The sequence below is a fragment of the Anolis carolinensis genome, chromosome 4 (assembly GCF_035594765.1).
Source record: "Anolis carolinensis isolate JA03-04 chromosome 4, rAnoCar3.1.pri, whole genome shotgun sequence".
Lineage (NCBI taxonomy): Eukaryota > Metazoa > Chordata > Lepidosauria > Squamata > Dactyloidae > Anolis > Anolis carolinensis.
Window position 1 is genome coordinate 256,489,502 of NC_085844.1, and position 72,089 is coordinate 256,561,590.

The following is a 72,089-nucleotide window of genomic DNA, read 5'->3' on the forward strand; positions in this document are numbered from 1 at the left end:
ATAATAATAATAATAATAATACGAATGGGACCCTGAAGAAGGAGACAGAAGGCCTGATCCTTGCAGCCCAGGAGCAAGACATCAGAACAAATGCAATCAAGGCCAAGATCGAAAAATCAGCTGATGACCCAAAATGCAGACTGTGCAAGGAAACCGATGAAACCATTGATCATATCCTCAGCTGCTGTAAGAAAATCGCACAGACAGACTACAAACAGAGGCACAACTATGTGGCCCAAATGATTCATTGGAACCTATGCCTCAAGTATCACCTCCCTGCAGTTAAGAACTGGTGGGATCACAAACCTGCAAAGGTTGTGGAAAATGAACACGCAAAGATACTGTGGGACTTCCGAATCCAGACTGACAAAGTTCTGGAACGCAACACACCAGACATCACAGTTGTGGAAAAGAACAAAGTTTGGATCATGGATGTTGCCATCCCAGGTGACAGTCACATTGACGAAAAACAACAGGAAAAACTCAGCCGCTCTCAGGACCTCAAGATTGAACTTCAAAGACTCTGGCAGAAACCAGTGTAGGTGGTCCCAGTGGTGATGGGCACACTGGGTGCCGTGCCAAAAGATCTCAGCCGGCATTTGGGCTGACATTGACAAAATTACGATCTGCCAACTGCAAAAGGCCACCTTACTGGGATCTGCACGAATCATCCGAAAATACATCACACAGTCCTAGACACTTGGGAAGTGTTCGACTTGTGATTTTGTGAAACAAAATCCAGCATATCTATCTTGTTTGCTGTGTCATACAACGTCGTTGTGTCAATAATAATAATAATAATGAATCATTTGGACTACATAGTTGTGCCTTTGTATGTAGTCTGTCTGTGCGATTTTCTTACAGCAGCTGAGGAGATGATCAATGGTTTTGTCAGTTTCCTTGCAGAGTCTGCATTTTGGGTCATCAGCTGATTATTATTATTATTATTATTATTATTATTATTATTATTATTAATTTCAAAGGCTGGATGGGCATCTGTTGGAGGTTGTTGGAATGTGCTTGCTGTTCCTGCCTGGCAAAATAAAAGAGGGTTGGACTGAAAGGCCTCTGGGGTCTTCCAGTGAAATAGTACTGTTAGGTTTACGTTGGTTAAAATTCCCTGAAAATCAATAAATGCGCAAATGTTTCTGAAACTTGGGGGGAATGATACCCTGGTTATGTTGTATCATTCAAAAATACTCAATTCAAGGAGATCACTCTTGTACTTTTTTAAAAATGTTGTTCATAAAAACTTTTTACAATTCCCACAAAATCAGTGGATGAGTGAAACGTTCTTAAACTTTGGGGGGGGGGGGGCAGTGTTAAATGTTGTTGTGACTCAGCTGGCACCTCAGAGTGACTCTGATGGGGATTGTGGGATTCAGGTTCAGAGTGTTCCTGCTCTGGAAAATGAGGAACAGGGAGGCTTTCCCATGGCAGGGAATGGTGTTGATGATACTGAAGCTAGCCAGGTGCAAATTGACTCAGGAAGGGAGGACAGCTCCCAGTCTGATAACATACAGGCTAACGCTAATGAGCTGTCTGGCATTGACGAAACCGAATCTTTGGCTCCAGCTGGTCGTTTGGAATTCAGGATTCGCAGAAGTGTTAAAATAGCAAACAAGAGGGAGGTCAGAGGCCAAAGAAATGTGTTCATGCTATGCAAGGGGTATTAAAAGAGTGTGCTGAGAGAGAAACCTTTGTCAAAGCAACTTCTCGTTTGAGTCAAGAAGCAAGCTCTTGCTTTCCCGGATTATCCTGCAGCCTTGGTGTGTTCATGTTCATGGGACTTTGTCATGCATTAATGGAACCTTGTTTTATGCCTAATGTCTTCTTGGATTATTCTTTATAGCCTTGTTTTGCAACAATTTTTTGGAACCTTACTTTTGCTTTTTAAGAACTATTTATTTCCTATTTCCTATTAAACTACAAAAGACTTCGACCTGTGTGCAGCCTGGTGTATTTAACAAGGGGAAGCTAACCTGAGGTGGGACAAATGTGTTCTAACATTGTAGCAAGTTTCATGCCGAGAGCTCTAACAAGGAGGGAGAAAGGAGCCCCTGAAGCTTCCCCATTGGCCCAATTACTAAACAAAAAGTAACAAAAAAGTAGTGAACTTGTTATAGTTATTTACAGCATTATTTATTTATTTATTTACAGCATTTATATTCTGCCCTTCTCACCCCGAAGGGGACTCAGGGCGGATCACATTACACATATAGGCAAACATTCAATGCCTTTTAACATAGAACAAAGACAAGACAAACATAGGCTCCGAGCGGGCCTCGAACTCATGACCTCCTGGTCAGAGTGATTCATTGTAGTGATTCATTGCAGCTGCTCTCCAGCCTGCGCCACAGCCCGAGCCTAGTTATGATATGGACCCCGACCAATGATTCCCCATGCCCCCCATCCCCTAATTTAGTAATGAGTATTGAAACATGTTTTCCTTGACTGCAGTGGCTTGATGCACACTTCGTCATAAGGTCCAAACATTTGCACATAAACAGACCGACAGCAGACAGACCTCCCTCTCTTTCTCCCTCCCTTTGTGTGGGAGGAACACAACCAACACACCCTGCAGCCAGTCTGCAAACACTCCTCGCTCTGCAGCGTGTGTGGGTGTGGAAGGCTCTTCGCCGCTTCTCCCAGGAACAGTGCAAATGCTCCATCCCTCGCAGGCGCATTGCCTGCAGAGTAAAATCAGGGCGCAACTGTGGTGTGACACAACTCAGTGCAACAAGGGTTTGAAGTTTACTTTGAGTAACAGTTTGAAAGACTCATGGGGATGTATAACGGGAGTAAACGTTGGAAATATGGGGGGAAATGTTGGGAGGTGCTCTTGCCAAAAATCCCAGAAATACTGGACTCAGATACATACGATGCTGGAAGAAATGGTCCAGATGAAACCAGAGGTCTGTTTGGGTTATATGGCCATGTTTATTTATTTATTTACATCACTTTTACCCCGCCTTTCTCTCCGAGGAGACTCAATGCCTAAAAACAATGTAAAAACAACAATTCATATAAAACAATCTACAAAACAACCGTTCATATAAAACAGATACCATTACAAAATAAAATCACATTATATAAAATTTTAAGAATGTCCAAGATTAAAATCCATTCATCCAGAATCCTCAATAAGTCTTGGTACAGGTCATGTAAAGTCCATGTTCTCATTCATTAAAATCTTGTGTGCACAGCCATGTCTTTAAGGCTTTCCTGAAGCCTAGGAGAGTTGGTATCTGCTGTATGTTGCTGGGGAGGGTGTTCCACAGCCGAGGAGCCACCACCGAGAAGGCCCCGTCCCTCGTTCCCACCAGCATTACCTGCGAGGCTGGTGGGACCGAGAGCAGGGCCTCCCCCGATGATCTAAGAGTTCTAGAAGGCTCATAGGGGGAGATACGTTCGGACAGGTAAGATGGGCCAGAACCATTTAGGGCTTTGTAGGTCAAAACCAGCACTTTGAATTGGGCTCGGTAGCATATCGGCAGCCAGTGGAGCTGACTCAACATGGGAGTAGTACGCTCCCTGTAAGCGTACTAGAAGCATTCTCTCCTGACATTTCACCCATATCTGTATGGCTGCATGGCCATGTTCCAGAAGAGAATGCTTCTGGAACATGGCCATATAACCCAGAAAATGCACAACCACCCACGGATTTCGGCCATGAAAGTAAAAGTAAATAAGTAAGTAAGTAAAACTTTATTTATAAACTGCCCTATCTCCTTAGGGAACTAAGGGTGGTTTCCAACATGATAAAAGCAATACAATACAATACAATACAATACAATACAATACACATAATAAAAACAGAACCATACAACTGAAGGGACCATAAACCAGAAAATAGTAAACTTTTGCCTCTGTGGCTTTGCCTCCGCACATGTCCCTCTCTTCCTGTGAGCTGGTGCCTTTCTCCACAATGTTCCAAGATCAAAAGTTAGCTTGAAATCAACAAGTGGGGTCACAGGTATCACTTATGCCAAGTAGGTGTGGAAAGTGAGGAAGATCCTCAGCTATTGGTCAATTTTAGATAAGCCAAGATATATATTCTTTGTTTGCTACGACATGCTTTGCAGCTGCCATTTGCATAGTACTGACCCACTGAAGTTGGTGTGTTCGTCTGTTCTGACTTCTCATAGCGATGGTGAAAATAAACTTTGCTTTTTGCATCTCTCATGAGACCGGGTTTTCTGCCTGATTTCCCTCCTGAGCCAGAACCCACTGAACATAATTGTCTTACACAACAATTTAAAAACAATACAAGTAATAAACATACATACACAACATACAATCCAACAATGAAAAATAAACCACTTATAGTGACGCAGAGTTCAACATTGGAATTTCCAAATATGAAGTGCTCTTCAAGTCTTGTACCTTCCTTTAAAGTAGGCCATGCTCATGCCTACTTTAAAACATATTAGGCTTGGTTTACTATAACTCAAACACGAGACAAGTCCAACTATTGCATGTGTGCCTGACTCACAATATTACGCATCTTGTCCTCAGAGGAAAGGAACTTAGCAACAACTCTGATGCGCAGTTTTAGTACAGTCTTGCAAAATAGATACTATGCAGAATACATCACTGGCCCCTAGAAACTTATTGGCAGCCAGGCTATTTTCGACCTTTTGGCTAAGATCAAGAGAAGTATCTGTTCTTATTAGTTTAATATCTGATACATCTTCTATTTGAGGACTATATATTAAATGGATTTTTGGGCCTGGGAGATGGAATAGGGGTTTGCTCCATCCACTCCACGCATCAACTTGGCTGGTTAGTAGCCAGCTGCAATAAATCACTATGACCAAGAGGTCATGAGTTCGAGGCCAGCCTGTGTTGGAGTGAGCACCCGACCATTAAAATAAAAAATAGCCCTGCTTGTTGGTGACCTAAGCAACCCGAAAGATAGTTGCATCTATCAAGTAGGAAATTTAGGTCAAGATCTGTTTTCGCCAAACTCCACCAGTGTTCACATTTGGGCATATTGAGTATTCATGCCAAGTTTGGTCCAGATCTATTATTGTTTGTGTCCACAGTGCTCTCTGGATGTAGGTGAACTACAACTCCCAAACTCAAGGTCAATGCCCACCAAGCCCTTCCAGTATTTCCTGTTGGTCATGGGAGTTCTGTGTGCTGAGTTTGGTTCAATCCCTTCATTGGTGGAGTTCAGAATGCTCTTTGATTGCAGGTGGACTATAAATCCCAGCAACTACAACTCCCAAATGTGAAGATCTGTTTTCGCCAAACTCCACCAGTGTTCACATTTGGGCATATTGAGTATTCATGCCAAGTTTGGTCCAAATCCATCATTGGGGGCTCCCGAAATGTCAAGGCATACGGATAATTTGGGGACCCTTGTATCCTTCCTTTTCCTCCTGAAACTTCAGGAACTCTTTATTTTGCAACCTTCTTTGTTTCTCGTAAGGGTCTGATGGGAAGGCAAGGCGCTCACCTCCTTCCACCGCTGCCAGTAATATCTCAGCGCCGGCCGAGGCTCTCTAGGTTGGTTAAGTGTCCCCACGAGGCCTCTCTTCCTGAAGCCTTGGCTGACGACTCCTGGAAGAGGCTCCCTGCGAGTGCTGCTGGCCTGGAATCCACATCCTCCGTCACAGAAAAGGCCGTGGCATGAAGCAAAAGGCAGGGGAAAGAAAACACCCCACAATTCAAAAAGAATAATAACAAAACAGTAATATTCAGCGTGTTAAAACGCTGAGCTGCTGAACTTGCAGACTGAAAGGTCGCAGGTTCGAATCCGGGGAGCGGAGTGAGCCCCAGCTTCTGCCAAACTAGCAGTCCAAAAACATGCAAATGTGAGTAGATCAATAGGTACTGCTCCGGCGGGAAGGTAATGCCGCTCCATGCAGTCATGCCCATGGCCACATGACCTTGGAGGTGTCTACGGACATGCAAATGTGAGTAGATCAATAGGTACTGCTCCAGCAGGGAGGTAATGCCGCTCCATGCAGTCATGCCAGTGGCCACATGACCTTGGAGGTGTCTACGGACATGCAAATGTGAGTAGATCAATAGGTACTGCTCCAGCAGGGAGGTAATGCCGCTCCATGCAGTCATGCCAGTGGCCACATGACCTTGGAGGTGTCTACGGACATGCAAATGTGAGTAGATCAATAGGTACTGCTCCAGCAGGGAGGTAATGCCGCTCCATGCAGTCATGCCCATGGCCACATGACCTTGGAGGTGTCTACGGACATGCAAATGTGAGTAGATCAATAGGTACTGCTCCAGCAGGGAGGTAATGCCGCTCCATGCAGTCATGCCCATGGCCACATGACCTTGGAGGTGTCTACGGACATGCAAATGTGAGTAGATCAATAGGTACTGCTCCAGCAGGGAGGTAATGCCGCTCCATGAAGTCATGCCAGTGGCCACATGACCTTGGAGGTGTCTACGGACATGCAAATGTGAGTAGATCAATATGTACTGCTCCAGCAGGGAGGTAATGCCGCTCCATGCAGTCATGCCAGTGGCCACATGACCTTGGAGGTGTCTACGGACATGCAAATGTGAGTAGATCAATAGGTACTGCTCCAGCAGGGAGGTAATGCCGCTCCATGCAGTCATGCCCATGGCCACATGACCTTGGAGGTGTCTATGGACATGCAAATGTGAGTAGATCAATAGGTACTGCTCCGGCGGGAAGGTAATGCCGCTCCATGCAGTCATGCCCATGGCCACATGACCTTGGAGGTGTCTACGGACATGCAAATGTGAGTAGATCAATAGGTACTGCTCCAGCAGGGAGGTAATGCCGCTCCATGCAGTCATGCCCATGGCCACATGACCTTGGAGGTGTCTATGGACATGCAAATGTGAGTAGATCAATAGGTACTGCTCCAGCAGGGAGGTAATGCCGCTCCATGAAGTCATGCCAGTGGCCACATGACCTTGGAGGTGTCTACGGACATGCAAATGTGAGTAGATCAATAGGTACTGCTCCAGCAGGGAGGTAATGCCGCTCCATGCAGTCATGCCAGTGGCCACATGACCTTGGAGGTGTCTACGGACATGCAAATGTGAGTAGATCAATAGGTACTGCTCCAGCAGGGAGGTAATGCCGCTCCATGCAGTCATGCCCATGGCCACATGACCTTGGAGGTGTCTATGGACATGCAAATGTGAGTAGATCAATAGGTACTGCTCCAGCGGGAAGGTAATGCCACTCCATGCAGTCATGCCCATGGCCACATGACCTTGGAGGTGTCTACGGACATGCAAATGTGAGTAGATCAATAGGTACTGCTCCAGCAGGGAGGTAATGCCGCTCCATGAAGTCATGCCAGTGGCCACATGACCTTGGAGGTGTCTACGGACATGCAAATGTGAGTAGATCAATAGGTACTGCTCCAGCAGGGAGGTAATGCCGCTCCATGCAGTCATGCCCATGGCCACATGACCTTGGAGGTGTCTATGGACATGCAAATGTGAGTAGATCAATAGGTACTGCTCCAGCGGGAAGGTAATGCCACTCCATGCAGTCATGCCCATGGCCACATGACCTTGGAGGTGTCTACGGACATGCAAATGTGAGTAGATCAATAGGTACTGCTCCAGCAGGGAGGTAATGCCGCTCCATGCAGTCATGCCCATGGTCACTTGACCTTGGAGGTGTCTATGGACATGCAAATGTGAGTAGTTCAATAGGTACTGCTCCAGCAGGGAGGTAATGCCGCTCCATGCAGTCATGCCCATGGCCACATGACCTTGGAGGTGTCTACGGACATGCAAATGTGAGTAGATCAATAGGTACTGCTCCAGCAGGGAGGTAATGCCGCTCCATGAAGTCATGCCCATGGCCACATGACCTTGGAGGTGTCTACGGACATGCAAATGTGAGTAGATCAATAGGTACTGCTCCAGCAGGGAGGTAATGCCGCTCCATGCAGTCATGCCCATGGTCACATGACCTTGGAGGTGTCTACGGACATGCAAATGTGAGTAGATCAATAGGTACTGCTCCGGCGGGAAGGTATAAGGAAAGGAAAAGGGTCTGAAGCTGTGAGGAATGGTGGGAGTTGGAGTCCAAAACAACTGGAAGAAGGGCCAGAGTTTGCCCATGCCTGCTTGAAATTGTCTTAACAAGTTCTATTGTTATCATTTGCATCTGATCTATTTCCAAACACTGGGATTTAAGAAAAATGCAAGCAAACCCAGATTACAACCTTTAGAGATTGTAACAACTTCAAAGATGTGGGTGCCCCCTACAGGTCGAATTCAAAATATCACCCATAACGAGCTGTAAAATAATGCTTTGCTTTCCAAATGAAACCAAACGTAGAGTAAGATGGAAGATATTAATGCTTATTCCTATTTGCCAAAACTTTCTCCTTTTGGCAGAACACAGTCCCAACGGTTTTGCATGATACGGAAGGCCTTACGATTAAAAATGCCTGCCTTGTCCATATGCCTTTATGCTTGTGCATTGTCAGCACCCTTTGCTGTGCAAGTGTCCCTTCTGCAGATTGAATAAAAGCTCTGTCATTCACACCGGTGAGATCCTTGTTCTTGACACTGAACATTCGCGGTTAATGGAATTTGCCAGGCTTCCCTCGGTATCCGTGGGTTTGCAAAAACCCAAATGTTCAACTTCAGCTCGTGGTGGGTCACAGCACAGTCAAAACACACAAAGGATTCTATAAAAACACATATTAAAATGTAGTTCTTTAAAAGATGTATATTCAAGTCTATTTTCATGTGGTCTTTCTGGCTTTCAGTGACTTCAACTCCGCAAGAACTCACGGGTTCAGGCACCCAACATGTCAAGTTCCAAAGAACCAAATGAGACACAGATGGTTAAAGGCAAAAAACAGAGGCATTTATTCACCTTGGCCAGAGCAGTCACCAGCCGGGTCTGTGCTCTACAAACTAAGAAAATTGAATACAAACATACAAAATTATTTATAGGACCCTGACAGCAGTTTGGGCTGGACTGCGGCGCAGGCTGATTAGTAGCCAGCTGCAATAAATCACTATGACCAAGAGCTCATGAGTTTGAGGCCAGCCCATGTCAGAGTGAGCACCCAACCTTTAAAATAAAAAAGAGCCCTGCTTGTTGTTTATTTATTTATTTATTTATTACATCACTTCTACCCCGCCCTTCTCACCCATCAGGGGACTTGTTGACCTAAACAACCCGAAAGATAGTTGCATCTATCAAGTAGGAAATTTAGGTACCATTTATGTGGGAAGGATAATTTAACTAATTTACGACACCATAAAAATCGTCCAGCAGCGTTTGGAATGAGGAAGTATCCAAGGACTTGGCATTACAGTGGATGATGAACCAGCTGCTCCCCCTGTGGCTGGAATCGAGCAGACCCTGAGGACAGTGGAAGCTGGAGAAGGTTAAATTGCCTCTGTCTCTCTGTCTCTGTCTCTATGTTTATATGGCATTGAATGTCTGCCTTGTATGTGTACATTGTGATCCGCCCTGAGTCGCCTTCGAGGTGAGAAAGAAAGGCGGAATATAAATACTGTAAATAAAATAAATTTGAAAGAAAGCACATTTGCTGCCCTGAATTTCGACTGGTCCAGATCATGGCAGGTGAAGGACTGCAAATTACTTGGCTGGGAGGTGCTCTCTGTTGTTGCCAATTGGTCTCTGGGTTCAGAAGGAATTTTAATACATTGTCATTACTCAGTTTGTCTCAGAACCTGCTCAGCTGTTTTCATGGGCCCAAAGTTACATCTTGCTCTCGATTCTGGGGAGGATTCAAAACAACCTTGGTTAACAACTTTGGTTAATGGGGTTCAAGCTTCCACCAAGGAAGAGCATTCCACTGCTGAAGAGCTCTTATGGTTAGGAAGTTCTTCCTGACTGTAAGAAGAACTGTTCAACAGTGGAACTCTCTGCCTTGGAGGCTTTTAAACAGAGGCTGGATGGCCATACAGGGCTGGGCAAGCACAGCGGTTTACATTGCCTGCTCTTGAAGATCCTGCATACCAGAAGGATGGCAGTTTAAGCCCGGGTTGGGGTGAGTTTCCACCGTCAGCCCAGCTGCCGCTCGCCTAGCGGTTCGAAAACAACAATGTAAGTAGATAAATAGGAACTCCTTTGGCAGGGAGGTAAAAGGTGCCATGAAAAAACATGCTAACAAGAATCCAACCAGGAAAGGCATCCACGGAGGACAGACAGGCTTCTCTGTGTGGAAAATGAAACAAGAGCACCTCCCCATGGCCGAGTAGAGGACAGCCAGAAAAGAGGGAAGCTTTGCCTCTGTTTATGTTTTGTCTGTCTCTGTCAATTGTATAATTGCATTGAATGTTTGCCATATATGTACCTGTAATCAGGGCCGGCCCAAGGTAATTTTCAAGTGTAGGCGAACAGAATTTTGGTGCTCCCCCCCCCAAACCAATGACTGAAAAATAAAAGCATCGGATAAGCGAAAATGTTGGATAATAAGGAGGGATTAAGGAAAAGCCTATTAAACATCAAATTACATTATGATTTTACAAATTAAGCACCAAAATATCATGTTTTACAACAAATCGACAGAAAAAGCAGTTCAATACGTGTAAGTAAGTAAGTAAGTAAGTAAGTAAGTAAAAGTTTATTTGTATACCGCCCTCTCTCCCAAAAGGGACTCAGGGCGGTTTCCAATATAAAATCAGCATAAAACATTGTACAATAAAACACTGAAAACACTATAAAACGCTATAAGAATTAGAAACGAAAACAAAACATAACAATTGACTAAAACAATCACATAAGCAGAAGGAATATAATCACTCAAATAACATGAATCCGCAAAGAAAGAGGGAAAAAAAAGACCACTGGGATGGAGGAGAGGATGGCCTGGAGGGACCACTAGAACTAAAATGGAATGTGATATTCTAAGATGCTTTCGGGCAGAGGAATAAAGTGCAGTGTTTCAAGTCAAAGAGGTGGCCTGTGCGACTACTATAGCTATGGGCTCGGTTATCCAAAGGCGCAGCGGAAGAGCCAGGTTTTAAGCAGCTTTTTGAAGGAAGCCAGGGTGGGTGCTTGCCGGATCTCCTCCGGAAGGGAATTCCAGATCCGGGGAGCAACAATAGAAAAGGCCTGCTCCCTCGTCCCCGCCAACCGAGCCTGGGATGGTGGCGGGAGCGAAAGAAGTGCCCTACCGGAGGAACGAAGAGGACGAGTGGGTTCATAGCGGGAGATGCGGTCACAAAGGTAGGCGGGTCCCAAACCGTTTAGGGTTTTATAGGTAAGAACCTGCACCTTGAATTGGGACCGGAAAATAATCGGTAGCCAGTGGAGCTCCTTGAACAGGGGAGTAGATCTCTCCCTGTAGTTTGCTCCAGTTAACAACCTGGCAGCCGCACGTTGGACTAACTGAAGTTTCCGGGCCGTCTTCAGGGGCAACCCCACGTAGAGTGCATTGCAATAATCCAGTCTAGAGGTGACTAAGGCGTGGACCACCGTGGCCAAGTCAGACTTCACGAGGTATGGTCGCAGCTGGCGCACAAGCTTTAATTGTGCAAAGGCCCTCCCGGCCACCGCCGACACCTGAGCCTCAAGTGTCAGTGATGAGTCCAGGAGGACCCCCAAGCTGCGGACCTGCGCCTTCAGGGGGAGTGCGACCCCATCGAGCACAGGTTGCCACCCAATACCCCGATCAGACTTGCGACTGACCTCGAGGACCTCTGTCTTGTCAGGATTGAGCTTCAGCTTGTTCACCCTCATCCAGGCCATTACAGCGACCAGGCACTGGTTCAGTATCTGAGGAGCTTCCTTGGAATTAGGTGGAAATGAGTAGTAGAGTTGAGTGTCATCTGCGTAGAGATGGCACCCAACTCCAAAACTCCGGATGACCTCGCCCAGTGGTTTCATGTAGATGTTAAAAAGCATGGGGGATAAAATGGAACCTTGCGGGACCCCACAGGTCAAAGGCCAGGGGTCCGAGCAGGTATCACCCAGCTTCACCAACTGGGAACGGCCCTCCAGGAAGGACTGGAGCCACTGGAGCGCAGTACCCCCAAGGCCCATCCCAGAGAGCCGTCCCAGAAGGATACCATGGTCGATGGTATCGAAAGCCGCTGAGATGTCCAGGAGAACCAGAAGGGACACACTCCCCCTGTCTAGCTCTCTGCGGAGGTCATCCACCAAGGCGACCAAAGCCGTCTCAGTACTGTGACCAGGCCTGAAGCCGGACTGTGAATGGTCCAGAAAATCAGTGTCGTCTAAGAATCCCTGGAGCTGAGAAGCAACCACCCTCTCCAGTACCTTGCCCAAGAAAGGGAGATTGGAAATTGGTCTATAGTTGTTAAGAGTAGACGGATCCAGGGATGCCTTTTTTAGAAAAGGCCTAATTACTGCCTGTTTTAGGCTAGATGGAAAAATCCCTTGTTCCAGAGATGAGTTGATAATTTTCTCAAGCCAAATTAACAAATCTCCCCTGGTCAGTTTGATTAACCAGGAGGGGCAAGGATCTAGGGAACAAGTGGTCGCTCTCGTAGCTCCAAGGAACTTGTCCACGTCATCAGGGCGAACAAGCCGAAACGAATCCATCAAGATCGGACAGACAGATGCCTCAGGCACCTCACCTGGCATTGCGCTAACCCCAGTGTCTAACTCAGAGCGTATCCGAGCGACTTTATCTGCAAAAAAGTGCGCGAAATCGCTGCACTGGGTTGCTGGGTTGTCAGGGGTCTCCTCCCCCTGGGGAGGATGGAGGAGCTCCCCAACAACCCGAAACAACTCCGTTGGTCTATTGATTGCAGATGCTATGCGGGCAGCCGAGAAAGCCTTTCTGGCTGCCCGCAAGGCCGCAGAATAGGCCCTAATAGCGGCTCTAGCCTGTGTTCGGTCGGATACCCTACGAGTTCTCCGCCAGGAGCACTCTAGACCCCTTCTCGACCGCTTCATCACGGCCAGCTCCCTTGTGAACCAGGGAGCCCTGGTGCGTCGGCGGGTTGAGAGGGGACGTTCAGGGGCAATCGTGTCTATCGCCCTGGCCATCTCGCTGTTGTAGCGATCGACCAAGACATCAACAGGATCGTCAGCCTCAATGACAGGAAGATCCCCAAGAGACCTCAAGAAGCCGTCTGGATCCATTAGTCTCCTGGGGCGGACCATCTTAATGGGTCCACCACCCCTGCAGAGGTTAGTGGTCACGGTAAGTCTTAAAGTGACCAGGTGATGGTCGGACCATGACAATGGAAGAATAGTTTGCTCTTCCACTCCAACCAATCCACTGTCGGCAATAAATACTAGGTCAAGGGTGTGTCCTGCCTGATGGGTGGGTCCAGAGATGACCTGGGACAGTCCCATGGTTGTCATGGCAGCCATGAAGTCCTGAGCTGCACCAGTTAAAGGGGCCTCCGCATGAATGTTGAAGTCCCCCAGCACCACCAGGCGCTGGGAGGCCAGCACCACGCCAGTAATGTTGGCGTGGTAATGTTATGTAGGAATTACTATATTTGCTTATTTAGCACCAAACATTGAACTGGGATATAGGGCAGTGTGGACTCAGATAACCCAGTTCAAAGCAGATATTGTGAGATTTTCTGCCTTGATATTCTGGGTTATATGGCGGTGTGGAAGAGCACTGAGGGTTTGAACTCCAACAGTGGACCTGGTTGTATAGAACTGTTTTACAGAGCACATGCTCCTTTATGTTTGTAATTTTGGAGCAGAAAGCTCTCAAGCATCACATCTTGCAAGACGGAAATAAAACTCCTCTGTCCTAAGTCTTCGCTTTGTTGGTGAGTTCTAATCTGGAACTTTGGGTTTATTATTATTTATGGTTGGTTGGCTCATCAGGTTGTCCCCTCTCAATTGATTGTAGTTCTTAATTCCATGTCATTTCCCCCAGTTCTTGGATGGGAAGCCTACTTCCTTGTGCCATTCATCATGGATCCTGTTGGCATCTATTGGTTGTCTCACCCATGTTTCCAGCCACAAAGGCCGCTTCACAAGGCAGGCTTTGTGCTTTGTTCCCTGCTAAGCATCAGGGTTTTGGTTGCCCAGTTTCTCTTGGAAGGCGATATAAAGGGATGAGGTGGGCAGAGCTGGAGCTTCACTGGGTCCTGCCTTGCCATGAACTCCTCAACTTGCTTCATCATCCTCCTCTCTCTCATGGCTCTCTCTGCCGTGATGCATGCTGCCTCTGGGAAAGGTGAGTGGCATCTTGGGAACCCCTTGAAGGCACCTCTGGTCTCAATCCAGATCAGGCCTTGCTTCTCATACATGCCTGCTTTGGGCAGCCTCCTTCCAGTGATCCTTCAGGTTCCTCCAGGCCTAGAGACCAGACCAGACCAGACCAGAGCATGGCAGGATGGGCCAGGTCATGATGGTCAAGAGGGTCCACTGGCTCTCATCCTCCTGGGCATCAGGAGTTGTTGCCCTTTTGCTTCCTGCCAAAGCCATCCCACCCACTGACATCTGTTGACTATAGCGCTTGGCTTGTCCAACTTGAAGACAGAAGGACTTTCTCTAAAAAGCACAGCACAGGGCACTATGGCCTTGCCTTGTCAGAACCAGGTGCTAGTAGAATACAACATGCATGGGCTTTGTGTTAAAACTTTTAAATGAGCTTCATTGGCTCAGTTGTCCTTTTTGTGGTCTTTCCTCCATTTAGTCTACAGTCAACATGTTCCTGGTCCACCTGATAACGGCCTCGTCCCCCAAACAGTCCTTTCTCCCAGATACATCTTCCTTCTCCCAAAGGTGCCTCCTTCTTGTGGGAAAGTCCCCTGCTCACGAGCTGGCTGGTGTCTCACTCAAAGTAGGCTCAAGGTATCGACTATAAAAACCGAGCTGTGTCTTAGTCTGTGTGGCACTTTCTCCTTTTGCTCACCCGGCAGGAAGATTTGGCCAAATAAACCTGTTGAACGATCTCCCTGCTTCTGGTGTCTGATGGGATAAAAAGACCCTAGAGGTTTTGGGCCACTTGGGAAAAGACGGTCATGGAAGTACATTCCAACACTGTGAGTTTGCAGCACAGAGGGGCCGGCTTAGCTGGACTCAGAAGGAAAACCCTGGGCCTCGCTCCAGCTCTCTGTCCCTCTGGCCGCTGCCCACTGGAGACCCCTTGGCTCTTTGGGGCCACGTCAGAGTTGCTCCGTCCAGGTCCACTCTCCCACCGTGGAAAGAATTTATAACCACTGCCACCAATTGTAAAATATTTATAACGGCTGCCACCAAAGACTCAGAGAGGAGACCTTTAAAAAAATTCCTTCTTCTTAGTCACTTTAGATGGTAACGCAACTTGGTTTATAATATATGTGACAGAGGCTTAGATGTTGGAGGAACAATAACAAGTTTATTCAGGCACAGAGCTTAGTGGTTACAAAAGATGTTTCTCACTTAGAGGCACTTTTATTAACAGTTACAATACTAGAATGAAGTGAGTCAAACTCCCTAAAGTGTCACTTCTTCTACTTAAAGTAGTTAGAACTTCTTCCTCTGCTACTTTTAAACCGCAGTCACCCCTGTGATACATGATCACAGATTCTCTGTTCCTTACCAGGACACAGACTACATTAAATAAGTCACCAAACTTATTTTAAACCAACTCAAAATGAACAATTGAGTCCCTTGATCCCCTCAGCCTAGGATCAATCTTCCCTGTGCCTCATCAGAGCACAGACTGAATCCCTTTTTTAAACTCTGCACTTCTTCAACAAAACGGCAGTTGGCTCCGCCTACTTCTCCATGGCAACCAGCCTCTGAGTGCTGAGATGCAATAACTGTAATACTTACCCTTTTAAAACACAAACACACAATTAAACATAACATCTGTAAACCAAAAATTCATACTTCATTACACTCCGCAACAAGGATCAGTCTAGAAATCCCCACAGACCCCTAGTATCGAGTGTACACAGCCCCTGGCGGCCCTGACCAAGGAGTAGAAGCAAGATGGCTTTATTACAGGAATTTGGGAAACTATCAATGTCCGAGTGAGGAAATGATGGAATTAGGCAAATGGCAAGTCCGGGATACTGGGGACAATGGGTGCTTCCAGACTGAACAAACAATGGCTGGGTCCAAAAATGTCTATTGGAAATGGCAGACAAATCGTATTGTCTCAACGCTTTTGTGCTTGCCCTCTCTTCCAGAGAAGCCCGGGAAATGCCCAGTTGCAAAACCAGGCACGTTTGCAGTGTGCGGCACATGGTGCAACTCTGATGTCGAGTGCCCTGGCAACAAGAAGTGTTGCCGCTGGGTAACCTGCCAAACCTGCCTTGCTCCTGAGAAGGGTGAGCCCCATTCCCAGCATAGGAATCCTCATAGACCAGTGGTTCCCAACATTTTTTTTTTACCAGTGACCACTTTGACCAGGGACCACTCTCCAACATTAATATCAAAAGGGTTACGAATCAGTTTTTGGTAAACTTTAGATTCAGTTTGGTTATTTGGGGTGCTGATTTAGAAAATTGCATTGGAGAGACCACATCAGCTCTAGTTTCTGATACAGAACATATGCCACCCAGTAGTCGCCATCTGCTTGCCCATAGAAAACTATATTGAATAATGCTGTGGTCTATCCAATGCCATTTTCTGAATCAGCACCCCCAAATAACCCCAAGAAGAGGCCTAAAAATGAAGACATCAAGCAGACCTTGCTTCCAGTGCCACATGGAAAAGCTCTGCTCAGGGGGAGAGGAGGAGGAGGAGGAGGAGAAGCAACAGTCAGGAGGCCTGTTGAAGCACCTGCCTTTCGTGGGTAGTCAGACTCTCCCCTCCCGACTCCCAGTTGCCTCAGCACTAGAAGAGGGTTTCACAAGACCAGTAGCTCTTGTTGCAACGGTGTAGTAATGGGAAGGCCATGGACCATATTTTAGTCCTTTGGGACCACTGGTGGTCCACGGACCACAGGTTGGGAACCACTGTCATAGACCATTGGATGGAGAGTGCTGAGCAGATGGCAATCCTGATTCAAGAGCAAAGGCACCCACAGCTTTATTACATGAACTTCACTCCTACCACTCCTACCTAAAAACTGGTCCAATTTAGCTCCCTTCTCCCAAAAAGCAGTGAGAGGATGGATGGGAAGGAAAAGAGCACAGAAACATCCATCATGTTACGGGTTTGTTGAAAAACAAACTGCGTGCAGTCCTGCCCAGACTTATCCAGTCTGTTGTTGTATCCACAATGAGCAAAAAAAAAAAAAAAAAAAAAAAAAAAAAAAAAAAAAAAACAAGCCACGAAAATGGAAGAGAAAATCAAAAATTTACTCTTAAGTAGCAGAGTCAAAAATCATAATAAAACTTCCAGCAACAAAAACTCACATAAAGTCTCTTGCATTAAATTCATGCATCTTCATAGTAGGCTCTCAGCAAGCATCCAGTAAGTCCCCCAGTAAGTCCCCAAAAGACATTACAAACATTTCCCAGATATCCCCCATTCAGGGAGTGGCTCAAGCCTGTTAGCCCTGATTGTTCCAATTACTCAACCATGAATTGTAATTGACCAGGTGTTTTTCTCTTAACACACACTTACACAAGTAGTGATCCCACAGAAACTTAGTCACATACATGCATATACAGTAGAATCATAGAATCATAGAATCATAGAATAGTAGAGTTGGAAGAGACCTCATGGGCCATCTAGTCCAACCCCCCGCTAAGAAGCAGGAAATCGCATTCAAAGCACCCCCGACAGATGGCCATCCAGCCTCTGCTTAAAAGCTTCCAAAGAAGGAGCCTCCACCACAGTCTGGGGGAGAGAGTTCCACTGCCGAACAGCCCTTCTCACAGTGAGGAAGTTCTTCCTGATATTCAGCTGGAATCTCCTTCCTTTCCTGTCGTTTGAAGCCATTGTTCCCTTGCGTCCTAGTCTGCAGGGCAGCAGATAACAAGCTTGCTCCCTCCTCCCTAGGACTTCCCTTCACATATTTGTACCTGGCTATCATGTCTCCTCTCAGCCTTCTCTTCTGCAGGCTAAACATGCCCAGCTCTTTAAGCCGCTCCTCATAGGGCTTGTTCTCCAGACCTTTGAACATTTTAATTGCCTTCCTCTGGACACTTTCCAGCTTGTCAACATCTCCCTTCAACTGCGGTGCCCAGAATGGGACACAGTGTGATTCCAGGTAACGTGGTCTGAACAAGGCAGAATACAATAAGGGGGAGCAGGACTTCCCTGGATCTAGACGCTATTCCCCTATTGATGCAGGACAGAATCCCATTGGCTTTTTTAGCTGCCGCATCACATTGCTGGCTCATGTTTAACTTGTTTCCCACAAGGACTCCAAGATCTTTTTCACATGTACTGCTGTCTAGCCAGGTGTCCCCCATTCTGTATCTTTGATTTCCATTTTTTCTGCCGAAGTGAAGTCTCTTGCATTTGTCCCTGTTGAACTTCATTTTGTTAGTTTCGGCCCATCTCTCTAGTCTGTCAAGATCGTTTTGAATTCTGCTCCTGTCTTCTGGAGTGTTGGCTCTCCCTCCCAGTTTTGTGTCATCTGCAAACTTGATGATCGTGCCTTCTAACCCTTCGTCTAAGTCGTTAATAAAGATCCTGAACAGAACCGGGCCCAGGACGGAGCCCTGCTTGTGGCACTCCACTTGTCACTTCTTTCCATGATGAAGACGACGCATTGGTGAGAATCACCCTTTGGGTTCGTTCGCTTAGCCAATTACAGATCCACCTAACCGTAGTTTTGTCTAGCCCACATTTTACTAGTTTGTTTGCCAGAAGGTCGTGGGGGACTTTGTCGAAGGCCTTACTGAAATCCAGGTACGCTACATCCACGGCATTCCCTGTATCGACCCAACTCGTAACTCTATCGAAAAAAGAGATCAGATTAGTCTGGCATGACTTGTTTTTGGTAAATCCGTGTTGACTATTAGCAATGACTGCATTTGTTTCTAAGTGTTTGCAGACCACTTCCTTAATGATCTTTTCCAGAATCTTGCCTGGTATTGATGTGAGGCTGACCGGACGGTAATTGTTTGGGTCGTTCTTTTTTCCCTTCTTGAAGATAGGGACCACATTCGCCCTCCTCCAATCTGCTGGGACTTCTCCCGTTCTCCAAGAACTCTCGAAGATAATTGCCAGTGGTTCTGAAATAACTTCCGCTAGTTCCTTCAGTACTCTTGGATGTAGCTGATCTGGCCCTGGGGACTTGAATTCGTTTAGAGTGGCCAAGTGTTCCTGGACAACTTGTTTCCCTATTTGGGGTTGGATTTCCCCCAATCTTTCGTCCATTCCATGTTGCTGAGGTTGAAGATGGCTTTCTTTTTGTGAGAAGACCGAGGCAAAGAAGGCATTAAGCAGTTCTGCCTTTTCCCTATCCCCTGTCACCATCACCCCATCTTCTTCTTGCAGAGGCCCTATCGCCTCCTTGTTCTTCCTTTTTCTACCAATGTAAGCAAAAAAGCCCTTTTTGTTGTTTTTTATGTCCCTGGCAAGCCTGAGCTCATTTTGCGCTTTAGCCTTGCGAACCTTTTCCCTACAGGTGTTGGCTATACGTTTGAATTCTTCTTTGGTGATTTCTCCCCTTTTCCACTTCTTGTGCATGTCACTTTTGAGCTTTAGCTCAGTTAGAAGTTCTTTGGACATCCATTCTGGCTTCTTTGCACTTGTCTTATTTTTCTTCTTTGTTGGCACTGTTTGCATTTGCACCTTGAGTATTTCACTTTTGAAAAACTCCCATCCATCCTTAACTCCCTTGTTTTTTAAAATCGGCGTCCATGGAATGCCGCTCAGTAATTCCTTCATTTTTTGGAAGTCAGCTCTCTTAAAGTCCAGTAATACATCAGGGGATCAGTCTTCATCACAGAGGGATCCCCTTGAGTAGACAGAGAGACTTTGGTCATTACTATCTACGTTTTCACAGGTTTTAGTCTTGTGTCCAAGTTAATACCAAGGAGGAAGGGGAGGGTGGAGGGAAGACCTGGATTTCATTAGGAAAGACTTCTACGGCAACTCAAAGAGAAAGGTCTCCATCACTTCTGGGAAGATAGAAATAGCCATCATGGTGTATCTCTGCACCTTCCTCCCTCTGACTCCTCTTCTTTTCACAGAGTGACCTCAGAGGCGGCCTGGATCCATGGACATCAACCACCAGAGAAGTCTTCCCAGAGCTCCTCTGCCCATCTCTGCTGTTCCACCCAAGTCCACATCCCACCCTGCCCCATCCCCACTTGCCCCATGGATGATGGTCCCAATTCTGCTTTGCTAACCCCCTTTCATTCACAATAAATGTACCAGCCTCCTGCTCCTCAAGACTCTGGACTCCTTTCTAGCTGATGGGAAGAGGTGGCCTTCATTTGGAATGAGGTTCATTTGAACGCACCTGCTCATGTTATTGCCCTGAAATTAGAGATATAAGGAATGGCCTAAATCCAATTAGTAATTTGTTTTGGAAATTCAGATGGTCCCTGCTGTGACTCATAAAGATTTGGAGGTGTCCCATTATGAGCTCTGAGGCAGGGCTGAGCTTCTATCCCTGTCCTGCAGTGCCTGCCAATACACAGGGGGCGTGGCTAGAGGAGGGGGCGGGGCCTCTTCCCAAGTGCCTGATGGGGCTGAACCTCTATACCCCAACCCCGTGTTCTAACAAGCACCTCAGGGGAGGTATACAGAGGCTCAGCCCTATCTCACGCTCTTAGAAGGAGGCCCCGCCCCCTTCCCTAGCTCCGCCCTCTGTGTCCCAACAAGTGCCTCAGGAGGGAAGAAGCCACGCCCACTTCTCTAGCTCCGCCCCCTTTGTGCCACCTCAGGAGCTCAGCCCTGTCTCCTGCACTTGGGAAGAGGCCCCTCCCCTCCCCTGGCCCCACACCCATGTCCTAATAGGTGCCATCACTGCCCCACTGGATCGCTGCAGCACCCACCAAGGGGAGGTAGCGCCCACTTTGGGAATCACTGCTTGAAACTACAGGAAAGGAGATTCCACCTGAGGAACATGAGGAAGAACTTCCTCACTGTGAGAGCTGTTCACCAGTGGAATTCTATTTCTGCCCCATGTGGAGTGTGGTGGAGGCTCCAAACCACTCTGATTTATTAATGAGTCAGGCCTCTCACCAATCCATCTTCCGTCAGACCGCTTAAGCATCTGGCTACAAGCAGCACCGACAAACGACACCACAGTCATAATTCAGCTGATCCCAGTGGTTCTAAGGCTTTATTGTATACAACTATATACAACTACAAAGTCCATCGCTCATAGGACCCATGCTTCCCTAGCAAAGGCAAAGCATGTCCCCTCTCTTTGCCGATCGTCTGAGAAGCACTTCTGCTGGCAACTCCCACATTCCTTAGCAGAATGATGAATGTATTGTCCGCACTTCTGAGACTGGAAGGCTCGACCTATTGGCTCGGCAGGCTATCAATCAAGCTGGCCTGCCATTAACCCATGTGCTGCTGGAAAGCATGCCGGAATACACAGTTGCAAAAACCCAAGAGCAAAAACACTTGAATTCAACATTTCACACTTACGCCAAAATACACCAACAGCTCCTTCTTTGGAAGCTTTGAAGCAGAGTCTGGATGGCCATCTGTTGGGGGTGCTTTGAATGTGATTTTCCTTCTTCTTGGCAGAAAGGGGTTGGACTGGAAGGTTGATGAGTTTTCTTCCAACTCTCGGATTCTATGATTCTATATATAACACACACACACACACATATACTGCATACTTCATAAACTCTCCTGATCGAGCCAAAGTCTCTCAATGTTATGATTTCTTGACAATCCATTTTAAAAGACTTTTCTCCTAAAGACCAGGTCTCTCTGCCCTCTCTTCCCAGAAGTTTTGTTGAAAGAATAAAGGAATGAACGAATGAAGCTTTATTTCTCTCCCACCCCATCTCCCAAAGGGACTCGGAGCGGCTTACAACAAAACAACAACATAAATAATAATAAAGTACATAACAAGTCAAACAATTTAAATCACCAAGAATAAAAAGAGTCATAATATATAACCGCAGCAGAATGTGAGCATATATTTCTTCCGAAATACATTCTGCCCTAGCAAATAGCAGAGACCAAAGTTCACCCAAAGTGGCAGAGACATTTGTTAAGTGTCAACAAGACCAGATAAGCCCTGTACCAGGCAACGTAAAATTAATCAAGGATTTTGGGGTTGTCAAGAGGGAGCTTAAGGTAACCTGGCGCCATGAGGGGGTGCTAATGGACCCTAAAAGTCTAGATAAATTCCTCAGCTAATGGGACCCAAGAAAGCCAAGACAGGGAATTCCTTAGATAAGGCCTAATGGAGGGTCAGAGGTCTTGGAATTAGCCTATGTTTTAGAAAAATGCAAAAGTAGCTTTTAGTAAAGTGCAAAAGTAAGACTTTTTTTGACACTAATTGATGATGGAAAATGTCCATATGACGTATGTAGATGAGTGCAAAATGGTATAAAAAGCCCTGTGATTCTTTGTTCGGTACCCTTTTTTCCTGGAGACAGGAGGGTCTATATTCTCTGTGGCCATTGAGAATAAACATACGCCTTTCTGCAGCACTCAGAGCTCTCTTTGTTTCATTGCCTCAAACCTTTGTCTGCCATTTCAGCAGTTCTGCATGTCTGTTACGTGCAATTTGTCTTGTAATCTATCCAATTTGCTGTTTATTGTGTCCAAAGTTTTGTTCAAGATTTCAGATGGTTGGATGCCTTCTCCTCTTCCATCTCCCTCTTGTTCTAGATCAATTTACACAGCCATTCCTTATCTTGGACCTTCTCTTGTCGATCCTTTAAACCACTTGTTATATTTCTTGTTGCTGGTTGTTGGTAAACAGACTTCCCAGGCTCTTGTCCACCAGGTGCCGCTGTTGACCAAGTATGCAAGAGGCAATTTCAACCAAAGCGCAAAACCAACTATTGTTGCTATTAGCAAGAAGTTGTTATATTAGAATTAAAAACATGGTTGTTCCAGAGTGTGTTTGAATGAATAGGCCCAATAGAGCTGTCATTAGAATACTTCTCTCTTTTTTAAAAGCGTATGGCACTTTATCACTGTTACTCATTTCCATGACACAGCACTTTATGAAACCTGTCCCCACTGGTTTGCTTTTAATTACTCTTGATTTTATCTGCTTGGATTTTAATGTATTGTCTATTATTTTATTTTGTGTATCGTTGGAATGTTTTTAAGTTTTTGTCAAATATGTTGTGTTGTTGTTTCGGGCTTGTCCCTGTTGTGAGCCGCCCCGAGTCCCTTCGGGGAGATGGGGCGGGATATAAAAACAAAGTTTATTATTATTATATTATTATTTCAACAGACTTGTTATCCTGGCTTTCAAGGTCAACTGAACTGAAGTCACTTTGTCTGGTTTGGTTGCATGTTGCAAGTCATTTTAGTATAATGCTGTCACGCCCAGGCAGTGGAGCACTAAGAACCAAACACGGAGACCAATTATAATCTAATATCTTTATTAAGGAAATATTATAGTAGAATATAAACAAGTATGAAATGTAGTCCAGCAATAGACCTTTCAAAGAAGGTCAAATATAGTCCAGAAATATATTGTCCAATATATTATATTAGAGTTCAAAGTTGTAATCCCAAAACCGAAACACACTCTACTTTCAAGCCATAGAGTGGGGAAACGTCCAAAATGTTTCTAAGGTTCAAAGTAAGTCCAAAGCAAGAACTGGAGACAAGGCTAGATACTTGACACAAAATCCAAGGCTGGAAACAAGACGAGATAGTCCATGAAAACTTGGCAAGGCAAGGAAAGGCAAGGCAAGGCAAGGCGAGGCGAGGGAACTGAAGTTGCAGACTTAAAACACAGTCCTCACTAGGCTGGAACTGAAGTTATTCCTGAAGCTGATCTGTTGACTCCGCACGGATTCCCCTGTGTGGGGAACTTTTAAGAGCTCCAATCTTCCTGCAAAGCAGGTGTCCAGAGCTTCCTTTCCCAAGGGAAAGAGAAGCGAAACACATCTTCCTGCAGCTGCGTTCCTCCCTGCAAATTCCCAGGAGAAACTTAGCTAATTAACATCTTGTTTGGCTACTAATCTGAGGCTTCTCCTTGATAGTTCTTTCTGGCCCCGACTCGCAGCATAGGATTCTCTTCTCGCAAAGGGAGGAGAGGCACTGGGAGAAACTTGTTCAAGGTCCATTTTAATGAGGTCCTGGTTAGAATTGTCAACAACAGGCATCTGGAAGAAATCCGTCTCCTGCTGAGACGGCAGAAAACCCATGTTTTCGTCATCATTATCCATGATGGCGCTAGGATCAGAACTCTGAGGCCCATGAGACATCACAAATGCTGAGTTGTTGTTGTTGTTTTAACTTTGTGTTTTCAAATATATTACAACTTGTACCGGGGGTTCGCTTCTGACACGAGAAATAAATAACTTTGCTTGTCTCTGTGTGCAGTTCACAAATATGGATGTTCCACCAAGCTGTTTCCCAAAACAATCTGAAACAACCTAATTTGTAATAATAGTGTAAAAAACCCCCCCAAAAAATGAAACGAAACCAAGGGGAGGCAAAAGAAAGTAGACATTCTTCTTCCAGCCAGGTTCTTTAAAAAGAAGTTTAAGTTTTTAAAGTTTTTAAAGTCAATGTAATTAGAAAATCTGTTAAATAATTATAAGTTCAAAGAGAGTTGGACAATACCTGGTTTAAGTTTTATATATCTTATAGCTTCAGATCCACAGCATCTTCTTTCAACAATGTCTGTTGAGCAACCTCCTTGCTTTTCATTTCTGTTGCTGTCGTTGTAAATTCTGTTCTGGTCCCTGCCTTTCATTTTCTCCCTCTTGTCATAAAGCCTTTCTCCTTTGTTGTTTTATTGCTTAATTGCTTAATTGTTTATTTGTTTCTCAGTTCCTTAATTGCTTCTCGGCTCCTTAAAGTGTATTTATTTACCATATTTATACTCTGCCCTTCTCACCCCAAGGGGACTCAGAGCGGCTTACAGAACACACATACAGCTATCATAACGTTCGATGCCGAGTATACAATTAACAAGGTCAGACAACACAGACAGAGGTAAAGGCAGTTTTTCCCATCTTATTTCCAGCATGCTCGACTTATGCTCGACTTTGGCCACTAGGGGGTGCTGTCGCTCCACCTTCCATGCCAAGGAGTGTTCCTCTGATCAATGTCCTTAGGGGCGCCTTTATTACCTCTCCGCTAAAAGTGGTACCGATTTATCTACTCACATTTTTGCTTTCGACCTGCAAGGTGGGCAGGTGAGCTGGGGCTAAAGGCAGGGGCTCACCCCGACCCAGGTCTGAACTGCCAAACTTTCAATTTTTCTGCAGCACAGCAGCTTAGCCTTCTGTGCTAAGCCCAGCCCATTAAAGTTCCAGGGATAAAACATTGTAGGAAAGTAGGGATGGTTGTTGCTATTAGCAAGAAGTTCTTGTTATTTCTACAAAGACTTGTTATCCTGCCGTTCATCAGCCCTTGGCCTGGTTCTCTTCCTCTTTCCGCCGATCCAGTTCTGGGCAGGTCTTGTCAGGGGTTCTATGCGGTCACAAGATTCCCTGTTGGAGTGGAAGGGACCCTATGAGCTCCAGTTAAGGAGCCAGATACCTTCGGGTAGTTGCAGTGGTCTTCTCCTTCAGGAACAAGAACATGCAAGCAGAGCTGTTCTTTCCAAAAGGAAGGCTTTTCACTTTAGTTGTAACAGCAGTATATGCACAGTATAGACAACATGTATCCAAACTACAGTTCTCGAACACACATCAACTCTTATGTCTTCATCCACTCTCATCAAACAAATGCAGTTAATACAGCCATGTAAAATGACACGCCATACTGTGTCATGATGGCAAGCCTATAGATCACTTCCGTGGGCTGGCATGAAAATGGGAAGGCTACTTAAACTTGGAAACCATGTGGCTTTGTTCTCTCGTCTCTCTCTCTGTGTCTCTCTCTCTCTTCTCATCCTTCTCTCTCTGAACTGTAAACATTTGGACTGTCCATTGACAAAAGGAGAGCTGTCACCCAGAATAATCCGGGCTTTCCTGCTCCAGGTGTGAATGAAATGTCAACCAAGCGGCCAATTCCTAGCTTAATGGTCTGCTCCGAAGTTAAGAATAGGAGAGGCCAAGTCTATTGTCCATGCAAGATGGTATCTAGTTGTCTGCTGGGGTGAGGAGCAATCTCCTCCGGTTTGTGTTGCAACTGTCTGTCCATACTGGTTTCCAGATCAGAGTTTGGTCACCCTTAATATTTCATAATATAATATATATTTCATGGGGATAAAGGGAGAAGGGAACATGCGGGGTACATAGGACACATGTGGGAACATAACTCATCTTGTACTACCCATCCCAGAACCCAAGATTTAATACATGGGGTTCATAAAGCAATAAAAGTTCAGAAAAAGGGGAAAGAATCCATGGTGGTGCAGGTGAGATGGCCATTCTTGGCCAAAGGTCAGCGAGGGGTCACTCCAATGGTGAGGGCAGTTCGTAGATGGCAAGCAGGGAGTCCTGGGTGACCCCCTCCGTGCCCAGCATGCAGTCCGAACCTCCGATGACCCGATCCCGCGGGGTTCGGAAGGGAAAAGCCTCCGTCTCCGGCAGTTTACCCGGATCGGAGAAAGGGCGAAAGCGGCAGAGCTCCTGAGATCGGAGGGAGATTCATGCTATAGTCAAAGAAAGGAAACAAAATAGCCACTTGGGAAGAAGTTGGAGTGAAAAGATACTTGTTATTGGGGGTTTGTTACATAGTTAAAGGTGAGAAGGGGATAGGGAAGAAGCAAAAGATATATCTTAAGCTACTGCTGGAACACATACACATGGCCAGATTGGTCCCAGCATGGTTCCTTCCGATCGGTGGAACTCTCTGCTGCAGGTCAGATTAGACCGAATGCAGATGGGTGGCCTGGTTCGACCACAATGGTTTCCAGTAATAAATGTGTTATCTTCTGCTATAAATGTATGAAACATAGGACATAAAGCCGTGATTAAATGTACACACTATCTGTTGTTGTTGTTAGTCCCTTTTGAAAATTGCCCAAGATTTAACTCTTATTATTATATCATTCCAGCCTGGTGTCCTTGGAAAAACTATAAGTTCCCTGATTATAAACGATCTTTTATTAGGGGAGGGGTCACCTTTGATATCACTTTGGGGAAGCAAACACAAGATCTGGCCTTGGTCCCGTTTCCCCCAAATAATACAGGCAAAGTCTCCAGGGCTTGGAAGAAAAGTGCCTTCATGGACTGCCGCCCCTTCCCCGTGTTGCTGGTGGGGGTTCTGGGAGGGGCGGTCCAAGGAGAAGCCCCTTCCTCAGGTGGATGGCTCTTCCTTAAGGGGACCTGAAGGCACGGACACCACACCCGGTCTGGCCTTGGTCCCTTTCCCTGCAAACTAGATCTCCCTCTCGGTCTGCACCGGCATCACCTGAGGGCATTTCCTTTCTCCAGTTCTTGGACGGGAAGCCTTCTTCCTTGGGATGTTCCTCATGGATCCGGTTGGCATCCCTTGGTCGCCTCATCTGTGTTTCCAGCCACAAAGGCCACTTCACAAGGCAGGCTTTGTGCTTTGTTCCCTGATGAGCGCCCAGGGGTTCGGTTTCTCTTGGGAAGGGATATAAAGGGAGGAGGTGGACACAGCTGGAGCTTCACTGGGTCCTCTCTCACCATGAAGCCCTCAACCGCCTCCATCGTCCTCCTCCTCCTCGCTCTCCTGGCCTTCTCTGCTGAGACATTCCCTGACTTTAACAAAGGTGAGTGGTACCTGAGGGTCACCTCCAATATGCTGTCAATATGCTACCAGGTCCAATTCAAATAATAATAATAATAATAATAATAATAATAAGCACGCAAAGATACTGTGGGACTTCCGAATCCAGACTGACAAAGTTCTGGAACACAACACACCAGACATCACAGTTGTGGAAAACAAAAAGGTTTGAATCATTGATGTCGCCATCCCAGGTGACAGTCGCATTGACGAAAAACAACAGGAAAAACTCAGCCGCTATCAGGACCTCAAGATTGAACTGCAAAGACTCTGGCAGAAACCAGTGCAGGTGGTCCCGGTGGTGATGGGCACACTGGGTGCCATGCCAAAAGATCTCAGCCGGCATTTGGAAACAATAGGCATTGACAAAATTACGATCTGCCAGCTGCAAAAGGCCACCCGACTGGGATCTGCAGCATCATCCGAAAATACATCACACAGTCCTAGACACTTGGGAAGTGTTCGACTTGTGGTTTTGTGATATGAAATCGAGCATGTCTGTCTTGTTTGCTGTGTCATAATAAAATAATAATAATAATAAAATAATAATAATAATAATAATAATAATAATAATAATAATAATACTTTATTTATATACTGCCCTATCTCCTGGATGGGACTCAGGGAGGTTTCCAGTCATAAAAACAACACAAATTCAAAGTGCTGGTCTTGACGTATCAAGTCCTAACGGTGTTGTGTTCCAGAACTTTGTCAGTCTGGATTCGGAAGTCCCACAGTATCTTTGCGTGTTCATTTTCCAAGACTTTTGCAGGTTTGTGATCCCACCAGTTCTTTGCTGCTGGCAGGTGGTACTTGAGGCACAAGTTCCAATGGATCATTTCGGCCACACAGTTGTGCCTCTGTTTGTAGTCTGTCTGTGCAATTTTCTTACAGCAGCTGAGGATATGATCAATGGTTTCGTCAGTTTCCTTGCACAGTCTGCATTTTGGGTCATCAGCTGATTTTTCGATCTTGATTATTATTATTATTATTATTATGACTTTGGCTAGGACGTTTCTCTCCCCCTCTGCCCCCCCCCTTGTATACACCTTCTTCCTTGCTTGCTGTTTTCAATTCTCTCTTCTTTTCTCAACCAGACCCTTCTGTTGAATTCTCTACATGATTAAAAACGAGGTACATTTTTCAATCAATCCTTTGGTCTTCACATTTATTAATCAGACTGGCTGATCTTGACATATAAAGCCCTAACGGTTCTGGTCCAACTGACCTGTCTGAACGTATCTCCTCCTAAAAGCCTAGGAGATCATCTGGGGAGGCCCTGCTCTCGGTCCCACCTGCCTCAAAGGTGCGGCGGTGGGAACAAGGGACAGGGCCTTCCTTCTCGGTGGTGGCTCCTCACTCGGCTGTGGAACTCCCTCCCCAGCGACACCTGGCAGGCAGGCTCCATCTCTCTTGGACTTCAGGAAGAAATTCAAGACATGCTTATGTGTGCAAGCGTTGAATGAATAAGCTTACAGGTCGACACAGTCTGAACTGAGGATTATGCGCAAGGTTCCTGGATGAATGGATTTAAGCACTTTATATGTTTTGAGCTTTGCATACTGTTTTTATTGACTAATGTCCAATTGTTTTAAATGTGCTATGTTCTATTTCATTGAATTGTGCTATTGGCATTGAATTTTGCCAGATTTTGTAAGTTGCCTTGAGTCCCCTCGGGTGAGAAGGTCGAGGTAGAAGTGCTGTAAATAAATTTATTTTTATTTATCTATTTACAGCATTTATATCCTGCCCTTCTTTCTCACCCCGAAGGGGACTCAGGGCGGATCACATTGCACATATAGGCAAACATTCAATGCCTTTTAACATAGAACAAAGACAAGAGAAACATAGGCTCCGAGCGGGCCTCGAACTCATGACCTCCTGGTCAGAGTGATTCATTGCAGTTAATTGCAGCTGGCTTGCTCTCCCACCTGCGCCACAGCCCGGGCCCAATGAATAATGAATAAATGCATTCTCGGAATTTAGCAATAGGAAACACGGTTTCTCTCTCTCTCTCTTCCTTCCTTCCTTCCTTCCGTCCTTCCTTCCTTCCTTCCTTCCTAGGAATCTTAACAGACTCTTGGATGGAGAGTGCTGAGCAGATGGCCATCCTGATTCAGGGGCAAAGGAACCCACGGCTTCATTACAGGGATCCCACCCCTCTCTGTCCTGCCTGAAATTCAGGAGATTCCACCTGAACATCAGGAAGAACTTCCTCACTGTGAGAAGGGCTGTTCGACAGTGGAACTCTCTCCCCGGGGCCGTGGTGGAGGCTCCTTCCTTGGAGGCTTTTAAGCAGAGGCTGGATGGCCATCTGTCGGGGGTGCTTTGAATGCGATTTCCTGCTTCTTAGCAGGGGGTTGGACTAGATGGCCCATGTGGTCTCTTCCAACTCTACTATTCTATGATTCTATGATTCTATGACACGGCGTTTTGGGGCAGTCGGTCCAGCACAGACTCTGGAAAGAGGGATCTAGCAGGAAAGGTCTCCTTCTGCTGTGGTGGAACTGGGATACATTGTCCCATGCTTGGCTCTGTGTAGCTTTAATTGGTTTTGATGTGTTCATTGCCTCCTGGCCTAAGGAAAATCCATGGGGTCCCCGGAAGTCAACAGGGAGTTCTGGGATAAAACACAAGATCCGGCCTTGGTCCATTTCCCCCAAGTTCTACAGGCCAAAGCCTCCAGGGCTCGGAAGAGGAAGGTGCCTTCCTGGACTGCCATCCCTTCCCTGTGTTGCTGGTGGGGGTTCTGGGAAGGGCGGTCCAAGGAGAAGCCCCTTCCTCAAGTGGATGGGTCTTCCTTAAGGGGACCTGGAGGCACGGATGCCACACCCGGTCTGGCCTTGGACCTTTTCCCCAAACACTGCAAACTGGATCTCCCTCTGGGTCTGCCCCGGCATCACCTAGAGGGCCGGGCTGTGGCGCAGCTGGCTAGTAACCAGCTGCTATAAATCACTACTGACCGAGAGGTCATGAGTTCGAAGCCCGGGTCGGGTTAAGCCTCCGACCATTAATAGCCCCGGCTTGCTGTTGACCTAAGTAGCCCCGAAAGACAGTTGCACCTGTCAATTAGGGAAATTTAGGGACGCTTTTTGCGGGAGGCTAATTTACAACACCATAAAACTGCCAGCAAAACACGAGGAAAGGAATGAGGAAGTACAGCCACTACTGGACGGTGAAGCAACAGCTCCCCCTGTGGCCGGAATCGTGAAGCTGGAAAAATGTTAAAAATGCCTCTGAGTCTGTCTAATGTATGTTGTTTGTCTGTTGGCATTGAATGTTTGCTTCGGGGTGAGAAAGAAGGGCGGCATATAAATACTGTAAATAAATAAATAAATAAATAAATAAATTTCCTCTCTCCAGTTCTTGGACGGGAAGCTTTCTTCCTTGTGCCATTCGTCATGGATCGTGTTTCCAGCCATAAAGGCCACTTCACAAGGCAGGCTTTGTACTTTGATCGGTTGCCCAGTTTCTCTTGGGAGGGGATATAAAGGGAGGAGGTGGGCAGAGCTGGAGCTTCCCTGGGTCCTGCCTCGCCATGAAGCCCTCAACCGCCTTCATCCTCCTCCTCCTCGCTCTCCTGGCCTTCTCTGCCAAGACATTCCCTTCCCCTGAGCAAGGTGAGTGGTATCTGGGGATCCCCTCCCTCCCTCCATTGGGTCTACAGTCAAAAGGTTCCTGGTCCAGCTGGAAATGGCCTCGTCCCCGAGACAGTCCTTTCTCCCAGATACATCTCCCTTCTGCCCAAGGTGCTTCCTTCCTGGGGAAAGTCCCCTGCTCACCATGAGTTGAGCTGGCTGGTGTCTCACTCTATTCAATGGTAATGCCCTACTGCTGTGTTATGAGGACTGCAGCAGGAGGCACCATGACCAGCCACTGAAGTTGTTTTCAAAGCCTAGCAAATAAACAAAATGGGAGGATATTGTTACCTCCAACCTCAACTTGTACTTTAAGTGGAATCATGAAGGGTTTGTGGGCCAAGGTTGAGCCAGATCCTGTCAGGGGATTATGGGGTGCAGAGTGGATTCCAAAATTCATCATCCCGGTCTCACCTCCTTCTCCAGACTATATTCCCATGCGGAGAATGAGTACTGGTCAAACAAACACTCCAGCAGGCAAAGTCCAACTGTTGATTAACTTTATTTACATGTCTATTTACAGTTTGCATTTCTTGGCTTCAGAGCATAGCATTCATAGTCCATCTTCAGTGAGAGCTCAAGCTGAACACCACCGATTAGATAAGACACACATTCCTCCATCCAGAGGAAGTTCCAACCCTCAAAGGCAGGAAATCATACCTGATAAGTCATAGCAATCACAACAGGCTGTCAGTCAAAACTAGCCTGCTGTTAACTATTTCATTACTGAAAAATACACACTCTTGTTCATCAACAGTAAACACTTGATTTACATTTCATACAAATACAATCATACTCCAACAGATCCATCTAGCCACAGAGGAGTCTTTGTGGAACAAGCAAACATGCATACATGCCTATGTTCTCTTTGATCTAGATAGAAACAGAGTTCTACAAGAGATGGGCAAGTTGCTCGTGTGGCTGACCCAATCCAGCTCCATTCCAGGGAAGGGCAGGGCCAGGATTGCTGGGAAAGAGAACATCCCTACTGAAGGGCAAAGTTAGCGTTGGAAAAAAAGTAGCAGGCAAGGTAAGGGAGGGCTGGAGAGAGAAAGAGACGGGCCTTGGAGAGTAAACTCCTAGAGCTCAGGCAAGAGAAAAGTTCAAAAGACGTTTGCCTAGAAGAAAGCAGGCACGGGAATACCGACAAGAGGGAAGAAAGGAAGAGATCAAGGTGAGGCCTGTGCGCATGATCAAAGCATGCTCAAGGTATTGATGATAAAATCCGAGCTGCCTCTTAGTCTGTGTGGCACTCTCTCCCTTTGCTCACCCGGCAGGAAGGTTTGGCCAAATAAACCTGTTGAACGGTCTTCTTTCTTCTGGTGTCTGATTGGATAAAAGAAACCAAGTTGCACCGTCCTAGATGAAGATGTTTTACAGGTGGTACATCACCCCCAAAAAATTAGGAATGATAAATAAAACCCATAATTACCAATGTTGGAAATGCGGTGAAAAAGAGGGAACCTTCCACCACATTTGGTGGGAATGCAAAAAATCAAAAGAGTACTGGACTAAAATACACGAAACCATACAAAAAATGCTGAATACAAAAGTTGAAAAAAAAAACCCCGGAACTTTACTTCTTAGGAATTTTCAAAGAACCCCAGGATGCTAACGAGGAAAAACTAATGATATATCTAACCACCTCGGCAAGACTGTCATACGCTAGATATTGGAGACAGAAAGCAATACCCACGTTAGAGGAATGGTTAATTAAGGTAGCCGAAATTAAAAATATGGATAGATTAACCTATTTAATAGCTAAGAATCAGGGTAAACCAAGGAAAGAAACAAATTGGCAAGCGATAGAAAAGTACCTAGTAATTAATAAGGTAATAAAAAAATGATTAAAATAAAGAAAAAAGGAACGATCATATAAACAACAAAAATTAATTAAAGAAAATGAGAATAAATTAGATTCCACTAATACAGAAAGGATAATCAGTTTAAGCATAAACACTAATTTAAATCCCAACACCAGCCCCGGTAAGAGAAAAATGAAGTAACAAAGGAAGAAGAAGCAAGTGAAGAAACTGAATGTTGTTTGTCTGTTGGCACTGAATGTTTGCCATATATGTGTTCATTGTAATCCGCCCTGAATCCCCTTCGGGGTGAGAAAGAAGGGCGGGATATAAATACTGTAAATAAATAAATAAATAAACCCCCTGCAAGAAGCAGGAAAATCTCATTCAAAGCACCCCCGACAGATGGCCATCCAGGCTGTGTTTCAAAGCCTCCAAAGAAGGAAGGAGCCTCCACCACAGTCCAGGGCAGAGAGTTCCACTGCCGAACAGCCCTTCTCGTGGTGAGGAAGTTCTTCCTGATGTCCAGATGTTCAAGCACTGTTCAAACTTCCTTCCTTCCTTCCATCCATCCATCCATCTATCCATCTGATGCCTTTTGCTCTCTTCTGATGTTTATCTCAGGCCCGTCTTGTGGGAACAAGGGAGAGGGCCTTTTCTGCTGTGGCCCCCCAACTATAGAATTCATTGCCCATTGAGATTAGGCGAACCCCACTTTGCTAGCCTTTAAGAAAGACTTAAAAACATGGCTCTTCCGGTGTGCTTTTGGGGAGTAACTGTCATATATTTCTTTGGTTATTCCCGTCTGATATTTTTATCCTTTAGACTGTTCCACTATTTTATGTCTCTGTTCCCTGTGGTTTTATTCTTATGCCTTTCTCTCCCGAGTTTTAACTTAGTGTTCATGTGGCCCGCCCTGGTTTTTATTGCTTCTTCTGATTTTGTATTGTAATGTATATTATCATTTATTGTATGTTAAATTGTGTTATGATGCGTTGTTTTATATTTTGTTTTATTGTATGGTTTCAGGCATGGACCGATGTAAGCCGCCCCGAGTCCCCGTTGGGGAGATGGTGGCGGGGTATAAATAAAGTTTTATTATTATTATTATTATTATTATTGACACAATGACGTTGTATGACACAGCAAACAAGATAGATATGCTGGGTTTCGTATCACAAAATCACAAGTCGAACACTTCCCAAGTGTCTAGGACTGTGTGATGTATTTTCGGATGATGTGTGCAGATCCCAGTAAGGTGGCCTTTTGCAGTTGGCAGATTGTAATTTTGTCAATGTCTATTGTTTCCAAATGCCGGCTGAGATCTTTTGGCACGTCACCCAGTGTGCCCATCACCACCGGGACCACCTGCACTGGTTTCTGCCAGAGTCTTTGAAGTTCAATCTTGAGGTCCTGATAGCGGCTGAGTTTTTCCTGTTGTTTTTTATCTATGCAACTGTCACCTGGGATGGCGACATCAATGATCCAAACCTTGTTCTTTTCCACAACTGTGATGTCTGGTGTGTTGTGTTCCAGAACTTTGTCAGTTCTTTGCTGCTGGGAGGTGGTACTTGAGGCATAAGTTCCAATGAATCATTTGGGCCACATAGTTGTGCCTCTGTTTGTAGTCTGTCTGTGCGATTTTCTTACAGCAGCTGAGGATATGATCAATGGTTTCGTCGGTTTCCTTGCACAGTCTGCATTTTGGGTCATCAATTATTATTATTATTATTATTATTATTATTATTATTATTATTATTATTATTATCACCACCGGGGCCACCTGCACTGGTTTCTGCCAGAGTCTTTGCAGTTCAATCTTGAGGTCCTGATAGCGGCTGAGTTTTTCCTGTTGTTTTTCATCAATGCGACTGTCACCTGGGATGGCGACATCAATGATCCAAACCTTGTTCTTTTCCACAACTGTGATGTCTGGTGTGTTGTGTTCCAGAACTTTGTCAGTCTGGATTCGGAAGTCCCACAGTATCTTTGCGTGTTCATTTTCCACGACCTTTGCTGGTTTGTGATCCCACCAGTTCTTTGCTGCTGGGAGGTGGTACTTGAGGCACAAGTTCCAATGGATCATTTGGGCCACACAGTTGTGCCTCTGTTTGTAGTCTGTCTGTGCAATTTTCTTACAGCAGCTGAGGATATGATCAATGGTTTCGTCAGCTTCCTTGCACAGTCTGCATTTTGGGTCATCAGCTGATTTTTCGATCTTGATTATTTTTATTATTATTATTATTATTATTATTATTATTATTATTATGAATTTGGCTAGGACGTTTCTCTCCCCCTCTGCCCCCCCCCCTTGTATACACCTTCTTCCTTCCTTGCTGTTTTCAATTCTCTCTTCTTTTCTCAACCAGACCCTTCTGTTGAATTCTCTACATGATTAAAAACGAGGTACATTTTTCAATCAATCCTTTGGTCTTCACATTTATTAATCAGACTGGCTGATCTTGACATATAAAGCCCTAACGGTTCTGGTCCAACTGACCTGTCTGAACGTATCTCCTCCTATAAGCCTAGGAGAACTTTGAGATCATCTGGGGAGGCCCTGCTCTCGGTCCCACCTGCCTCAAAGGTGCGGCGGTGGGAACAAGGGACAGGGCCTTCCTTCTCGGTGGTGGCTCCTCACTCGGCTGTGGAACTCCCTCCCCAGCGACACCTGGCAGGCAGGCTCCATCTCTCTTGGACTTCAGGAAGAAACTCAAGACATGCTTATGTGTGCAAGCGTTGAATGAATAAGCTTACAGGTCGACACAGTCTGAACTGAGAATTATGCGCAAGGTTCCTGGATGAATGGATTTAAGCACTTTATATGTTTTGAGCTTTGTATACTGTTTTTATTGACTAATGTCCAATTGTTTTAAATGTGCTATGTTCTATTTCATTGAATTGTGCTATTGGCATTGAATTTTGCCAGATTTTGTAAGTTGCCTTGAGTCCCCTTGGGTGAGAAGGTCGAGGTAGAAGTGCTGTAAATAAATTTATTTTTATTTATTTATTTGCAGCATTTATATTCCGCCCTACTCACTAGGCTTGCTCAAATAATTCGTTTTCCCCGTTTACCGTTATTGATTCGTTATTTTCGATTGTTTTGAAGCAATATCGAACCTTGGTTGTCCACACGTCTGGATATCGCGGTTTCGAATCGCGAGAGGCCGTTTTTTCTAATTTCTTCGTTTTTTTCGTTAAGAAAAAAGAGCTTTTGCAAAGCACCCAAACTCCTTTCCTTTTGCCCCTCAGCCAATGGGAGGCTCAGCCAATGGGAGGGGGCGAGGGGGAAGGAGGCCGAGGAGGAGGAGGAAGACGGAGGGGGGAAATGGCCGCCGCCGCCGCCGCCTCGCCTCAGCTCAGTGCATTAATTAATTGGGCCTTAATGAGCCCCCTTCCAAGCCAAACCCACCAGAGAAACACCCTCAATGCAAACCTTGCAACGTCCTTCTCTCCTTCTTGGACACAAAGGCAAAGGGAGGAGGCACTTTGGGTTCCCAAGCGACCTGAAAAGAGCCATAGAGAAAGGGAGAGCCAGTGCGCATGCTCCACCCTCCAAGGCACACAAGGGGGGAGTTCGCATGGGAGCCGGAAGTGTTGGGGCCTCCGTCCCTCCCTTGCTTTTCCTCTTTGGTCTCCCTATCTTGAACACAGAACACGCATGAAAAAAAACACACCATAATTTCACAATATATAGTTTAAATAACAAAAGGAAGAGGAAGGAAGAGGCCCGGGATGCGAGGGGGTGTGGGCCAGGCCCGTCCTCGGCTGCTCCCAGGGGCCCAGATTCGCACCCTCCCTCCCCCCAATACAGGTCTCCAGTCCATACCACGCTACATGAACTTGAATGGATACTGTGGTTGTGTTGTCGAAAGCTTTCATGGCCGGGATCACACTGTTGTGGTATGTATTCCGGGCTCTATGGCCATGTGCCAGAAGCATTCTCTCCTGACGTTTCACCCACATCTGTGGCAGACATAGAGGTTTTGACGTCTGTGCGAAGCTAGGCAAGTGGGGTTTATATATCTGTGGAAGGTCCAGGGTGGGAGAAAGAACTCTTGTCTGTGGGAGGCAAGTGTGAATGTTGCAATTGGTCACCTTGATTAGCATTGAATAGCCTTGCAGCTTCAAAGCCTGGCTGCTTCCTACCTGGGGGAATCCTTTGTTGGGAGGTATTAGCTGGCCCTGATTGTTTCCTGTCTGGAATTCCCATTTTCTGGGTGTTTCTGGGAAGGTAATGGCACTCCATGTAGTCATGCCGGCCACATGACCTTGGAGGTGTCTATGGACAACACTGGCTCTTGGGCTTAGAAATGGAGATGAGCACCAACCCCCAGAGTCAGACATGACTGAACTTAACGTCAAGGGATACCTTTACCTTTACCTACACACACACACACACACACACACACACACACAAGCAGGGACTATATATATATATATATACACACAATATATATCACACACACACCAATTTAACAAAGTTTCAGCCACAAAAACAAAGTTTCTGAAGTAGAACAATGACTTTCACAGTAAAGACAACCCAATTTAACAGGAAATAAGACTTTCAAACCAGGAACAGATTACTGCAATTATTAAAAAAAGGTTTATTATAAAAGCTATGAAAATTTGCCAAAAATCAGAGGATAAGGGAAACGTTCCACATTTTGGTGAGCTATCAGTGTTAAATGTGTTCTACCACTGTACCAAGTTTGAAGAAGATCACTCAAAAAATGAGGGCGGGAGAGCCCCCTAAGTCCCCCCCCCTTCGGGCTGTTTTTGGGCCACCTGTCACGACCCAGGCTACAGAGCACCAATAACCATACGCAGAGGCCAGATTCTATCTAATATCTTTATTAAGGAAATATATAAAGTTAATAAAAGCAAATGTAAAAGTTAGTCCAGAAGCAGACCTTTCAGGAAAGGTCAAAATTAGTCCAAAGAAACAATGTCCAATATGAAATATTAAGGTCCAAAGTTGTAATCCAATAACCGAAACACTCACTTTGCCAGGCAAAGTGAGGGGAGATGACAAGATCCTTTAGTCCATGAACTTGAGCAAGGCTAGGAATTAACTTGATACTTGAAAACAAGGCTTGAATCGTGGCACAAGGTAACAAGGAACAAGAACAAGATCCGTGGAATTACTTGGTAAAATCCGTGAAACAAGGCAAGGTTTAGTCCTGAAAGGCGAGGCAAGGTCCGTAGGTAAACAAGGCTGGGAAACAGGAGCGAAGGCTTGAAAACAAGAACAAGGCTTGAACAGGAACGAGGCTTGGATCGGAGCGCGCTGTCCAGACACAACTCGCTCCGGAGGCTGACGAATTGACTCCGCAAAGTTACTCCGCGGGTAAAACACCTATATAGAGTCTAACTTTCCCGCCGAGAGCAGTTCTCTGGGAACCAGAAACGAAAGCTAATCTCTGAGACCAGATGTTTGACTCCTTAAAGATTCTCATGGAAAGCAGGCTTAATTGGCTAAATTCTTAGCAATTATTCTAGCACTCCTGCGCGAGGCCGCTTCCAAACCTCTCTGTTGTTTACAAAACTCATGGCGAGAAAACACAGGAGATGTAGCCTCAGTGTTTGTTTGACATACTTCTGGAACATAACCCTCTTGCAGGTGCAAGGTTCCCAGATCTGGCTGGGAAGAATCTGTCTGGGAAGAATCCAGTTCTGACTGGGAAGGTAAAAAACCCAAGTTTTCTTCTTCATCAGGCATCACAATGTCATGAGCAGGACTACAAGGCCCATGGGTCATCACACCACCGCGCATGCGCGTCCGCCATTAACGAATTAATTTCGAAAATAACGAATTTTCGTTAATTTCGAAAAAATTTGGGGGCCAAATTCGTTATTAGCAACAAAAACGAAAAACTGCCCCCTCTAGTTTTGAAACGAGTTTAGAATCAAATTTTTCATGGATCGATCAAGCCTACTACTCACCCCGAAGGGGACTCAGGGCGGATCACATTACACATATAGGCAAACATTCAATGCCTTTTAACATAGAACAAAGACAAGAGAAACATAGGCTCCGAGAGGGCCTCGAACTCGTGACCTCCTGGTCAGAGTGATTCATTGCAGTTAATTGCAGCTGGCTTGCTCTCCCACCTGCGCCACAGCCCGGGCCCAATGAATAATGAATAAATGCATTCTCGGAATTTAGCAATAGGAAACACGGTTTCTCTCTCTCTCTCTCTTCCTTCCTTCCTTCCTTCCTTCCTTCCTTCCTTCCTCTTCCTGACTCTCATTCCCTCTTCATTTTCCAGTCTGACCCTGAGGTAGACCTGGATCCATGGGTTGTGTCTCACAGCTTTTGTGTTTGTCATCCCTTCCAGAGAAGCCCGGGAAATGCCCACCTCCAAAACAAGACCCAAACGAGATAGAAGCTCGTCCCATAGGGTGCTATTCTGATGCCTCGTGCCCCGGGGACGAGAAGTGTTGCCCTTGGAATTTCAACGACGAATGCCTTCTTCCTGTTTAAGGGTGAGTGCAATTCCCTTGCGCTGCAAGGCCCCCGGCCTAGGAATCTTAACAGACTCTTGGATGTGTTGTCGACCGCGCTTTAGGGGATCGGGCCCTTAAGGAGAGTCCCGATCCGGTCCTGAGAGAACGGACCTTGGCGGAGCCAATAGGAAAATATGAGCCGCAATACAACCTGAAGCCGAAATGAAGAAGGTCCGCCAAAGTTGAAGGAAAATCCGCCAAGGAGTCTTTATTGAGCGATTCAGCTGAAAAGGACTCTAGTAGTGATCATTCGTTCTACTAGGGTACCATATAATCAAAATACAGCCATATTTATACAAAATTTCAGTCTGACAGCCCTTTGAATTTCCCGCCCCGCTCCCCCGCCCATCTGATCGCGGATAGGCTAGAAGGTTGAACGAGGCGGGCTTTCGTTTCCTGCCTTGCTCTGTTGGCCCAATAGGGAGCTGCTTTTTGTCCCCACTCGAGCCAATCAGGAAGGAGAAGGCGGGAGTTATTGAAACAATGAAGTGACAGGGCAGGAAATATCATATTAATTCCTGCTAGACCGATTTCTAAAGGGATTAATGACAGCAATCAAGGGTTCCTGTCACGTATACAGATTTTAGATATGCCTTGGGGTGTCAGAGGTGGAAGTAAGGATGGGTGGTAATGAGCCATATTTACAGGCTCTGCAGGGCGCCTTCCTGAGGTGTCCTGGAATTTCCTTAGGATGAGATATGACAATGTTTGCCTTGGGGGCGAATCACCTTTAATTCGGCGACTCAAGCCTTATATTGTCCATGCAATCTGAATTAGATTGGGTTAAGCGGTGGCAGATTATCCTTTTGTTTTTGGGAAGGGAAGCCTGGGTCATAGGATCTGGGGTTCATGTTGAGTTCAAAATATTTCCTATTTGATTTCATGATTTGACAATTATATGAAATAAAAATAAAAATAAAATAAAGTTGGAATATAAACCCTGCTGGGAAAAATACATATTTTCCGGGGATCCCAAAGAGTACAAATACATATAGGCAGATAGATAGATTTCAAGGAAATAAGGGAGAATCCATAAAAGTGGAGTTTTAGCAGCATGATTTTACAATTCATGAAGTTGTTATCTCTTGCCTCAGAGTGCAGGGATAATCCACAGTAAACTCCAGTAAAAAGTCTCAATCACCTTCTACTATAAATATATGAAATATAGAACATAAAGTCTTGATTTTTGAACTATCTTTTACAAAGTCCTGGGGGGGGGGGTGGTCACCTCGATCACATTTTCCCCCCTTCGGGGCTTGGAAATGGCTATGAACATTTCCCAAAGCCCCGACATTTCACTGCATGCAGGGCCTCTGCCTTGGTAGATCAGATTGTGACTTTTGTTGGAGGGCAGGAGCTTGAAGGTGAAAGCTGAGGTTCAGTCAGTGGTGGGTGATCCCATGGTGTTGAAGCAGATGTCCCTTGGTCTGGAGTCATGGGAAATGGAGCATGAAGGTGGAGGTGGTGAGGGCTGGGGATGATGGAGGCTGTGATGCAGTACTCCCATTTGGCTGCCTTTTCTTGGCTGCAGCTTGGGCCCCCCTTTGTAGTTGGCAGCTGGGGGCAACTGGGCACAGCTTCTGCGCCTCACAGCACGGCGCCTCCTGGTGACTGCAGGCATGTCCAGCACTCCAACAGAGGAGACGGAAAGGAGAGAGTGCCTAGGGAAACTAAGGACAGATTATAAGCCCCCCTCCCTCCCTCCCGTGGTGGGGTTAGTCAGGGAAGTCACTCATACCTTGTGAGGGCTCCAGCAGTCCTGGGGTCCTTCTTTGGCACAGCTCTGGTGAGGGCGGAACATCTTTCCCTCATGGTGGTCACGGGTAGAATCCTGTTCATTTCTTCTGGGACATCTTCTGCCATGGCGGCCAATTCTGTCCCCTGGTGATGTCATGAGGGCCTCCTTGGCAGCGTCAAAGGCAGACCTGCACTCAGTAGCCCTTTGCCAGGGCAGAACCAGGCCAGCTGGAGGGCACCATACGGTGGTCTGGCCATAAAAGTCTGCCATGTGCAAGAATCCTTTCAGCAGTGTCTTAGTCTCTGGCCCCTGAGCCAGGCAGATGGGGCTGCTTCCCCCGTGGGGGTCTCAGATCAGCCACAGGTGGGGCTGTCTCTTCTGGGTGACTGGGGGTCCGGGCTTACCCTCACAGGACCATCTCCAATGGCCTCTGGGTTCTAGCTGCTGCATGAAATCCACAGCGCACTCCGAGAGCCCTTACTCAGGTCTTAGAACTGTTCATGGTGGCAGGTATGGATTATGGGTCTTGCAGTCTGGTCTGATGTCCTCAGTCAGGTGGTTGGGTCCGGTCCTCTGGATCTCTTCAGCTGTGCCTGGAAGGTCCCCTGGACTCTGTACTGCCCCCCTCATATTTAAAGGCAGTTAGAGGGATTTTTAAAACATTCACACGCATGCACTCAGGGAAAGGGAGGGAGAAGGACCCGAAAGGAAGAAAGGAGATTGTTGGGGAACTGTGGAGAGTGAAAGAGTGCCTTTACTATAAAAGTAAACCAGGATTTTGACTGTATGTTTATAAGGAGAAATGGGGATGCTGGGAGTTCCCTTCACAGGGGAAGGAAGGGGGGAGAGAAAGCTTTGAAAAAGGAGAATGTTGAAGTGCATTTTGGCCTAGGAAAACATGAAGTGGAAGGGAGAGAGAGAGAGAAAAAAACTCACATATAGAAAAATACATGCATTCTTCCACCCCCCCCTTTCTCCCTAAGATAGGGGAGGTTTGAGGAGAGAGAGACAAGAAAAAGTTAAAACCACAGAAGCAGCAGGATTTCTCTGGGGGGGGGTCACAAAATATTAGGGCTTGAACCTTTGAAAATAGGGAGGTGAGATGGCACAGAAGGGAGAGAGAGAGAGCATAGCACTAAGCTAGTCCATTCCAGCCCTCCTTCCCAGAAAACTATATATCACTGGTGGCTTTTAAGGCAAAGGGGTGAGTAGAGAAGAGTTTACAGCCCACACATTACATAAACACACACAAAATTTAACCAACACTTTTCTGGGAGTCCCCCTCCCCCACCCAAATCCTTTGCCATGCTTCCCAGATGGGAGAGAAAGAAAAGGGGAAATTAAGAAACAGAAGCGGCTAAAGGAATGGCCCCCTCCAAAAACAGGAAGAGAAAAAAAGTGTCCTCTTTGCACAACCTCCCCGCGGCCCCTCCTTCTCCTCTCTCTCCAAGAGAGGAATGAGCGCAGAGAGAGAGAGAGCCTGGTGGGAGCAAGAGAAGGAGGGGGGATGGTGGGGTGATTCTTCCCATCTGAGGAAAACTCAGAATGTAGCAGGAGTTGAGTGGCAGGGGCAGATACAATTTGGGGGGGGGGGGTGCATCAGGCTTCAAAGGAACGGCTGGGATGGGGGCTGAGAGAGTGTGACTTGAGAAGAGGAACAGTGTTTTGGATCAGGTGTGTTTCGGGGTGAGAGGGGAGGGGGCTGGGAGCCCTCCTCCACGTTAGATTGGGCTGAACTCTCTGGAGGGGATTTTCTTGGGGGGGGGGGATCCCTGAAGTAAGGGTTCCCTTGGAAGGCCAATTTGGGAGTCCTGGATCAGTGTAGGACTCAGGGTGAGGAGAAAACGTAGGGATAGGGATGGGGCAGAGGGCCTGGGCGAGAAGGCAAGCAAATGTGTCCAGAAAATCCTCTGGAGGAGGGGGTAAGGGGAAAGGGTCTAGAGAGGAATCTTTGGGGGGGTTGTTTTTGGAGCCCAAATCTCTGCATGGGAAGACGTGGACCCCCTCCCTCCTCCAATTCTCTCCCTGGCTTAGGGCCATGAACATCGCGGCATAAGCAAGCTGGAACCACCTGCCCTCCCCATGGCGAGTCACCTTTAGGTCAACACTCCGAATTCGGCGACTCAAGGGGGGGGGCAAGCTGTTCCCCCTTCAAGGGCCACAAGGGGCCACTTATGCACGCTGAGTTGGCCCAACCTGGCCTGCACCATGTTTTTCGATGCAAGCCCACTCCAATTGGCCAGGATCTTACCCAATGGAGAATCCCTGGGGATGTCTGCTGGGGTGGGACACCCTAGACATGCTGAACAAACACCCATCCTTAGCTCAGCCCCTGCCCACACCGACAGTTAATGGAGTAACGACTCACCCAACCGGCAGGATGCAGCTCGTCCTTTCAAGAGTTCCCTCCACTAAGGCTGAATGGCTAGCGTTCGTGGAATCCGCAGGTGACCCGGGAGCACAACCGTTCCCCTACCCTACGATCCTTGAACCTGCAATCTGCAAGCTAGACTGCTCTCACATGCTTTCAGGTGCCAGATGTTCCTGCGTTTCACCAGGAATTTGTTACCGAGCCCTGATCTGAAGTGCAATACCTCCAGAGCTCCGCCCACCTGGGTCTCAACAACGGAACCGGTTCCTTTTCAGGGCGTCCCCTGTTTCACGTTGGCGCCTTTCCTTCGAGGAGCTAAAAATCTGCTTCCTCCTATCTGGCTCCTTTGTTCAGTACCCTGAATCAGATCTAGAGAGAGAAAGGGACTGCCAGAGAAATTTAGATGTGAAATGAGGTCAAATTGTTGGTCGGAGGGCCCTCCTTGCAGCCGTTTCTCTCCCCAACCTGTTCCAGAATATCTGGACCAAGGTCGCCGCTTGGAATTTTAGCCTAAAAATTGATTTTTGGAACTTCCAAGCAAGTCCCTTCGTGGTAAAGCCAAATTATGTTGTCGACCGCGCTTTAGGGGATCGGGCCCTTAAGGAGAGTCCCGATCCGGTCCTGAGAGAACGGACCTTGGCGGAGCCAATAGGAAAATATGAGCCGCAATACAACCTGAAGCCGAAATGAAGAAGGTCCGCCAAAGTTGAAGGAAAATTCCGCCAAGGAGTCTTTATTGAGCGATTCAGCTGAAAAGGACTCTAGTAGTGATCATTCAGTCTACTAGGGTACCATATAATCAAAATACAGCCATATTTATACAAAATTTCAGTCTGACAGCCCTTTGAATTTCCCGCCCCGCTCCCCCGCCCATCTGATCGCGGATAGGCTAGAAGGTTGAACGAGGCGGGCTTTCGTTTCCCGCCTTGCTCTGTTGGCCCAATAGGGAGCTGCTTTTTGTCCCCACTCGAGCCAATCAGGAAGGAGAAGGCGGGAGTTATTGAAACAATGAAGTGACAGGGCAGGAAATATCATATTAATTCCTGCTAGACCGATTTCTAAAGGGATTAATGACAGCAATCAAGGGTTCCTGTCACGTATACAGATTTTAGATATGCCTTGGGGTGTCAGAGGTGGAAGTAAGGATGGGTGGTAATGAGCCATATTTACAGGCTCTGCAGGGCGCCTTCCTGAGGTGTCCTGGAATTTCCTTAGGATGAGATATGACAATGTTTGCCTTGGGGGCGAATCACCTTTAATTCGGCGACTCAAGCCTTATATTGTCCATGCAATCTGAATTAGATTGGGTTAAGCAGTGGCAGATTATCCTTTTGTTTTTGGGAAGGGAAGCCTGGGTCATAGGATCTGGGGTTCATGTTGAGTTCAAAATATTTCCTATTTGATTTCATGATTTGACAATTATATGAAATAAAAATAAAAATAAAATAAAAATTGGAATATAAACCCTGCTGGGAAAAATACATATTTTCCGGGGATCCCAAAGAGTACAAATACATATAGGCAGATAGATAGATTTCAAGGAAATAAGGGAGAATCCATAAAAGTGGAGTTTTAGCAGCATGATTTTACAATTCATGAAGTTGTTATCTCTTGCCTCAGAGTGCAGGGATAATCCACAGTAAACTCCAGTAAAAAGTCTCAATCACCTTCTACTATAAATATATGAAATATAGAACATAAAGTCTTGATTTTTGAACTATCTTTTACAAAGTCCTGGGGGGGGGGGGGGGTCACCTCGATCACAGATGGAGAGTGCTGAGCAGATGGCCATCCTGATTCAGGGGCAAAGGAACCCACGGCTTCATTACAGGGATCCCACCCCTCTCTTTCCTGCCTGAAAGCTGGCCCAATCTAGCCCCCTCCCCAGAAAAGAAGGGAGAGGACGGATGGGAAGGAAAAGAGGCAGAGAAACATCCCTCAGGGGATCCGTCTCCATCACAGAGGGATCTACTTGAGCAGACAGAGAGACTTTGGTCATTACTATCTAACTCTTCACAGGTTTTAGCCTTGTGTCCAAGTGAAGACCAAGGAGGAAGGGGAGGGTGGAAGGAAGACCTGGATTTCGTTAAGGACAAATAAAAGGGATAGACCTCCATCACTCCTGGGAAGAGAGAAATAGTCAGAATGGTGTAACTCTGCACCTCCCTCCCTCTGACTCCCTTTTTTTTCACAGGCTGACCTTGAAGGAGGCCTGGATCTATGGACAGCGACCACCAGAGAAGTCCGTCTGGAGCTCCTCTGCCCATCTCTGCTGCTCCACTCAAACCCACATCCATCCCCACTTGCCCCATGGATGATGGTCCCAATTCTGCTTTACTAATCCTCTTCCATTCACAATAAATGCACCAGCCTCCTCAACCTTAAGACTCTGGACTCATTTTTGGCTTATGGAGGGGAGGTGGCCTACTTTTGACTGAGGTTCATTTGAACAAACCTGCTCTCGTTTTTGCCCTGAAATCCTTCTCCCCGTGCCCCCTAGATGCCCATGTCTCATTCCCGGAGGGGCTTCCCTTGACCTTCTTATAGGTCCCGAGTTTTGGTTCTGGAGTCCCATCAGTCCTTGGCCTGGTTCTTCTCTTTCTGTCGATCCAATTCTGGTCAGGTCTTGTCAGGGGTTCTATGTGGTCATAAACTTCACTGTTGGAGCAGAAGGGACTCTTGAGCTCCAGTTAAGGAGCCAGATACCTACCTTCAGGTAGTTGCAGCGGTCTTCTCCTTCTGGAACAAAAACACGCTAACAGAGCTGTTCTTTCCAAAAGGAAGGCTTTTCTCTTTAGTTGCAGCAGCAGGATATACATCGTATATATAACATGTACAAACCCAATACACAACTACAACACAGATCAACTCTTATACCTTCATCCACCCTCATCCAACAAACGCCGTTAATACACGCATGTAAAATGATACATGATACTGTGTCATGATGACGTGGGCTGGCATGAAGATGGGAAGGCTACCTAAACTTGGAAGCCACGTGGCTTTCTTCTCTCCTCTCTTGCTTCTCATCCTTCTCTCTCTGAACTGGAACCATCTACTCTGTCTGTCGGACTGTGAGTATCCAAGCTTAACTGTAAATAGCTCAGTAATTAGAAAACAGAACAAGGAATAAAAGCAGTCTTCAAGGTCTCCTGAATGAATGAATGGTTCCAGAGTGTTCAATTGAACGGCAGAAGAGAGAGATAAAGTTAAGGCACAGCAGTGAAGCGGGCTGGTTGACCAATATAGGCATGCCTCAGAAACACTCATTTTGAGAGCTGCCGATAAAGCAGGGGTCTCTCAGCCTTTGGAGTGAGGCAAACCCACCCACCTTCATACAGTGTTGACATCCACTGGTTATCTTGTTGATGGTTGTATCTCTAGTCCTTTGACTTTCCCATCAAAGATTAGAAATGAGGAGATCAAAAATATAATAGTTTATTCTTCAAAAGAACTAAAGTCCAGAGAGCGCCAAGCATAACTGTTTCTCACTCATGGGTTTTATAGCCTCAAATTGATGCAAACAGGCACACACACTTAGCAACACCATCCTTTCCCACATTCCTTCACCCCTTCTCCATCTCCTTCTCCTCCTCTGACAGAGAAGATCAAAAATTTGGGGGTCTCCCTGGCAGAGGAGACCTATGCCAGACCCAAAGAGAGGGTTCCGTGGCACCTGGCGAGCTTGCGAGAAGCAAAATGAAGATTTCCCTATTCCCAATGAAATCAAGTTTGAAGCAGTGGTCACCGAGGTTTATTCTGGTCCAGCTGAATCAGGATGACGGCAGCAATAAGTTGCAAGAAGAACCGGCATACCATTACATAAGAAAATGCAGTTTTTTATACTTTACAATTTTGAATTTCCCACTCCCGCCCAGCCGGCCGGCTCCTTGCTGATTGGCCAGGGGAGTCCCTGATGTCAGGAGGCAGGAGGAGCGGTCTGGGGGGCTCGTGCCCTCGTCCAATGGGAGCGCGGGCTCTGCCTGTGACGTCTCTCCCTCGCTGGCCAATGGGGGAGATGGAGGTGTGGCAACAGGAAAAACAAAGGCAAAAATATGTTGATGACAGGATTATGAATGACCCTATATTGGGTCCTTTGTCATGCGGTCTTGGCGAAAACCCTTCGGGCTCTCAAGCCAGACCTGGCTATTGTTCCATTGACTGAATTGACAAGTCTCATGAATGACAGTCTGACACATACCTTTTATGATGAGTGTCTGACCTTTTACAATGAGTGTTCAGAATGTCCAAAGATTTCCTCCTTCCCAGATGGTCTGGCCTTGCCCTCCGAGGTCTGAGAAGGAAGTCCATTGTTTTTATTTTCCAGAGGGTGATCATGACAATCCATATTAGTAATACATAGCCTAAGGCATCCTGACGGTGCCCAGGTCAGAATGGTGTACTGGTCAAAAGTTCACATCAGGGTCACAATGCCTCTTTTATAAGGGGTAAGATATCGTAAGAAATAATAATAATAATAATAATAATAATAATAATAATAATAATAATAATAAAATCGATAGGAGACACAGGTGGGATTCACTATGTGGGAGAAACACGAGATCCAGCATCCCCATGTGTTGGGAGACACAAAGGGCTCCGATTTCCTTTGCATTTTTCATAGGGGAAAAAGAGGGAACTCCAGAGGTTCTCCATCAGCCCAGGCAGGGGCTGACCACAATGAAGTCATAATCATAATTAGAAATCAGATAAAGGTAGGCACATACAGCGTACCTTGAACATATTCATTTCAAGAAAACAAGCCGATGACATAAGTAAAGAGTAATAAACATGCAATAACTAATTACACTATGAACCCGGCCAAAACCAAATACAGTTGAGGAAAACACCTAAAATGCTAAAGCTGCAGGTGTATTGAGGTGACCACAATACAAGCAATAGATCTCAAATCAGACACCTCAGCAGAATGCCCAGAAACTGCTGACCCACATGAGGTCATAAGGGACGCTGGAACAAGACCAAGACCTAGCTGACGAGGATTTTTCCTATCAATCATAAAGATGTTTTTCAATGTATTAATAATTAATTGTGATCAACAACTTATGTAACAATATCTATATAAATGTGTGGTCTGTACTGAGCATAAGGTGTGGAAGCTACCTTGAATCAGCCATGGAGCTGAAGCTTCGCACACTTTTCCAATGGAAACAGTAAATCACTGAACTCGGAACCCTGCTGGTCTGGCGTTGCTCTTCCCTACAATCTGCATCCTAAATGGACTGGCCATTGTCTGCTGCAACACATTCATGTAAAAGAACCAATTCATGTGTGGGGAGACGAATCAGGGCCACTGCGGGGAAAAGCAAGATAGCAGTTTAGTTTAGAAAGTGAATGAAATTAGTCCGGAGTGAATCCGTTAAGTTGTTGATACAGGGGCCTGATGGGTTTCCGTATCCGCGGTTGAAAGGACTACATTCCTTGTTCCCAAGGCAGTTCTGGACTGCCTCGGCCAAGCTGGCTGAGATCCGTGGCTTGGGAAGGGGTTTATTGTGAGCTTTTTGGTCATGGGAGGCAGCCTGGAAAAGAACTCCTTTTGCAGGCAGGGAAGTGAAAGCAGCATCGGATGCAACTTATTACTCTGAGTTAATATGTAACAAAGGTCAATGGAGTCTCAATGGGGAGAGATTGCCCAAGGTTTTTAGCTACTGCAAAGGAGGATACAATGTATCTGTGTGGATGAAGTTTATTTGGAAAGAGAAAATCAGGGTTCCTATGAGCCTGTGGAAATCCTGGCAGAGATCAGCTGTGTGTCAAAGCAATGTGAGTGCGGGGGTTTGTGTGTTCGACATCACCTCCTTTGAACCCATTCTATAATGCATTCTTCTGTGTGAAATTATATTTCCTGGTCCCGGAATGGGTTCCCAGGAGGAGGACGGTGGCGGGGCGTTGCGTGACCTCTTGTTGTACTCCCTTGTTTGGTGTGCGGTGGCATTCTTCAGGGATTATGTCCATTGCAAGAAGGGGGTGCCCACGCCCCCCCCCCCCCGGTGAGTGTAGGAATGTCTGTCTGTCCTGGTTCAAAGCCCTGTGTGGAGGTGAGCCCAAGATAGGTTTCTGGTCTCCCTGGACGTGGTTTTTGGGGTCTTCTTGGGGGTTTGAATAACATGGGGAGACCTGAGAACCAGAGGCACCATGCTCCAGGGTCCCAATCCTGTCTCTTGAGAGATTCCAGGGGAACGTCTCCTCCTCCAAAAAGGAGCTGCCATGCGGCATATCACAAGGAGACATTCCATTCCCAACGCCCAGGGAATACGAGATTTCAGCCCATTCTGCAGCCCGTTCTGTCTTGGAATGAGCTCAACCGTTTCCATGGGCCCAAACTTACACCTTGTCCTGGATTCTGGGACGATTCAAAGCCACCTGCAACTCTGGTTCATGGGGTCCAAGGATGCTTCACGGTGGCCTTGGCCCATGTTGACCAGCATCAGGTCAGCCATCATTTTGCCACCACAGACCTGAATGGCCGGCCTTTGCACCAACTGGCCAGTGTGGGTGTGCCAAAAGCGTGTGCTGCTCTCCCGGGAGGTTTGCAGCCAGGATCCTGTCCGGGTGTGAGCAGGTGTGTTCCAATGAACCTCGTTCAAAAGGAGACCTCCTTCCTCCCCATCAGCCAAAAACAAGTCCAGAGACTTGAGGCGCAGGAGGCTGGTGCATTTATTGTGAATGGAAGGGGGTTAGCAAAGAAGAATTGGGACCATCATCCACGGGGCAAATGGGGATAATGCAGGGCGGGATGGATGTGGGTTTGGGTGGAGCAGCAGAGATGGGCAGAGGAGCTCCGGCCAGACTTCTCTGGTGGTCGCTGTCTATGGATCCAGACCTCCTTCAAGGTCTCTCTGTGAAAAGAAGAGGAGTCAGAGGGAGGAAGGTGCAGAGATAACACCATGCTGGCTATTTCTATCTTCCCAGGAGTGATGGAGGTCTATCCCTTTGAGTTGCCATAGACGTCTTCCCTAAGGAAATCCATGTCTTCTCTACACCCTTCCCTTCCTCCTTGGTCTTCACTTGGACACAAGGCTAAAACCTATGAAGAGTTAGATAGTAATGACCAAAGTCTCTCTGTCTGCTCAAGCGGATCCCTCTGTGATGGAGACGGATCCCCTGAGGGATGTTTCTCTGCCTCTTTTCCTTCCCATCTACTCTCTCACTGCTCTTCTGGGGAGGGGGCTAGATTGGACCAGCTTTTAGGCAGGAAAGAGAAGGGTGGGATCCCTGTAATGCTGTTGGTGCCTCTGCTCCTGAATCTAGATCGCCATCTGCTCAGCGTCACAAAAATATGATACATGATTTGAATGAAATTGTATGAAAAGTATTTCAATGGCGCCTAATCTGGCTGAAGTCACAATTCTAAGATTAAGGCCTTCAATGATTAACTGCCTGCTTTCTGGACTGTAATTAAAAGTTGCTGAACTGTGATAAGAACTGTGAGTGACAAGGGGAATGTTTACATCTGTTTGCAACTGTTGACATTGCTGACTTGATGAACTTTTGGAGAAAGTTGGCGCAGCTGGCTAGTAACCAGCTGCTATAAATCACTACTGACCGACAGGTCATGAGTTCGAAGTCTGGGTCAGGTTAAGCCTCCGACCATTAATAGCCCCGGCTTGCTGTTGACCTATGCAGCCCCGAAAGACAGTTGCATCTGTCAAGTAGGGAAATTTAGGGACGCTTTATGCGGGAGGCTAATTTACAACACCATAAAACTGCCAGCAAAACACGAGGAAAGGAATGAGGAAGTACAGCCACTACTGGACGGTGAAGCAACAGCTCCCCCTGTGGCCGGAATCGTGAAGCTGGAAAAATGTTAAAAATGCCTCTGAGTCTGTCTAATGTATGTTGTTTGTCTGTTGGCATTGAATGTTTGCCATATATGTGTTCATTGTAATCCGCCCTGAGTCCCCTTCGGGGTGAGAAAGAAGGGCGGAATATAAATACTGTAAATAAATAAATAAATAAGTGAGTAAATAAAAATGTAAACCCCCTTTGTATGTTTTTTAGCCAATGTAACTGTAGTTTGTGAATCCAATGTAGTTACATAAGATCTGTATGTCTATCTCCAGTGTTATTATTTGTGTAAAAGTTCTGCTACCCCCTCTCACACTGGAAACTGCAATGAAAAGGACCTTTGTTTAAAAAATATTCAGGACATCAGCACTCTCCATCCAAGGGTCGGTGAGGGTTCCTAGGCCGGGTGCCTTGCAGCTCACGGGAATCGTACTCACCCTTAAGCAGGAGGAACGCATCTTATGCTGTCTTCCCATTCGCAACACTTCTCATCCCTGGGGCACTGGAAATCACCTCTGCAATATACGCGAAGCGGTAAACCCTCTAATCCTTCATACACTGGGCATTTCCCGGGCTTCACTGGAAGGGAGGACAAACACAAAAGCTGTGAGACACAGTCCATGGATCCAGGCCTCTCTCAGGGTCGGAAAGTGGAAAGAAGAGGGAATGAGAGTCTGGAGGAAGGAAGGAAGGAAGGAAGGAAGGAAGGAAGGAAGGAAGGAAGGAAGGAAGGAAGGGAGGAAGGAAGGAAGGAGGGAGTTTGCTATTTCTATCTGCCCAGAAGTGATGGAGACCTATCTGTTTTCGTTGCCGTAGTCTTCTTCCCTAACGAAGTTCCACTATTAGCGCCACTCTCCCCTTCCTTCTAGTTCTTAACTGCATAACAATTTGTAGCTCAATTGATTCGTAACCACATTAATCACCCAAATGGTGCTCCTTCTGTGCCTCCCTACGTTGGCTCCTCTGTGATGGAAACCAATTCCCAGAGGGATATTTTGTCCAGGGATGATGGGGTGCAGAGTGGATTCCAAAAATTCATCATCCCGGTCTCACCTCCTTCTCCAGACTGTATTCCCATGTGGAGAATCAGCACTGGTCAAGAAAACACTCCAGCAGGTGAAGTCCAACTGTTGATTAACTTTATTTACATGTCTATTTAGTTTGCATTTCTCGGCTTCAGAGCATAGCATTCATAGTCCATCTTCAGCGAAAGCTCAAGCCGAACACCACAGATAAGATAAACAACACATTCCTCTGTCCAGAGGAAGTTCCGACCCCCAACGGCCTGATAGGTCATAGCAATCACAACAGGCTGTCAGTCAAAACTAGCCTGCTGTTAACTATTTCATTACTGAAAAATACACACTCTTGCTCATCAGCAGTAAACACTTGATTTACATTTCATACAAATACAACCATACTCCAACATATTTGTCTTCTCTTTCCCGTCCATCTTCTTTCAGGTCTTCCCTAGAATGGAGCCAGATTAGATCCATTTTAGGATAGGAGAAATAGGGGTGGAGTTCCTGTAATAAAGCCATTGTTGCCTCTGCTCCTTGGTCTGTCCAAGGGGTCTGTGGGGATTGCGAGGCTGAGCCCTGCTGCGGAGGGAGAGCGGAGTTGGAAGGGGAGCAGCACTGACGTGGCCCCAAAGAGCCAAGGGGCCTCCAGTGGACAGCGGCCAGAGGGCCAGAGAGCTGGAGCAAAGCCCAAAGCTATAAACATCAGATGAGAACAATAGGGGCCGGGCCGTGGCGCAGGCTGGTGAGCAGCCTGCTGCAATAAATCACTCTGACCATGAGGTCATGAGTTCGAGGCCAGCCCGTGGCGGGGTGAGCACCCGTCAATTAAAAATAAAAAATAGCCCCTGCCCGTTGCTGACCTAGCAACCCAAAAGACAGTTGCATCTATCAAGTAGGAAATAAGGTACCACATATAAAGTGGGGAGGCAAATTTAACTAATTTACGACGTTGGAATGAGGAAGTGCTGTCACAGTGGATGATGAAGCAGCTGCTCCCCCCTGTGGCCAGAATCGAACATCCCCTCAGGAGAAGGTTAAATTGCCTCTGCGTCTGTCTGTCTCTGTTCTATGTGTTTATGGGCATTGAATGTTTGCCCTATATGTGTATAATGTGATCCGCCCTGAGTCCCCTTCGGGGTGAGAAAGAAGGGCGGAATATAAATACTGTAAATAAACAATAGGTGTCAGATGGAAGTTCAAATAGAACTTTAGAAAGTTCAAACAGTACTTGATGACAGGTATGACCTGTAGGCAGGAAATAGTTGAGAAATTGTAGTTGCTGAATTGCTGGTTGAATTGTTGTTGTAAATAGGTGGTAAGGAGGCACCAGAAGAACAAAGGAAAGAGGAGCGTGAAAGCCAATTGTGTGCGCGCGCATGCTTAAAACCCTTAAGGAAAAGCTTATTAAACATCAAATTACATTAAGATTTTACAAACTAAGCACCAAAACATCATGTTTTACAACAAATCAACAGAAAAAGCAGTCTCGACTGCGCCCCCGAAGCGACCGCTTAATTCGCCTCATTGTTGGACCGGCTCTGAGCCCTCCCTCACTTTGGCTGGAATTTTCTCCAACGCTAACCGCCCTCGTTCCCTTCGGTAGGGATGTCCCCTTTCCCAGCAATCCTGGCCCTGCCCTTCCCTGGAATGGAGCTGGATTGGGTCAGCCACATGGAGCAACTTTCCCATCTCTTGTAGAACTCTGTTTCTATCTAGATCAAAGAGCACATAGGCATGTATGCATGTTTGTTTGTTCCAGAAAGGCTCCCCTCTGGCTAGATGGATCTGGTTCAACCTTGGCCCACAAATTCTTCATGATTCCACTTAAATGTATGAGTTGGGGTTTGAGGTAACAATATTCTCCCATTTTGTTTTTTGCCAGGCTTTGAAAACAACTTCTGTGGCCGTTCCAGGTGCCTCCTGCTGCAGTGCTCAGAACACAGCAGAAGAGGGCAGTAGAGCGTTGCCATTGAGTAGAGTGAGAGACAAGCCAGCTGGGAATCATGGTGAGCAGGGGACTTTCCCCAGGAAGGAGGTACCTTTATTTTATTTTTATTTTTATTTTACAGTATTTATATTCCGCCCTTCTTTCTCACCCCGAAGGGGACTCAGGGCGGATTACATTACACATACAGTAGAGTCTCACTTATCCAACATAAACGGGCCGGCAGAATGTTGGATAAGCGAATATGTTGGATAATAAGGAGCCATGAAGGAAAAGCCTATTAAACATCAAATTAGGTTATGATTTTACAAATGAAGCACCAAAACATCATTTTAGACAACAAATTTGGCAGAAAAAGTAGTTCAATAAGCAGTAATGCTCACCAGCCTGCGCCACTGCCCAGGCTTCACCTTTGGGAGAAGTGAGAAGTATCTGGGAGGAAGGACTGTCTGGGGGACGAGGCCATTTTCAGCTGGACCAGGATCCTTGTTCCTGTAGACCAAATGGAAGGAGGTGATTCCCAGGTACTACATTACTCACCTAGATCTGAGTCGAACATCTCATCAGAGAAGGCCAGGACAGCGAGGAGGAGGACGATGAAGACAGTTGAGGGCTTCATGGCGAGGAAGGACCCAGTGAAGCTCCAGCTGTGTCCACCTCCTCCCTTTATATCCTCTTCCAAGAGAAACTGGGCAACCAAACCTCTGGGCGCTCATCAGGGAACAAAGCACAAAGCCTGCCTTGTGAACAGGGCCGGTTTATATTACGAGGCTGGTTAAGCCACCGCCTCGGGCGCACGCCGCTAGGGGCGCTGTCGACGCCTCGACAGCGCCCGGTAGCGCCGCCGCTGCCGCCGCACCGCCGCTCCGCGCCAAACTCCATGTCACCCTAAATGGCTGTGCGCCCGCGTGGATCGCCCGGCCAATCCGCGCATGCACCCACCATTCAGGGCAACATGGCCGATCTGAGCTGTGTGCGCGTGCGCAGACAGCTTAGATCGGCCAGGTCGCCCTAAGTGGCTGTGCGCACGCGCGGATTGGCCGGCCGATCCGCGTGTGCGCACAGCCATTTAGAGCGACCTGGCCGATGTCGCCCTAAGTGGCTGTGTGCCTGCGCGGATTGGCCGGGTGATCCGCGCGGGCGCACAGCCACTTAGGACGACATGCAGTTTGGCACCTTGACAGCGCCCGGTAGCACCGCCGCTGCTGCCGCGCCGCCGCTCCGCGCCAAAGTGCATGTCGCCCTAAATGGCTGTGCGCACAGCCACTTAGGGCGACAAGTCCAACCCTAATTGGCCAGGCAGAGAGGCACAATCAAAGCCCTCCCTACAGATGGCCACACAGCCTCATAGACATTGGAGAAATAGGGCTACATTGTTTTGTCTTAGGCTGAAATTTCATTACCCTTTTATATATATAGACTAGCTGTGCCCAGCCACGCATTGCTGTGGCGAAGTATGGTGGTATATATTACAGTAGAATCTCACTTATCCAACATTCGCTTATCCAATGTTCTGGATTATCCAACACAATCTGCCTTTTAGTAGTAAATGATATGTTGGTGGTAAATTTGTAATACAGTAATTACTACATAGTATTATTGTGCATGGAACTACTTTTTCTATCAAATTTGTTGTATAACATGATGTTTTGGTGCTTAATTTGTATAATGATTACCTAATTGGATGTTTAATCATCTTTTCCTGAATCCCTTCTTATTATCCAACATATTATCCAATGTTCTGCCGGCCTGTTTATGTTGGATAAGTGAGACTGTACTGTATATTTATAATCTTATATCATCTGCTTAGAACTGGATTATATGAGGCCCCTTCTACACAGTTGTATAAAATGCACACTGAAGTGGATTATATGGCAGTGTGGAGTCAAGATAATCCAGTGCAAAGCAGATAAGATAAGATTATAAATGGGTTATATAGCTGTGTGGAAGGGCCTTGAGTCTACACTGCCATATAATCCAGTTAAAATCGGATAATTTGTATTTTATAGGCAGTGTGGAAGAGGCCTAAGTGAGGCCTAACTCTGCCTGTCCCCTGTGCTGAGTGGGTTGCTAGGAGACTAAGTGGGCGGAGCTTAACCTTCTAACTGGCAGCAATTGGCTAAAAACAATTATTCCTCTCTCTCTAATTAGGACTTTATTTTTCTTTCCTTTTTGTTGTATGAACGTAGAGGCATGGATGAGGGGTTGTGCTGCCAAGTTTAGTGTTTCTGGGATGTGTAGTTTTGTTGTTTTGTCCTAGGCCGAAATTTCATTACCCTTTTATATATATAGATAATCATCTGTACTTTGAACTGGGCCCGGAAACTCAGCGGCACCCAGTGGAGCTACATTAATAGGGGCATGATGTGCTCCCTAAAACCATTCAAGGTCTCTTGAATGAAGGAACTGTTCCAGAGGGTTCAACTGAACAGCAAAAGAGAGAGATAACGTTCCAGATAAGACGCAGGAGGGAAACGGGCTGGCTGGCATTTTGAGAGCTGCAGAGAAAGCAGGCATCTCTGGGCCTTTGGAACGAGGCACTTCTTTCCAGGATGAAGAGGAAGCCTTGGGGAGAAGCACCCTCTGGGTTTGTTCGCTTATCCAATTCCAGATCCACCTAACCGTACTTTTGCCTAGCCCACGTTGGACTAGTTTCCTTGCTAGAAGGTCATGGGGGACCTTGTCGTAGAAAGGAAGAAAGGCCTTCCTGAAATCCAGATACGCTCCATCCACAGCATTCCCCACATCAACCTAGCTTGTAACTCTATCGAAAAAAGAGATTTATTTATTTATTTATTTATTTATTTATTTACAGTATTTATATTCCACCCTTCTCACCCCAAAGGGGACTAAGGGTGGATCACATTATACACACATAGGGCAAACATTCAATGCCCATAAACACATCAGACAGAGACAGACACAGATATTGCGCCAAATTGCTATGTGTCTGTGTGTGTGTAAAGAAATCCTTGCAAAGTTTCTTGCTTTCTCTGCAAAAAGGGAGCTGAGCTCTTTTTGCAGAGGCAAGGCCACGCCTAAAACAATGTATCTGTTTGATGGCAGGTGGCTGGGATTGTCAGTTGGAATTTGAGCTTCAAGAGAGAGCACAGGAAAGAAAGGCTCTCTAGCTACGGTCAAGTAGTAATTTGGATATGCTATGCTGTATATATTGATGCTGATTGATTAGTTATTGATCTTATGCAACTACATGGACATTGTACGATTGCAGAACTGTTTATTTGATTTCAACTCAACAAGCAAGAGTAAAGTTTCTTTGTTCTTTTCAATTCCTCTGCCTGGTCTGAGTCTTTTGCACATGGTGTTAACTGGACGCTACTGATTCCGCTATACACTCACCTGGTAACATATTCCACCCTTCTCACCCCGAAGGGGACTCAGGGTGGATCACATTATACACACATAGGGCAAACATTCAATGCCCATAAACACATCAGACAGAGACAGACGCAGAGGCAATTTAACCTTCTCTTGAGAGGATGTTTGATTCTGGCCACAGGGGGGAGCAGCTGCTTCATCATCCACTCTGACGGCACTTCCTCATTCCAACGTCGTAAATTAGTTAAATTTGCCTCCCCACTTTATAAGTGGTACCTTATTTCCTACTTGATAGATGCAACTATCTTTCGGGTTGCTAGGTCAGCAATGAGCAGGGGCTATTTTTTATTTTTAATTGACGGGGGCTCACCCCGCCACAGGCTGGCCTCGAATTCCTGACCTCATGATCAGAGTGATATTATTGCAGCAGGCTGCTCACCAGCCTGCGCCACAGCCCGGCCAGATCAGATTAGTTTGGCATGACTTGTTTTTGGCAAATCCGTGTTGACTACTAGCGATGACCGCAGTCCTTTCTGAGTGTTAGCAGACCACTTCCTTAACAATCTTTTCCAGAATCTTGCCCAGTATCAACGTGAGGCTGACCGGTCATTGAAAATTGTTTGGGTGGTCCTTTTTCCTCTTCTTGAAGATAGATAGGGACCACATTGGTCCTCCTCCATCTGCTGGGACTTCTCCTGTTCCATTCTTCTATGTGAAATTCACTTTATATTTCCCAGGAGGAGGACGGTGGTGAGGCGTTGCGTGACTTCTGGCTGGGTTCCTTTGTTTGCTGTGCGGAGGCATTGTTCGGGGATTATGCCCATTACATGAAGGGCGGGGGGTGGGGGTCCCTATGTTCCATTGCTGCTGAGCGCAGCAATGCAAGTGGCCTTGTCTGTCCAGGCTCAAAGCTCTGTGTGGAGGTCAGCCCAAGACAGGCACCTTGGACTTGGCTCTCGAAGCCTTTCCATGGCCGTGGGTTTTGGGGTCCTCTGGGGGGTCCTGGGGCTTGAATAACATGGGGACACCTGAGAACCAGAGGCACCATGCTCCAGGGTCCCAGTCCTGTCCCTCGGGAGGTTCCAGAGGAACGTCTCCTCCTCCAAAAAGGAGATGCCATGCAGCATATCACAAGGAGACATTCCATTCCCAACTCCCAGGGAATACGAGATTTCAGCCCATTCTGTCTCGGAATGAGTTCAACCGTTTCCATGGGCCCAAACTTACACCTTGTCCTGGATTCTGGGAGGATTCAAAGCCACCTGCAACTCTGGTTCATGGGGTCCAAGGATGCTTCACGGTGGCCTTGGCCCATGTTGACCAGCATCAGGTCAGCCATCATTTCGCCACCACAGACCTGAATGGCCGGCCTTTGCACCAACTGACCAGTGTGGATGTGCCAAAAGCATGTGATGCTCTTGCAGAAGGCTTTCAGCCAGGATCCTTGTCCGGGTTTGGAGGGACCTTGGCATGCAGTTTGGGACGTCCTGCCAGCGGATGAACGGAGGACACGGCGTTTCGGGGCAGTCGGTCCAGCACAGACTCAAGCAGGAAAGGTCTCCTTCTGCAGTGGTGGAACTGGAATACATTGTTCCATGTTGGTCTCTGTGTAGCTTTAGTTGGGTTTGATGTGTTCTTCACCTCAAGAACTTCCTGGACTGAAACACATTAAATGGATAATAGTCTTGAGGAAAAGTTCTGAGTGGAGTCAGCCCTGCTTGGTCTTTGTCTGGGAGACCCTTGGATTAGAGTGGCGCAGATCAGCTGCCCTTTGGAGGCAGAAATTCCCTAAAGGCATCATCCCACCTGGCTTGGAAGCTAAGCAGGGCCAGCCCAGGTTGGTGCTCGGACAGGAAACGGTCAAGGAATCCCAGGTGCTGTTTCAAAGGAACTAGCAAAACTGTCTCTGAGGGACCCTTGACTTAAGAAAACTCTCTCAAATTCATAGGGCCTCTAGAAGTCGACAGGCAAGGAGTCCCAGTTGCTGCAGGCTCTCTTTGAGAGGAAGGACCTGGCAAAAGGACCTCAGAGGGTGCCTGGCCGAAGAAAAATCCATGGAGTCCCCAGAGGTCAACAGTGGTACAAACACAAGATCTGGCCTTGTGATTGAAGGTGACTGATGAATTAGGGAATTCATAGTTTTGACAAGGACATCAGGCTGGATGTCTTGGTCAATTTGCAAAGACCACAATAACAACAAGGACCCTTCCCATGTTAGATAGTGTGTACATTTTAATCAAGGCTTATCTCCTACATTTCATATATTTATAGCAGAAGGTGCAAAATGTATTACTGGAAGCCATATCACAAAATGTATTTGACCTTTGCCAAGCCTAGTTTCTCTCTCACACACTCTCTCTCTCCCTTTTGCTGGCCTTTGGTCTGGAGGCCTAGAGATGTAGATTTTCTCTTTTGTTTTAGAGCTGTTGACTGGGGTAGGAAACAATTAACTGAGTCGTTAATTCTCAGGCAGAAGGCCCTTCAACAAAAGCTGGGCGGAGGAGGGCTTGCACTTCTGGGCTTTTGGAATGGGGGCTGGCAAGAGGAAAAAAGCCCAGTGAAAAATATATTTTATGATCTCGCCCTAATTTCTAAAAATTGAAATGTATCTTTCTGTCTCTCTGTATCACCTTGACACACATTTTTCTGTTCCTTTAGACTAGACTCCACTGCCCATTTTGCTCTTTTTCCCTTGCCATTCATTTCCCCCTCTCTCTGTTTCTAACTACCTAACCCATAATCCCCTTTTGTGCCGGATATCCTATCTCTATCTCCCAGTTCTAGAGGAACCCCAAAAGCCTTTTTTTTTTTGCCTACTGGGCTGCTGAGCAACTTCTGGGATCCCTTTTCTTTCTCCTTGGGGCAATGCGACCACCAAAGACACAGGGAGATGTTTACTTTTACTTTAAAGGGTAGCATAACTTGGCTTAGAATGTATGTAACAGAGGCTTGGATGTTGAAAACCAGTAACAAGTTTATTCAGGTACATAAGCTTAGTGGTTTCAATGTTACTTCTCACTTAGAGGTGCTCTTCTTCAACAGTTACAATGATAACATGTGATGAAACAACTCTCAAAAGGATTACTTCTTCCCTTGAGCTGTTTAAACTTTTTTCCTTCCAACTGATGTTTCTTATTCTAACTGATCACTTCAGACTTCTACTGGGATTTCCTTCCCTTTGTCACTCAAACTCTACTACTAACTTAAATAAGTCACATGACCTATTTAAAATGACACAGGCTAGAACCTGAACTTTTCTGATTCTCAATACCTTAGAATCAGCCTTCCCTGTGGTTCCCTGACCACAGACTGACTCTCTTTTCAAAATCTTTTACCAAACAGCAGTTGGCTCAGCCTATGTTTCTATGGCAACCTGTCTCAGAATGCTGATATGGCTATCATCCCCCATGCACTGATAACTCTAATACTTACCCATTCCAAACATATATCTATAATTAAACATAACAACTGTGAACCAAAATTTACACTTCACCACACTCCTCTATGGGAAACACAGGGGGAGATCGGAGCCCCCCTGAAAGCCCCATGGATAATAACCTGTGTTTGTCTCCCAACACAACAAGGATGGTGAATCCCATGTTTCTCCTCCATTGTGACCCTCCATGTGTCGCCTATCAATTTTATATTTTGTTATTATTATTATATCTTGCCCCTTATAAAATGAAGCAAAGTGACCTCACTGTGAACTCTGGCCAAACATGCCTCATGCCAAATATGGGTGTCACTGGCTTGCCTCAGGCTCATGTTCTTTCAATAGGTTTAGCATGATCACCATATGAAATACTCTGTGGACTCTTTCTTAAACTTTGGAGGGCAAAAGTCAGACCATTTAAGAATTGAGCAACCTTTGGATATTTTAATCATCTTTCATGAATGGAACTGTTTCAAAACCATGCCATCTCCTTCTCCTTGGATTCTGGATCATCAGCCATCACCTTCTCCATGGTTCAGAGACCTGTCAGCCCCTCTTTCATCATTGGACAGAGGGAGAATTTGCATCAAAGGCAGGCAGTGCTCTCATTGGCTGACATGCGTCAAGCTCCCACCTCTCCAGGGAGCCACTGCCAATCACAGCAAGGCTGGGTCCAGCCAAGGGCGGTGGGAATTTTGAAACTGAACACTGTATAAAACTGCATGCTTTGTATGCAAACAGAGACAATAAATGTTGGCGATGCCATGAACAAGTCGGGTCATATTTCCACATATGGTGGAACTGTAAAGATATCAAAAACTATTGGAAATCAAGTGTTATGGTTGAGCCTTATGGCTCCGATACTGGGAGACGTGGTCGTAAGACTCCTCGAGAGTCAGACTCTCTTGAGGAGCGAGAAAGGAAACGGCTGCGAGACATCTTTGCAGAACCAACTGACGAAGACTCCTTTGAGGGTTTTACCGAGGGAATGGAGGAAGAGATGGTTAGCTCAGAGGAGGATGACATGGAATGGACTCGTGTGAGGGAGGATTTGGGTGCCACCGGCAATAATAGTATGGAAGGTGACTGGGGGGTTTCAGGATTAGACCCGTGGAGGAGCTGGAGGGATGGAACGGGATCCACAGCTGGGGATGCTGTGGGGCGTAGTCAAAGGTGTGTTAGCTCTGATGAGGAGGATGATGATGAGGCACCTGGAATTAGGGTAACAGCTGACAGCGATGAGGAGTTGTAAACTGGCATAAAATGGGGTTTGGAATCCAGGGCTAATTGCGTTGGGCAAGGTAATCTGGACGAACGCTTGGGCTCTTGTTGGGAACTTCCTGAAGACGGGTGTGATTCGTTTGCTGACTACGTAAGTTACCAAGGACACTGGGCATAGACGGCGGGAGGAACTGTGTGGGCTTTTCCTGTGTAACTTGTGTTTAATCTTAATAGCTTGGACCTCCGTCATCTTTTTGACGGACACTAATTGCCTACTCTGGACTGACTGACTGACTGACTTACTGACTAACTGACTGACTACGACTTCGGACTATCCTTCCTGTGGCTATCGTTGGAACTGGTGAACTAAAGGCATCTGTACCTGGCTTTCGACCTTCGGACCGGATTGGGACCTCGCTGACCGCTGCTGCCCTGATTGATGTGTTTGAACCCGGAGTTCGCTTGCTGCTCGGAGGAGTAACTTCTTAGTTACTCAATCACAGCTTTTGGTAGCAGAGAAGTATCTGCTGCCAGTTATTTGTGTTTCTTTGAACCTTTGTTTACCAGCTTTTGTTTGTTTAAAGTGCCAGGCTGAAGTAAGCATTTTTGGTTTAACCCGGATTAAACTCCAGTTTAATCCGGTTTATCTTTTGAACGTTTTTCAGTATCTTTTCACTTTGAAGGCCAGGGTTTGCCTAGCCCTTTGTCTTTTACGGGCGTTTTTGGTTCTGTAACTTCAATAAACTGTGTTGAATCTTATCTGGTGGTGTTCTGTCTGTGACATCAATTCACTTAGAATGTAAGAAAATTTAAAAAATTGATTTGGAATGCAAGCCAGAATACTACTTGCTAGGTTTATATGAGATGCAAAATAAGGAAAAAATAGACTCTTCAAAAGAAAAAGAGAATAAGACAAAAAATATTTACATATGTTATGACAGCAGCAAGATTAGTGATAGCCAAAAATTAGAAAAGCCCATTAAGCCCCACAAAGACAATGTGGTTGGAAAAATTATGGGACATTAAAAATATGGATAAATTAACTTACTTGTTAAAAAAAATACAGGGAAATCAATGAAACAAATGGACTGGTCTGATTTTGAAGATTACTTACAGGAAGAACTGAAAGATAATTTTATACAAGATGCGGATGGAAGAAAGATGATTTGAAGTCCATCTTCCCCGTCCCCCTCCCTTTTTGATAGAGAACCTTTCCAGGAGTCGAACCTAGACCCCCACCCCCTTTTCCCCTTAAATCACTTCCTCCCCCCCCCCCCCCAGTCCAACACCCTACCCGGATCCTTAGGTTGCACCTTACCATACCTTCATATATGTCCATCCGGTAGGGTTATCCCCTCTCCTACACCTATCCTTCTCCTATTTTGTTTACCCAAGCCTACCCTACCCCACACTTTTTCCCCTTAGATAAATTGATGTAATTTTGAAAACCCTTAATAAAGATTATTGGGAAAAAAGTGCATGCTTTGCTTATGTTATGTATCTCAGTCTATTTTTGGCGAACTATCGCAGGCTGGCATCACTTTCAGCTGAAATTAAATCAAATACTTTGGTGGCCTTCTGTTTCAACCTGGTGATGTCATATTCTGGAGATTATTGGCTTCTCTTCTCAACCAGGCCTGACTCACAGCTTGGATCTCACTGTCCAATGCTGCTCTAAATTGCTCTACAACAGCCTTGGTCCCTTTCCCCCCAAATACTACAGGCCAAAGCCTCCAGGGCTCGGAAGAGGAAGGTGCCTTCCTGGACTGCCATCCCTTCCCGGTGTTGCTGGTGGGGGTTCTGGGAGGGGCGGTCCAAGGAGAAGCCCCTTCCTCAAGTGGATGGGTCTTCCTTAAGGGGACCTGGAGGCACGGGTGCCACACCCGGTCTGGCCTTGGACCCTTTCCCCAAACACTGCAAACTAGAACTCCCTCTGGATCTACACCGGCATCACTTGGAGGGCATTTGTCCAGTTCTTGGACGGGAAGCCTTCTTCCTTATGCCATTCGTCATGGATCGTGTTTCCAGCCATAAAGGTCACTTCACAAGGCAGGCTTTGTACTTTGATCGGTTGCCCAGTTTCTCTTGGGAGGGGATATAAAGGGAGGAGGTGGGCAGAGCTGGAGCTTCCCTGGGTCCTGCCTCGCCATGAAGTCCTCAGCCGGCCTCATCCTCCTCCTCTTCCTCGCTTTCCTGGCCTCCTCTGCTCTGGCGGCCGCTCCCACTCGGCCAGGTGAGTGATACCTCAATTCAAAGTGCCCAATTCAAAGTGCTGGTTTTGACCTATAAAGCCCTAAACGGTTCTGGCCCAATCTACTTGTCCGAACGTATCTCCTCCTATGAGCCAGGAAGATCCCTGAGGTCATCTGGAGAGGCCCTGCTTGTCAAGACCCAGGCTACGGAGCACCAATAACCATGCGCAGAGGCCAGATTCTATCTAAAATCTTTATTAAAGGAATATATAAAGTCAATAAAAACAAGTGAAGAATAAAGTTCAGAAGTAGACCTTTCAGGAAAGGTCAATTATAGTCCAGGAAAACAATGTCCAATATGAGATATTAGAGTCCAAAGTTATAATCCAATAACCGAAACACACACTTTGCCAAGCAAAGTGTGGGGAAATGACAAGGTCCTTTAGTCCAATGGAGCTTGACAACAAGGCTGAGAAACAAACTAGATTCTTGGCAAACAAGGCTTGATACGAGGCAGCAAGAAGCAAGAAGCAAGAACGTGGTCCGTGACGAGGTCCGGGGAACAAGGCTGGCTTGGAACTGGTACAAGATCCGTGGCAAGGTCCTGGAAACAAAGGAACTGGAGTAGCGTAGTCTACACACGATCTCACTCCTGAAGCTGACGAATTGACTCCGCAAGGATCCCCCTTGCGGGAAATAGCTATATAGGATCTTGTTTTCCCGCCAAGGAACACTTTTCCTGGGGAACAAGAAGTGAAACCCAAACTGTGTCCAGATGCATGACTCCTTAAGATTTCCCAAGGGAAACAGGCTTAATCAGCTAATTGTCTGGCAGCGATCCTGGCGCTTCGGCGACTCGCCTCCCGAGCGCCTCTATCTCGATTATAATCATCCCGGTGAGCGAACGGGGGAGAATTCTGCCCAAGGCTTGTTTGACTGACTTCTTGAGGGCAAACATCCTGCAGGTGCAGGGCCTCCGATTCTGGCTGAATCGGTGGGAAACCAAAGTTTTCCTCTTCATCTGTCACCATAGTACTAGGAACAGGACTACATGGCCCATGAGACATCACACTGCTCTCGGTCCTGCCTGCCTCACAAGTGCGGCTGGTGGGAACGAGGGACAGGGCCTTCCTTCTCGGTGGTGGCTCCCCGGCTGTGGAACACCCTCCCCAGAGAAATACGGCAAGCCCCAACCCTTTTGAGTTTTAGAAAAGCCTTAAAAACATGGCTTTGTGCCCAGGCTTTTAAAGACGACCCAGATTGTTATATGGATAAAGTTGGAGGATATTGCACGAACGGATTTTAAGCATATGTTTTATGTTTTATATTTTATACTGTATTTAATTGGTTATAATATGTTTTTATATGTTGTTGTTTTTAATGATGTATCGGCATCGAATTGTTGCCAATTGTACGCCGCCCTGAGTCCCTCCGGGTGAGAAGGGCGGGATAGAAATATTTGAAATAAATATTTGAAAGAAATACCTGGGAATCCCCTTGAGGGCACCTCCGGTTCCATTCCAGATCAGGCCTTGCTTCTCATATACACATGCTCTGGGCCGGCCTCCTTCCAGTGACCCTTCAGATCCCTCCAGACCTGGAGACCAGACCAGACCAAAGCATGGCAGAACAGGCCAGGTCTTGGGGGTCAAGAGGCCCCACTGGCCGTCATCCCTGCTGTTGCCTCCTCCTGGGCATCGGGAGTGGTTGCCCCTCTCCTTCCTGCCAAAGCCATCCAACCCATGACGCCTGTCAGCTGCAGCCCTTGGTTGTCTCAGGAAATCCTTCCAACTTGAAGACACTAAAAAGCACTGTACAGGGCACTACGGCCTTGCCTTGTCAGAACCAGGTCCCAGTAGAAAAGTACAAGATGCATGCACTTTGCATTCAGACTTTTAAAGGAACTCCATTGGTTCAGTCGTCCTTTCTGTGGTCTTTCCTCCATTTGGTCTACAGTCAAAAGGTTTCTGGTCCACCTGAGAATGGCCTCTTCCCCAGACAGTCCTTTCTCCCAGATAAATCTCCCTTCACTCAAAGGGGCTTCCTTCTTGTGGAAAGTCCCCTGCTCACCATGAGTTGCAGCTGGCAGGTGTCTCACTCTGTTCAATGGCAATGCTCTACTGCCCTCTTCTGCTAAGTTCTGGGCACTGCAGTGGGAAGCACCTTGGTCGGCCACGGAGGTTGTTCTAAAAGTCTGGCAAAAATCAAGATATTCTTACCTCAAATCCCAACTGGTATTTTAAGTAGGATCATGAAGGGTTTGTGTGCCAAGATTGGCCTAGATCCATCTAGCCACAGAGGAGACTTTATGGAACAAACAAACATGCATACATGGCAACGTTCACTTGTATCAGGATAAGTAGGAACAGACTTCTAGAAAAGATAGGGAAGTTGCTCAATGTTGCTCACCCAAATCCAACTCCATAGTATAACATAGCCAGGGGCTCATGGGTTCACTAATAAATCAGAAGGGATTATGGGATTTCCTGGGGTTCAGGGTGATGAAAATTCAGGCCAGATTCAAAGTGTTGATTATTTAGGGAAGGGAAATGAAACTGATGCAGACTATACAATTTATAAATATATAATATTGTATATACATATAATATTGATAATAATATAATGGAATACAATATTATACTACTGATAATACAATATAATAATATTAATTATATATTATATATTAAATGTAATATTACTATTAATATTACCGTATAATGATATAGTACAATATAGTAAATTAATGCTTATATTGTGCTATGCTAATATATTGTATGTTCATTTGATTTGTAAGCCGCTCTGAGTCCCCTTCGGGGTGAAAAGAGCAGGATATAAATGTAGTAAATAAAATAAATAAATATATAGATCTTCAAGGTTGGACCATGGAGCCAGAAACAACATCTTTAGGTAAGGGGTCAGATGATGAGCTAATTAAAATGGAAAGTTCTCAAGGGAATGCACGGCATTACGGAGATTAGCAAAGGCCTTCATTTACAGTTCAGAGCTGTAGATCCAAGAGGCTGCGTGGGAAGGAGATGGAGAAAGTTCATAGGAAGCGAAATGCGTTCATGAGGGCTTATTACATGCCTATTGTTTACTTTAGAATCCGTTCAGGCAACGCTGGCTTTCGAGGAAGAAGCTAGGCCTGATTCTTGGGTTCCTGTGTCGAGCCTTGGTTTTGGATAAATCTAAAACCTGGATAATCAATATTCTTGTTCTATGATTCCTGCTCAAGTTCTCTAAGAAGACCTTTTGTTCATGGATTTATGCTGTACTTGTGTTTTTTGGCTGTGCTTGGACTGTGTTACCTTTGGATTTTTATGAGACATTTGGATTTCTGTGTAGATGTTTTCTATTGCTAAGCCTTTTTTGGATCATACCTCTTCTTTCTTTATTCCTGCCTTTTTCCTATAGGTTTCCATATTTTTATATTAAAATGTTTGGTTAGACTTTGATTTAGACTTCTTCCTTTGCTTACCCTGGATTTCAGTAAGGCCTTCGACAAAGTCCCCCACGACCTTCTGGCAAACAAAGTAGTAAAATGTGGGCTAGACAAAACTACGGTTAGGTGGATCTGTAATTGGCTAAGCGAACGAACCCAAAGGGTGATTCTCACCAATGCGTCGTCTTCATCATGGAAAGAAGTCACGAGTGGAGTGCCGCAGGGCTCCGTCCTGGGCCCGGTTCTGTTCAGGATCTTTATTAACGACTTAGACGAAGGGTTAGAAGGCACGATCATCAAGTTTGCAGACGACACAAAACTGGGAGGGAGAGCCAACACTCCAGAAGACAGGAGCAGAATTCAAAACGATCTTGACAGACTAGAGAGATGGGCCGAAACTCACAAAATGAAGTTCAACAGGGACAAATGCAAGATACTTCACTTCGGCAGAAAAAATGGAAATCAAAGATACAGAATGGGGGACGATGCCTGGCTTGACAGCAGTGTGTGCGAAAAAGACCGTGGAGTCCTCGTGGGGAGGAAGGGGAACATGAGCCAGGAATGTGATGCGGCTGCTAAAAAAGCCAATGGGATTCTGTCCTGCATCAATAGGGGAATAGCGTCTAGATCCAGGGAAGTCCTGCTCCCCCTCTTTCTATTCTGCCTTGGTCAGACCACACCTGGAATCACACTGTGTCCAATTCTGGGCACCGCAGTTGAAGGGAGATGTTGAGAAGCTGGAAAGCGTCCAGAGGAGGGCGACTAAAATGATTAAGGGTCTGGAGAACAAGCCCCATGAGGAGCGGCTTAAAGAGCTGGGCATGTTTAGCCTGCAGAAGAGAAGGCTGAGAGGAGACATGAGAGCCATGTACAAATACGTGAAGGGAAGTCATAGGGAGGAGGGAGGGAGCTTGTTTTCTGCTGCCCTGCAGACTAGGACACGGAACAATGGCTTCAAACTACAGGAAAGGAAGGAGATTCCACTTGAACATCAGGAAGAACTTCCTGACTGTAAAAGCTGTTTGGCAGTGGAACTCTCTGCCCTGGACTGTGGTGGAGGCTCCTTCTTTGGAGGCTTTTAAGCAGAGACTGGATGGCCATCTGTCAGGGGTGCTTTGAATGCGATTTTCCTGCTTCTTGCATGGGTTGGACTGGATGCCCCATGAGGTCTCTCCCAACTCTATGATTCTATGATTCTGTGGCGAAGTGTGTTAAAGCACTGAAGCTGCTGAACTTGCAGACCAAAAGGTCCCAGGTTCAAATCCCGGGAGTGGAGTGAGTGCCTGCTGTTAGCTCCAGCTCCTGCCAACCTAGCAATTCAAAAACTTGCAAATGTGAGTAGATCCATAGGCGCTCCATGCAGTCATGCCATTGGCCACATGACCTTGGAGGTGTCTACGGACAACGCCGGCTCTTCGGCTTAGAAATGGAGATGAGCACCAACCCCCAGGGTCAGACATAACTGGACTTGACGTCAGGGGAAACCTTTACTTTTACCTATGGTTTGAATCCGGGGAGCAGGGTGAGCTCCCATCTGTCAGCTCCAGCTCCCCATGCAGGGGTTGCAATCAGAGATGACGCAAGTGTGGGTGTTGAGGAAGGAAGAATTGAGGCTGCTCCTGCTTGAGGGCAGCAAGACCACCACCCACTGGAGGGGGGCAAGGCCACTCCTGGTGTTTGTGTCCAGAGGAGAGGCTTCCAGGGCAAAGGGGTCTTTCCGCTTTTCCGCCTGAGGGTCTGCCTGTGTTGGGACAGCGATGCCTTTGCATGCGAGAGTGTTGGGGACAGGACACAGTTGGGTACTTGCGGACTATTTACAACATCACAACAAGGCATCCTCAGAGGTTGTGAGGTATGTACAGTAGTTGTCATCATAAACCAGCATAACCAGACAAACTGTGAGTCCTATCAAGAATTTCTTGTTACTACCAATATTTCCATGTACAACACTTTATGGTACATACATTTACCGATCCTGCATGCTCTGGTGTTCTCCGAGGATGCCTGCCATAGATGTGGGCGAAATGTCAGGAGAGAATACTTCTGGAACATGGCCATACAGCCCGAAAGACATACAACAACCCTCTGGTGTTGTGTTCGGCGGGCATGCTTCCAAACAAAAACTTTGCTAGGTCTTACTTTCGGGGGAGGCCTTATATTTAGCAATTCAGCAAAACCTCTACTAGGTCTTATTTTCTGGGGATGTCTTATTTTAGGGGAAACAGGGTAGTCTGCATTTGTCCATTTCTCATGCGTCTGGAATGATCATATTTGATTTGTTACCATTGTTCTACGGTATGATGTATACTGTGTTTCCCCGAAAATAAGACAGTGTCTTATATTAATTTTTGCTCCCAAAGAGGCACTAGGTCTTATTTTCAGGGGGTGTCTTATTTTTCCATGAAGAAGAATTCACATTTATTGTTGAACAAAAAATGAACATTATATACTGTACAGTAGTTGTCGTCACAAATCAGCATAACCAGACAAACCATGAATCCTATCAAGAATTTCTTGTTATTACTATTATTTCCATGTACAACAATCAATGGTACATATACAGTAGAGTCTCACTTATCCAACACTCGCTTATCCAACGTTCTGGATTATCCAACGCATTTTTGTAGTCAATGTTTTCAATACCTCGTGATATTTTGGTGCTAAATTTGTAAATACAGTAATTACTACATAGCATTACTGTGTAGTGAACTACTTTTTCTGTCAAATTTGTTGTTAAACATGATGTTTTGGTGCTTAATTTGTAAAATCATAACCTAATTTGATGTTTAATAGGCTTTTCCTTAATCTCTCCTTATTATCCAACATATTCGCTTCTCCAACATTTTGCTGGCCCGTTTATGTTGGATAAGTGAGACTCTACTGTATTTACCAATCCTGCATGCTCTGGTGTTCTGTTTGACGGGCATGCTTCCAGACAAAAACTTTGCTAGGTCTTACTTTCAGGGGAGGCCTTATATTTAGCAATTCAGCAAAACCTCTACTAGGTCTTATTTTCTGGGGATGTCTTATTTTAGGGGAAACAGGGTAGTCTGCATTTGTCCATTTCTCATGCGTCTGGAATGATCATATTTGATTTGTTACCATTGTTCTACGGTATGATGTATACCGTGTTTCCCCGAAAATAAGACAGTGTCTTATATTAATTTTTGCTCCCAAAGATGCACTAGGTCTTATTTTCAGGGGATGTCTTATTTTTCCATGAAGAAGAATTCACATTTATTGTTGAACAAAAAATGAACATTATATACTGTACAGTAGTTGTCGTCACAAATCAGCATAACCAGACAAACCATGAATCCTATCAAGAATTTCTTGTTATTACTATTATTTCCATGTACAACAATCAATGGTACATATATTTACCAATCCTGCATGCTCTGGTGTTCTGTTCGGCGGGCCTGCTTCCAAACAAAAACTTTGCTAGGTCTTACTTTCAGGGGAGGCCTTATATTTAGCAATTCAGCAAAACCTCTACTAGGTCTTATTTTCCGGGGATGTCTTATTTTCGGGGAAACAGGGTATTAGCTAGTAATAGGACAACTTTATCTCTACGTGTATTCATAGATTTCTGTGTACTTTTAGTAGTCCTGCCCAAATACACCAAGACCCATAGCTGTTTTGTGCTGCTTGGAGCCCCTTTGCCGGAGGATCCCTGAGCAGCAGAGGAGCGTTTCCTGCGGTGCCTGATGGGCCGGTGCCAGGCTCCCTTCCTGGCTCTGGCCTGCCCGACTTCCTCCTTGGCACCCCACTCATCTCACCTCCCATCTGCAGAAGGAGCCTCCCAGGGAGTGTTTCCGACCAGCCCAGGCTCCGGCCTCCTCCCTGCAGCCGAGGGCAGGGCCAGCCGGATCAGGGCAGGGCACGCCACCAGCACCAGCACCAGCACCAGCGTCCACATGGGACTGTCTCTGTGGGCCGGGCTTTGGAAGGAGGGGCCGGGCCCTCCGCCCCTTTGGGGGCCCATAAATGAGGCTCCTCGCACCCCTGGGAGAAGCT

At 46.3% G+C, this 72,089-nt stretch overlaps 1 long non-coding RNA gene and 1 other non-coding gene across 2 annotated transcripts; both read left to right on the top strand.

The window, feature by feature from the left end:
• The first annotated feature begins 4,626 nt into the window (after positions 1-4,626).
• LOC134299043 (U2 spliceosomal RNA) lies at positions 4,627-4,808 on the top strand. Its single transcript, XR_010006203.1, has one exon. It is a non-coding gene; the product is annotated as a U2 spliceosomal RNA (small nuclear RNA).
• A 26,360-nt stretch (positions 4,809-31,168) lies between these two features.
• Positions 31,169-46,051, top strand: LOC134298734 (uncharacterized). Its single transcript, XR_010005825.1, has 3 exons — positions 31,169-31,233; positions 39,395-39,542; positions 45,867-46,051. It is a non-coding gene; the product is annotated as an uncharacterized LOC134298734 (long non-coding RNA).
• Positions 46,052-72,089: the final 26,038 nt, after the last annotated feature.